General features: G+C 42.0%; 2 protein-coding genes across 7 annotated transcripts in view; one reads left to right on the forward strand and one right to left on the reverse strand.

The window, feature by feature from the left end:
- Positions 1-19751: 19751 nt before the first annotated feature.
- LOC133926468 (heat shock 70 kDa protein, mitochondrial-like) lies at positions 19752-51047 on the reverse strand. 5 transcript variants are annotated; one of them, XM_062372422.1, is made up of 7 exons: positions 25620-25770; positions 25480-25532; positions 25264-25328; positions 22618-22646; positions 22460-22538; positions 21329-21940; positions 19752-21230 (listed from the first exon to the last, which is right to left on the reverse strand). In XM_062372422.1, exons 1-7 carry the CDS (start codon positions 25622-25624, stop codon positions 19911-19913), a joined length of 2163 nt encoding a protein of 720 aa, XP_062228406.1. In that variant the 5' UTR covers positions 25625-25770; the 3' UTR covers positions 19752-19910. The 5 variants fall into 5 exon arrangements, with proteins under 5 accessions (XP_062228406.1, XP_062228405.1, XP_062228408.1 ...); XM_062372421.1 differs by having other exon boundaries at positions 25480-25770; XM_062372424.1 differs by lacking the exons at positions 25480-25532; positions 25620-25770 and adding an exon at positions 50857-51047 and having other exon boundaries at positions 19753-21230.
- Positions 51048-66388: 15341 nt separating this feature from the next.
- LOC133926469 (uncharacterized) overlaps positions 66389-72089 on the forward strand; it is a 6439-nt gene continuing 738 nt past the window's right edge. Inside the window, exons 1-9 of one of the 2 annotated variants that reach the window (XM_062372426.1) lie at positions 66389-66632; positions 66865-67133; positions 67241-67321; positions 68274-68372; positions 68890-68976; positions 69048-69140; positions 69215-69271; positions 71458-71535; positions 71633-71731. In XM_062372426.1, coding sequence (XP_062228410.1) covers positions 66491-66632; positions 66865-67133; positions 67241-67321; positions 68274-68372; positions 68890-68976; positions 69048-69140; positions 69215-69271; positions 71458-71535; positions 71633-71731 — 1005 coding nt within the window. In that variant the 5' untranslated portion in view covers positions 66389-66490. The remainder of the gene's footprint in view (positions 66633-66864; positions 67134-67240; positions 67322-68273; positions 68373-68889; positions 68977-69047; positions 69141-69214; positions 69272-71457; positions 71536-71632; positions 71732-72089) is intronic. The other variant, XM_062372427.1, reaches the window with a different exon arrangement.

Here is a 72089-nt window from a genome sequence, read left to right on the forward strand (position 1 = left end):
AGACATCGTTAATATATTTAACAATGTATTTTGGATGACGACATGTAAGGCATGGCAGTGTTGACATGATTAACTATTATAAATAGTTTGAAAGAAAACACAATACATAGCACATGGGATAATAAGTCCAGTTTTAGTTGATCATGTAGATTATTTGGAAAACATAGGTTCAATATGATTAAGGAGATATGACTTTCCTTCTCCGGAGTTTTCTTCAAAGTCTTGGTTGAAATCAGCATCTCCCTTGCTCCTGATGCTTCCTGCACAGCACATGCAAAACTCTGGCGGCTCTGCAAGTGTGACTACATCAATATGGGCTATACTAGAGAAGAACCAATTTAATATCAAATGGAAAAACAAATGAACCCTAATAGATATCACATTGTGACAAATGGGTAGATCTCGAATTTAGATGAATTTTGACTAAAGAATCGCCAAAATCGGAGCCAGAACGGAGAAGTTATGGCCCTGAAAGATTAAATCTAAAATTAAATCTGGAAAATTATGAAATGATACTATTCATAGGTGGGACCCACTGAACAGTAGCCAAGGCCCACATGAATAGTACCAAGTGGGTCGAGATGGACTTGGATTTGGGCCAGGTCCAGGCTTGGATGTGCCAAGCCGGGCTTGGGCTGCATAGTACCAGCTTGCTCAGGATTGGGCTGGTGGTTTAGCGGGCCTTGGTGATGGGCTTTGAGGTTGGGCCGACCCACGGGGTGCGGCCACTGGGATGCTGGGCCACCTCAACAAACTGGCCCACTCGCGGCTGGGCTGCACAGCTTGGCCGGGCCATGCGACGTGCGAATAGCGGCCTGGCTAGGCGTGCATGAGGGCGCGACGGCGAAGGGGGATCAGGCGGCGGCGAGGAATCGAGGCGGAATGACGATGGAGAGCTCGTCGTATGTGGTTTCTCGTCGGGGCTTCACGACGGCGAGCGAACGCCGAGATTCTACATGACAAGGCGGACTCGATGGAGGGCTCATCGACGACGGCCAGCGGCGATAGCGCTACTAGACGGTGATCGAAGAGGGGCAACGGCGCGGCAAAAATTAGGCAGCACCTCCCCTGTACTGGGAGGTGCCAACCTACAATGAAAAGGGGGCTTGAGGCCTCTAGGCATCACGGCACGATGGCCGGCCACACATATGCTGCACCAACATGCCGGCGGTGACCACTGCACAGCGTCGAAAGGCAACAAGCACGACGGCGGCAACACACTAACAGAGAGCTCGGGGCAGCAACATGCTATCTATGCAAACGCTAGGGGGAACTGGGAGACTCACCGACGTTTGGGTCGAAGGAACGGGAAGGCAGCCGGTGGCGAGAAGCTGCAGCGGCGATGGTGTTGGCTCGGCTTCATGTGTGGGCAGCTCCCATCGGTCTCTTGGTGGACCGACGGCAGCACCGGGACGGTGGCGTGGCCCTAGAGCTCCTTGTGGCTTGTTTACAGCTGATTGGCGATGGCGGAGGTGCAGCGGCGTAAATGGCGACAACGGCGCGATGGTGTGGATGGCGAAATGAGGGAAATGAGAGAGAGAGAGAGAGAGAGAGAGAGAGAGAGAGACTGGGCGTGCTATTTATAGAGGGAGAGGCACAGCAGGGCGGTGTGGCTCATGACGTCAGGCGGCATGGGCAGCTGGTGCGGCGGCAAGGTGGGAGGGTGGCGCCCAACATTTTCTTGGGGCGTGGGCACTCTGCGTCGTCCATGCACGTGACGGGCATGAAAGTCGTTGGTGCCAGGGCTTTGTGTTGCGGGAGAGAGAGCTGAGCTAGAGGGAGTTGGAGCGGTAGCACGTGACAGGACGAGTGAGAGAGGCAGGTGGCTTGCCGCTGTCGCGGTGGCATGACGTCATGCTGGAGGAGGGAAGATGGAGGCCGGGCGGCGACGGTGAGATCGTCGACACATGGATGGCCACGTTCGCGCACGGGCGTGCACGGGTGACCAAGCCAGCACGTGGGTGGGCAGGCCAGGAGGGCGCGTGGGAGGGAGGAGGAAGGAAAGGGTTGGGCCGATGGCTCGCGAGCCGGATCAGAGAAGGAGAGGGGGAGTTGGGCAGATGGCTCGCGGGCCGGATCAGAGAAGGAGATGGGAGATTGAGCCCGAGGAGAAAAAGGGAAAAGGAAAAAGAAAATGGTTTTAGGATAAATTCAAATGTGAGATTTGAATTTGTATTTGACTTTGGATTATGATCAATTTAATTGGAATTATTTGAATTATGAATTAGAAGTAAAGCTCTGAGATTTTGGAAGATGATTTGAATCCAATTTGAATTCAATTTATCTCCACACAAGAACCATAAAACTATAAACCAAAGTATGTGAAATAATTCAATGCAAGGATTAGTTTAGAATAAATTTTGGCTCAACTTAGAATACTTAGTCTAGTTACATATATGAATGCATACATACACATACTTCCTTGTCTTTAGTTAGCTTAATTAATCATAAGAAGTTTTAATTTGGAGTGAAATTTACAATTAATTAACATGTTTAAAACTCAGGATGTTACAGCTACCATGTAGATAGTTCTTTCTTTTTCTCCATTACCATTATCTCCCTTGATCAACCCATACAAAAGCTTCTTCCCCTTTGTCAACCTTCATGTATCTTGCACTTGCTTTGGTCATCACAATTCTATCCCTTTATCAACGATCTCTCAAAAAGGCTATAAACACATGTTGAACTCAAAGAAAAGACATTAGAGCACATGGGAGAGAGCTTCATGAGCCATGATCCGATAAAAATGATACGACTTGAAGAGATTCAATTTAAAAGATATGTGGATATCAATTGAGATGAAGGCATTTGGATCACAATTCATGAAACACACATAATATAGTCTAAACTACCCCTATATATATACATACATATGATGAGAATGAAATATATGAACAACTAGACAATATATCAAGATAGGAAGGTTAATCCATATTATGCATGGAGGTAGCTTGAATGAACAAAATATTTGATCATGATACCAATTGAAACTTTTAAGCATTGCATACCTTCAAGGACTTGTTGATCACTACATGAGACTACAAAAGATATTATTTGAAGCACATATTAGTCTAAAAATCACAACCCCTATGATATACTCTCTGTAAATGTGTACATACAAGTATTGAATACTTGTGAGAGATCTGCACTTGTTATTTAAAACAATGGGGATGATACCCTATAGATTGGTCCATGACATATAAAGGATACCAATTGAAAAACTAGTGCCATGTAAGAAACCTACAACTAATAAACCATGTAGATTGCTCATAATAGAGAGTGAAACATAAGCAACCTACCATATGAAAAATCTACACTAGGCGTAATATGCACATGCAATCATAAACAAGGCAAATGAGCTAGGTGCAAAATAAAATACACAAACAAGAATCTAGCTACCATTACCTCTTTTACCTTTGGATGGAGATTTAGGTATGTGATGATTATGATCTTCATCAATGCATCTAATCTTGTACACTTGGCTACTTTGCTTGAAACTTTACTTCATCTTGTGAGTCAAGCCTCCAAATCTCTATTGCCGCTTCGGGCTTCAAGTCTTCTTTGGAACCCAAACAGATTGAGACTCTTTCATGTTAGTGATGACTTCCTTAGACACCCAAATAGGTAGGTTCCATCTCTGATCCTTTCTCCTAACCATATGTGCAACCACATTGCCATTGTTCTTCTTCTTGAGCTTGAAGTGGTTGCTCTTAATCTTGTTCTTATAGTTAGGCTTGGTGTAGATATTGGAGATATTTTCGGAGAGGTTCATGATCTTCTTCTTCTTCTTGATCTCCTTCTTGACTTGCTTGCATTGGAAGGACTTGTGGCTTTCTTGATGGCACTTGAAGCATGTCATGGTGGACCCCTCTACAAGCTTCTTCACCATGCTATTACAGTTATTTTGAGGAGGTTGGACATGGTCCTTTCCCTTTAATCTTGCCCAGTCTTTCTTGAACTTTTCCACTTCTTGATTGAGCTCATCATTTTCTTGTGCAATGAGTTCATTAGATTATTCTACAACAACATTTTCAACACAAATCTTATTGCAAAGGGTGAGCTAGATAAATCAATTAAATCCTCACAAGAAGTGGAAGCATCTACTTTATGCTTGAAATTAAAGAGAGAGATATATTGCTTAAAATGGGGCTTAGGTTGAGATTCAATGCACTCAAATTTAGCCTTAAACTCTTCATGATCCTTGTTTAGCAAATTGAATTTGCTCAATAATCGTTCATAATTAGAAACAAAGGTAGCATGGATGCCATTAAGTGTATTAAATTTCTTAAGCTCTTTTGATTGTTTCTTTAAGGCCATTTGTTTCTCATTTACAAAATCAAGAAGTTCTTCATGGGAGGGTGAATCCTCATTAGATTTATCATCACTTACATCGCTTTCCATACCTTTGGCCATAAGACACTTGCGTTATGGCTTGCGCGATGACGACTTGCGTTATGATGACTTTGAGGAAGAGCTTCTCTTGGAGGAGTGGATGGTGTGGCTCTCATCACTTGAGTTTGAATCTTCATCTTCACTCACCCATCTTCTCATACTTGCAAATATTTTGCTTCTTCCTCTTGTCTCCCTTTTGTTTTTGGTCTTGTTCTCTTTCTTGATATGATCTATTATTTTGACCAAGTCTCGAATGGAGATTGGATGATCAACCTTGGCATTGATTCTCTCCGTGTTCTTCTTCAATTTTGAGAAGAGCTTGGCCATCTTGGGATCAATTTCTTCATCGTTTGATGTTCTTTGATCATCCACTTCATAGCACTCATCTCGATCACCATTATCTTCGCTTGAGCTTGACACTTGCTCTTATCTACTCATCCTTGCCTTCATGTGTTGGCATTAAGCTTATTTACTTGTGAGAGCAAAGTTCTTGACGTCAGATGAGTTAGAAGCTTCAACCCCCATGTTTATGGTTATCTCATGGGCGGTGATCTTACTAAGAACTTGGCTTGAAGTCATTTTACTCATGTCATGGTTGTCGTAGATGATGGAGACAATTAGCTTATACTTTGGAAGAACTTGAAATATTCTTCTCACCACTTGAGCATCTTCAATTTGTGTCAAACCTAGCCCATTGATCTCATTAACAAGAATATTCAAACGTGAGTACATATCATTAGTACTTTCATAGGTAAATTGTTTGATGCTATTGAGCTTAATAACAAGCACATGATATTTCTTATTTCACACATCCTTTGTGCCTTCATGTATTTCAATGAGACTAGTCTAAATATCATGTGCATTGGTGAAAGAATAAACATAATTAAATGCATTAGTGTTAAGAGATTATAAAAGGATACTCTTCACCATAGCATCAGATTGCCTCTCCTTTGTTGTGAGATGATGTCTCATCCCCTCTTCAGTGACTCTCCAAATATCTAAACATTTAGCTTGCAAATAACAAGTCATTAGAATTTTCTATCAGGGAAAATTAGTGTCGTCAAAATGTGGAGCGCTATGTGTATCTATCCCAAACCTCGAACGTCACAACTCTAGGATGTTAAATCAAGAGCACAAGGCTCTGATACCAATTGTGAGTAATAGTGACATCCTAAGAGGGGGTGAATTATGACACTTGAAAACTAATGGCTCCAAAAACTTCATAAAATAAATCTATCTTAATTTCTATCTAAATATGCTCTAAGTTTATCTTGTGTGTCTACTTTACCGCTCAAGAAGATTTCAACCTACTCTAGCAAGGTAAATTTGCAAGTATGTAAATGCGAAAACGTAACTAAGGTAGAAAGACAAACTCGGCACAAGGTATTTTTATCCCGTGGTATCGGTGGCACACAAGTCACCCCTAGTCCATGTTGGAACTCCACAAAGGATATGCTCCAGGTCGCCAAGTCTCTTCCGGTCATGGCTCTTGAGCTACCAAGTCACCAAGATAAGACATAAAGCATGATGAGCCACCAATCCACCAAAGCGAGGTCTCACCACTAATATCTCTTCCGATCACTTATACACTATCTTCACTTCAGAGCTTTATTCACAAAGACAAGGGCATCCGTGCCCCCGCACAATCTTCTTGCCGTCGCTCCACACCAAGTCGGAGGGTCAACAAGTTATCAGCGAGTTACAAAGACTCTAAGGTGTCAGCGTACCTCTCGATACACGGTTGGATCACTCCTTGATCCACTCTCTAGGTTGCAGCACCTAGCAAGACTTTTCTCTAGGCCTAATAGCACTAATCCCTATCTAATGGTGTGCTAATTGCCTTGGATGATCACGTTTAGCACTTTGATGGCTTGGATGTCTTCTCAAGTGTATAAGGGCTTCTCTGGACTCCAGCACCTTCAAATGAATGAGTGGAAGGGTGTCTCAACCCCACGGACTAGCCATTGCCCCAATGGCTCACAGAAGCTGTGAACATCGGATAGTCCGGTGACAACAGTAGTACAATCACCGGACCATCCGTTCTGTACATCGGTGGATACTAGCCGTTGGAACTCCACTCAGACTTCTTCTGATCACTGGATTGTTCGGTGTGTCATTCTCTTCAATCATCGGACTATCCGGTGTGTAGACTTGAGCCTTACTGATCCATCCTCTTCACTGTTAAACTTCCCGGTGTGTTGATCTTTTGATCACTGAACCTTCCAGTGTGTATAGCTTCATCTTCTCTTAGTTCTGGAAAACACACTGGTGTGCACTGGCTTTTCATCACCGAACTATCCGGTGTAGTCAACTCCAAACTTCTGAAGTTGCACAGCTTCTGTTAAATGCTCCGGTGTACACTTCTTTTGAACATAGGACCTTCCGATGAGTACAATCTGATTTCAGCTCAGTTTTCCATCGTTCTGGAAAATGCTCTGGTGTCGGTGTGTACACTTTACTGACCACCGGACTATCTAGTGTATATAAATTTCCTGGGACTTCTCCAATTCAATCAAACTTTGTCCGGGCTTCGGTGGTTTCTTTATGTATTGCATCCATGAGACCTACTAACATATATTCTTGACAAACATGTTAGTCCCAATAATTATGTTGTAATTAATCACCAAAATCACAATCATAGCCTAATAGGGTCATTTTCGCTACATCAACCATGACGGCCTCGACCACGGTGAGGTACGTCGCGGTCGTCCTCCATGATGAGGAGCGGAGGGGAGCGGGAAGCTGTGGAGGGCACCCGGTGGTGACTTGGTCAGAGTGGCAACATCTCAACCGGAAGCCAAGGTGGAGGTGGCTGTGATGACATCGAGCCGACCCGTTTCATTTTTTTCTTCCCAGAACACCTATCACTGCCGCACTGCCGGTTCTAGACCTGGCAGTGATAGACACCGATTTTCACTGCCTAGTAAGAACTGACGGTTCCAAAACTGATGGTGATGGGGTTTTGGAACCGGCAGTGATCACCCTTTTTGTGGTAGTGACTATTGTTGACAGGATTGAGTTCAGGTATGGGATCATTTAGCTCCGGGAGATCTGTGTATGATATGATAAAAATATGAAGCTTAATTACTCATACTCAACAAAGGACCAAAACAACAGAAGGTGTAACTTACCTAGGTCACCATTGTCTCCAGGCAACGGCTCATTGAGATCTGGCACTATAGACTCCATTGTTTCTCTGTTCATGACTTCTACGGCTCCATTTCTTCTTGCTTCTCTTTCTACTCTCTTGTGTTGGTCTTGCACAGTGCACAATAATTATAATTTATAGGACAGTCCTTGGCGGGTACACGTAGTCTAAATTTTCATTTGAATATTCATTAGGCAGCAGGCTAAAATTACGTTTGGATTTGCATGAGGCGGCAACCTAATTTTTCAGCTGAACTAGTGCCGGTAGTTTGGCGGTGATTTGCATTAGGCGGCAATCTAATTAAAAGTATGCAGACCGAAAACAAAAGGAGGACTTGGAGTTATTAGCCTTAGAAATCAAAACCTTGCTCTCTTGCTCAAGCACTTGGACAAATTTTATAACCAAAGAGATCCGCCATGGGTTAATTTGATATGTAATACTTGTTATGTTAATGGTGAGATTCCTCACGTTTCACCAGGCGTAGACTCTTTTTGGTGGAAGGACATTCTCAAACCGTGTGATATGTTCAGAGGAATAGCTTCTTGCACAATAGGAAATGGATCAACAATCTTATTCTGGTGTGATTTGTGGAACAGCAACCTTCTCCAAGAGCTTTACCCAAGACTTTTTTCTTTTGCAAATAACAAAAATATCTCAGTCTCTGGCTTTCTTAGAAGCAACAAAATTCAAGAGCAATTTCACATTCCTCTTTCTGAACAAGCTTACAAAGAGTATCTCAGATTACAAGAGTTGTTACATGGAATTCAAGTGCAGAATGGAGAAAAATATAGGTGCGTTATATTTGGGGATCTCACATCTACTCTTCTAAGAAGTTTTACAATTCTCCTTTCAAGAATTTCCGGCCACCTCAACCTTTTCTTTGGATACGGAGGTCTAAATGTTGTAACAAGCTCAAAGTGTTCATCTAGTTGGTTTTGATGGATAGGCTGAACACAGAATATTCTCAAGAGAAAGAATTTCAAGGTTAACAAGAACAATTTTAATTGTGTTTTGTGTGCACAACAGACTGAGGAGACTAACTTCCACCTCTTATTTGGATGTCAATTTAGTAGAAATTGTTGGAAATCCATTAATATTCACTGGAGCTAAAATCTTCCTTTCTTTGATATGATGATAAAGGCCAGACAAGACTTCCCACGGTCTTTCTTCATGGAAATCTTCATCATAGCAGCTTGGCAAATCTAGAAACAAAGAGATGGGCTCACTTTTTAAAATAGAAGCTCAAGTATCTCTTCTTGAAAACTTTGCTTCTTGGATGAATCCCATCTTCAATCTCCAAGGGAGACAATAGATTAGTTCTCTTAAATTGGCTTGACCTCTTTAGTCCCTTTTTCCTTTCCTTTTTTTGGCAGTTTTGGGGCTCTTTGTACAATTTCTTCTTTGTGTTGTTTCCTTTTGTTTCCTTATATAATTTTTTTTCGACAGTAGGGTCTCCCCTACTGTTTCTTGCTAAAAAAAATATGGTCATCAGTAAACTAAGAGATGGGCATTCACCAAAAAATGGTGTGACTGGATATCATCTGTAACACCCTACTCTACAACTAAAACGTAATTTAGTCAAAAATTCAAATATTCGGTAGCACCTCCTATGTATTTGGAGGCATAACTGACATATAAACACAAGCACGTTAATATAAGATTCTAAACATGATATAAACAGTAAATGAAACTCATCACGACACAACTATGCCATACAACTCTTTATAGCACATACAAGATTGATTCTCCTTTCAATGAAAGATTATCATAAGCACCATCGTCATACTAATAAATTGAGTTCTATAGCATGAGATGAATTATTAATATTGTGGCTAAGTGGTGCGTACAGCTACTAAAACCCAAGCCCGTCATGCTAGCCAAATGGCCTATGCGCACCTGTAAAAGAATAATGGGGTGAGATAAACTTAGCAAGCAACAGTTTTAAATACATACATATCTCACATACAATTGAAAAAAAATCTGAATTAAAAACAGAGGATTAATCACAATGCCAGACAAGGACATAAGCAAGTAAATAGTATTTTGCCTCTTGGCATAGCATCTGCCAAACCAATCTTCCAAATTGTCTGTAAAAACCATCATATCACATACTCTAGGGTTTAATATTCTCCAAATGCTATGAAAAAAATATGAATACACATGACATGCGCTTCCTCACCCTGCACAAGTGCCAAAAACATAGCAGTAACACAAGCAAAAGCAGCGCCAAGCTCCAGTAATAGATCACTGGTGTAACGCCCTGCTCCTACAACTAAAGCTTACTTTAGCTAAAATTCAAAATTTTGGTAACACCTTCTTTGTAATTTAAGGTTTAACTGTCAAACCAACATAGCCATGACAAAATAACATCTAAATATAAAAAAGAACAACAATAATTGAAACCCTTCACGATACCATCGTGCCATACAACTCCGTACACCGCAAACGAGAATAATCCTTCTTTTAAACAAGCTTGTAACAAGCAAGATACCCAACTGAGTTTGTGCAACATGAACTGGATTATTAACATTGTAGTGCATGCAAGCTTCTAATTCCTAACCCATTATGCTCGTCAAAACGGCCTAAGCATGCTTATAAAAGAATCAACTGGGTGAGATAAACTCAGCAAGTAGCGGCTATATATACATATATCACCTATAGTTTAAATAAAAACTAACTTGAAAGCAAAAGCTTACTCTCGAAGATGGGTCAAGACATGAGAAATTAAAAAGTACTCCTCCACATAGTACAATATACGCTAATATTGTCTCTGTAATGTCTTAAAACAAAGACAATTCACAATTGTATAAAAAAAAAATCAAACAAGGGTATACAACCTCTCGACATGGCGATTGCCAAATGAACATCCACAATTCCCATATATCATAGTATCAATTCTCCAGTGTTTCATATTCTTCAAACGGTATGAGAATGTATGAATGCCATGATGCAACTACATTTGAGAGTTTAATGTTGGATGATGCCAACCTCTCATGCAACTTCATGTAACGGTACGAGTCACAGCACGATAGCGGTGACCGGCCTTTACCTCCATATGATATGCATATGTATGCATATGACAACGAAATTTAAAAGACATTCCACAATGTTGTAATCATCACCGATTTCAGGTTTATGCGAAAGTATGAATAATGCTCATGAAATGGCATGATTGCAACATGATGCATATATATGCATACAACATCATACATCAATAAGCAAGTGCACCAAGTATTATGGAATAAATCATAAATACAACCGGTCGACATACTTCACCTCACGACGGCAATCTCCGTATTAGAATCGATAAAGATTAGCATAAGCATAAACACATCAACATGAGTATAATCATCGGCTACCGAAAAGTACCAAGTGTGAAGCCAAAAGTAAACAAGCTATTCCTCTTAATGAGAGGTACTTCATTTAAATTAGCTAAAATGATGTGAGACATAAATTTAAACATAACATTAGCCACACCTCTACGTTAGTTGCCTTTTACCGAAGGCGGCGAAGGAACCTCGCTTAGGTACGCTCGAAAGTACTACCATCTATACAAGTATATTTTTAGCATCAAAACGCATCAGAAACACATATAGCACAGAAGCACGCTTCCTACGTCCGAAAACATCGCATATATGGCATTACTTCAAAACCATGCCAAACAGAAATACTCATATAGCATGAACTGATGTGACACCTCCACCTCAAGGTCAAATTAGACTTCCCTTACTAGTTAGATCCTTCTCAATTAAAAAAGAAAGTTCACTTCGGATGTCACATCTTCATCTCAACAACGGCTATTGTAAGTGAATCAGATCACCGATCACATATCCGATAAGAATTGATTGATTCAACTCATTTACAAGCGTCTGGAGATTACTTAGGAATCACCTTCGAAGACTTGATGAGAAATTCGACAAAATTGGGAGAATTCCAACTCTTCCCTTTTTCTCCCTTTCTCCTTATTCCTCCTCCTCCCCCTCCCTCTTCTTTCCTTTCTCTCTTTCCTTTCTTTTCTTTCCTCTTTTTCCTTTCTTTTCTTTCTTCCCTTTCTTCTCTTTCTTTTTTTTTTCCTTCTCTCTCCTCTGGTCCTTGCCCTTTCGACCTATCTTGGCTAGCAGACACACCAATAGAGAGAAGTAGGGAAGGAAGTGGCACAGCGGTCGGCGTGAGGAGGGCCGGCCAGCATCGGTGTGGCTAGGGAAACAGCAAGGTGGTGTGGCAAACTGCGGTGGCACAGCTGCATAGGAGCGACGGTGGCATGGCGCAGCTGCACAGGAGCGTCGACAGCGTGGCGCAGCTGCGGCGGCACGGCTGCTGGAGTGGCAGGGACGACGGCGTGGTAGCACAGTTAGGGCGCTGGCGTGGCTTCACCGTAGGGGCAGTGACACGGTGGCAAGGGGCGGAGGCGCGGTGGCGCAGTGGAGGCTCGGCTGGAGCAGTGGCGCGGTGCGGCAGCGCAGTGACAAGGCGACGATGAGGTGGGGAGGGGCGGTGCAGGGAGACGTGACGACGTGGTGTGGTGATCGGCGGCGGCGGACAGGCGGCGTACGGCTGGGGGCGGCGGTGATCGGGAGGGAGGCGGCGGTGAGGAGTCAGGACGAGCCAATTCGATCGGTCGGGAGGATTCACGACTTTATCCCTTTTTTTAAATATCGACGACTTTATTATTTTTTTCTTTTTCTAAATATCGATGGTTTAGGTTTACGGCGCTGGCTACAGGTCACAAGATCTCCGAAACAGATGTTTAAATAGCAAAATGAATTCATCTTGACGAAATCTACGCAACTCTGGTCTCCGGTCATACATTAGAAGAACAAATTTAAAAGTCAACTATTTAGTTCATAGGGTCAACACACTCTCTTCCTTTTTTTTAATATTTTGTATTACACAGATCGACTAGATAGAGTTAGGTTTGGTCGAGATGGACACACGAGTAAGAGGATATGCTAAGAGAAGTGTTTGTTGAGAATAAACACCATATGATCAATTATCAATAGTCATGTCTTTTGAGAAGAGATATCTTCCCAATAGACATGTTCTTTCATTATATCCATTCAACTTGTATAAATATATAATCATACAAGAGTTCATTTTTATCTACTCTCTACTGTGTTCTACTTTCTACTACTTGTAATATGTTATCAGCCACGGTTATTCATTCGAGCAATAGCGCCAATAGAGGAGAACCGACGCCGAACAAGGAGCACAGAGGAGGAACAAGAACATCGAAGTGTCTACGTGTGCACATCGGCATCAACTCAGAGAAGACATCAAGTCCGGCTCTCCAGAACATAGGCGCGAAGGCCTCTACAGCCACTCACCGACTCTCCATCATCGACGACGTCCTCTGCGTTGCATTCCTTCGGCAGTACACCTCGGCTCTCCAACGACGGCTCATGCATCCAACAACGCCTCTCCACCACACGACCACTAGACATCCAACGGCGTCTTCATGGACAGATCCGGTGACGGTTTGCATCACCAAGGTTGCAGCGATGGCAACCTGCAGAAGATAATCTTTAATAGCAAGATGAACACCGCACGGTAAGCACAATCATGGAGCCCTTCAATTTGGCAAACACCCATCATGCAATTGGGGAAGTGCTTACCACAACGATGGTTCTGGTAACCATCGTCCTCCGTGCTCAAGACGGCGCCTGGTCGTGCTGCTCCCTCCCATGGTCATTTGGATCCACCGACAGCATCACGACCCTCAGATGGCGGGCGACGACCAGCCACTGTGCATGGCCATGCGCCCAGTGGCGGCTCGGCCCTCAGGGCGATGCGGAGGAAGGACCCGCCCTCATGGCGGCGTCCTCCATGGAGGCAAGCATATCCGGTGGAACCGGCGCACCTCAGCCGAGGTGCTCGTCCTCAAGGTGGCAGTCGGCCCTGGCGGCGCGTCAAAGGTGACCGACGACGGTGTCGCACCCACCCTCTAGCACCGCTAGGACAACGCGTCCACACCGATGCCAGCTCGAACAGCGGCGACGGTATGACCGTGCCCGAGCCAGCCCCGGCCCGCATCGGTGCCTCCCTCTGATGGCGGCGCACTTGCCAGATCCGGTCGGCGCCTCACCCTCTCCTGCGGCTGCCACCAGGCGGAGGTGGCGTCTCGTCTAGGCGGTGAACGACCCGTGGAGGCTGGCGGAAGCACCACCGTGCTTCTTCGATGGGCGCGCGGTGAGATGCCCGACGGTGGCTCTCCGACCGGTGAAGCCGTCCCACCTTCATAGCGGCAGCTGCTCCTTACAGCCCGGTGCGGCGGCGGTATTGTGCGGTCGGCCACTCGGGGTATGGCAGCGGCACAGGGTTGAAAACCCTACCCGCCCCCCCCCCCCCCCCCCCACGATCGGTTTTATATGGGGTGGCACCCCACCCGGCCGAATGGGCCTCAACCCAAATTTCCTTGGCCCATTCGGCTGGTGCCTGAGGCACCTGCTCTTTGTGTAGAAAACCCCCTTGGTTTTCATGTAATTCCAAGCCAATATTCATAAGTTCAATAAGAGCTCACTATTTTTATGTTAAAGTCCTCATACTTTAATCAAATAGTATAATGCTATATTTACATCAAGTAAATATGCATTCCAAACCATGTTTTTCTGGAATATCTTGCAATGTTCAATGTGTTTGCTATTAAGCAATCCCTATAACATGCAGTTGAATTTACAATTAAGAATTTTCTTGCAGAATTACATATTAATTCACCTTAATTAAGCCCAAAGAGCTTTTATGCCCAAAAGTGCTTAATTCAAGCAGAACTAATATGCAAAATTAAGTGACTACCTCAATAGCGAATTACTCGCGCCATTACTACACGGCCTGCACCATTTTTGGTGACTACCATCAAAGGATTAAATCACTACATTTGAGGTCTACACCATTTTGGTGATTACCTCTATGTGATTACCTCAATTTAATATTTGCGAAACACAAGGTAATAGAACAATGATATCTACTGCATATTTGTAGATTATCCATTACTGTGAGGTCTATATTTTGTCATTTTGACTTAATGATTACCTTCAATGTGTTTTTCAAAATATTCTACTTAGCATAACACAAGGTAATAGGAACATAGGTATCTACTGACAAATGTCAGATTATGCCTCCTACTACTGTGAGATCTACACCATATTTGACGATTATCTTCAACGTGTTAGCTATAAAATTTGAGTTCTACACTATGTAATTCAAGTTTCAACTTGACTTTACGAATTTACCTATAGTAAATTAATCAAATCTATGGTCAAATCCATTTGGATACAATGACCAGCCAAGAGTTCGATGAACTCACACTTGATGATCACAATTATCCAACAAGGACATTGGACGTCAAGGTCAGTCTTGCGTCCTGCGGAATAGTAGCGGTACTCCAACCTCCCCAAAAGGGAGGTCTACCGCTAACAGATCAAGTTAAATATAGAGCTTTATATATAATAAGGCACCATATCCATCTCTTAAATCTGAGTACCTGATGGAAGAGAATCCAAGCACTCTATGGCTAGTTATGAACAGCAGAAGGTAGTTATTCTACCTAATGCAAGTCATGAATAGACACATCTCCGATATCAAGACTTTATGTCTGTCGGAGATTACAATCATGTTGTTCATAAAATCTGCTCAAAATTGCGGTTTTGCGAAAAAGAACCTATAAATGCGGAAAAGCTAGATAAAAATTTATCTACTATGCTTCCCGCTAATAGGATCTTATAGCAACAATACTGTGCAAGTGAATACCATGTTTATTCTGATTTCATATATGTATTACTTCAGATCGAAAAACATGATGAACTCATTCTAAGGAATCATCATCAGCATCCAATCGGCGTTGCTCTTTTACCTGAAGTACATGCTAATGTCCAGAATAACAACACGTTCGATGGCTCTTTTAGAGACCATCCAAAGAACTTCGATGGTAAACGCAAACACAACAAAAGCCACATGCACCGGATCAAGGTCAAGGTATTTCCAAACTTGACAAATCTAATGTTTGACACAAGTGTGGATGCTACAAGCATTCCACTAAGAAATATCGCACCCAAGACATTTAGTTGATCTATTTTTATAATCCGTGGGGCATAACAGACCTGCTCAAGAACAAAGATTTGAAGCACACTTCAATCTTTAAACTGACTCCACCAAGGAGGCTAGTTGTTTACAACAAGTTCTATAAGAACCAAGTAACAACCATACTCTTCTGTAACCAGAAGATCCAGTGAGCATGAAAAATATGTTTGTCGAATTTGCTTCGAACGACATGTTTGGAAATATGATCTAGTCTCACAATTCCTTAGATAACATGTTATCTACATCCCATTAAATATTGTAATACAATATTGTATCAGTATTGTGATACTACAATAAAGTATATATGTATGTATGTATTCTATATATCTGATAAAGAATTTCATATCAAATTCTTCAATTCTATATATAGAATTCTACGGGAGTCAATCTGATGGAGGAAATGTGCCTTATGGATAGTTACACCACAAATTATATATTTAGGGAAACCAAAATATTTCCAAACTCTTACTAAGAGATAAGAAAATGTTTTGACAATCACTGGACGCGATGTAGTGATTGTTAGCTCTGATCGTGCCATAATTACTTTCCATATGGGTACTCAAGTCAAAATCGATGATGCTCTATAGTATCCCGATCCAACACGTAACTTATTAAGTTATAGAGATATCCATCAGAATGGTTTCCATATTGAAACCCATGATGACAACAAAGGGGAATTTCTCCTCTTAATCAACGGATATGGCAAGCTTCCCTATATACCATCTGGATTGTACTACACATACATTAAATCCTGTAGCATATATTGCGTACAAAATAATTTTTCTATCTTGATCAAATCAAGATTCGGCATGATTCCCTTCGTCACTCTACCTTAGAGATGATGAGAAAAATTATTAAATAATTCTATTGGTCACAATATTCCCAAAATCTTCAGATTAGTGTACACCACATATGTCACAGGGAATATTAATTTTGAGGCCCTCTTACCTTAAAATTCATAATACGCCACCAAATTTCTTGAACACATTCAAGAACATACATATGGCTCTATTCAGCAATTTTATGGGCCATCTAGGTAGTCTACTATGTTGATTGATGCATCTACAAAATAGTCCCGAATGTGTCCCTTATACATAAGGCACCACACTTACACCAAACACATTGCTCAAATTATCAAAACTAGAGCAAATAATCCTGGATGCAGGATCAAATCCATTCACATGGATAATACCGTTCCTTAACGTGCATTCAAATATTATTTGGTTTTGGGCACTACTACATTAAGTACCATATGTGCACATTCAAAATAGTCTAGCTGAATCTCTCATCAAGAGAATCAAATTATTTGCCTGACCAACCAAAGAATTGTAATTGGCCAATATCTTGTTGGTGACATGCGGCTTTATACACCGCATCATTATACCAAATTCATCCAACTGCAATAATACGGCTCCCTCCATTGCAGTTAATACGTGTAAATTTGGCATCAGCCAAGTATTTCCCATCTACGAATCGGTTATGTTCTGCACGTACTGATATCACCACTGTACAGCATACATCAAAGGGCATTAGGGATCTATACGAGGTATTATTATCCGTCAATCATATAATACTTCAAGTCTCTCACAGAGGACATATTCATTGCATGTATGCTCATAACATTTTGAGGAAAATTCCAGGCATTAGAGGGAGATTAATACCACAAAAAATGACAGAAATCATAAGAGAATGTCACACACGTTCACATTCAGTCCTCATATCCACGTATCTGAGATCTGAATCATTATTCAGACAATCTTATATTTGCAATATATTGCAAAATAACTTGCCAAGATGCATTTACTGACAACCAAGGTGTCACCAAATCCTATATTCCTACTAGAAATATACCGGAAAGAGTGAAGGTACCAATCAAAACTAAACTCCCAAATCAAAATAAGAGGAGGAGAAGTACGGTCACAAAGGATAAAGCTTCTTACAAGCTACCGCGGAAACAGAGGAATCCCTCCTCTAAAACAGTAAATGCAAATCAACATCAAGTTGATAGACACCTTATGGATATTCACTATCCAAACGCCTATGGATGTTCAGCATCCAAATACCCAACACAAATGTGTACACAAATCTAGGTGCTGGGTTATGGGAACACCATAACTCCATTGTTTTGGGAAATACACGGAGTTAAATAGGATAATATTTCCACAAACTATATTGATTCCATCGAATCAATCAATATCAAAGACTGCAAATTGTCGAAAAATATTTCTCCTCGAAAATTGCAGAAGTCTTCAATTGAATCCAGGACAAAGTCCATAGCCATGGCAGGTGCCTCAAATACTCGGACTGGACAAAATAGAAGGAAGCAATTGAGGTAGAATTGCACTCTCTCACAAAAGAGATGTATTCACAAAAGTAATACCTACACCTCTAATGTCTTCCCTACGGAAGCAAAATAGATTTTTATTCCATAAGGTGGTAAAATAGCAAGGCTTGTAGCAAAAAGGGTTCATGTAGAGACCCAGCATCAATTACGATGCTACATACCCCAAGGTATGTGTGGAAATTATGTTCTCATGTTCAATATCATTAGCAGATAAAATGAATTGGATAGATTCGGACACATAAGTCCCTAATGGACTTCGCATTCTGAATCTAAATACAAATCGTAATATATATTGTGTACAACTCAAAGTCACTCCATGACTTCAGGCAGTTAAGTTGATAGTGGTACAACTTACTAAATGAGTTTCTTCCATAGAAGGGTTACTCCAAACGCAATGATTGCATATGTGTGTTCATAATAAAGTCTTAATTGGATTTTATTTCATCTCCAAACCACACACGATAAAATATGTAATCATCTTAAAGACGGAATTTGAGATGAATGATTTGGGTAAAACCAAATTTCGCTTAAGTCTACAACTTGAGCATATTCCTTCAGGAATATTTATCCATCAGTCACCAATATCCAAATGATATTGGACAATCATATCCATCAAAATACTTATGGTCATTCAATCCCTAAATATGAATCAAGATCCATTCATACATTGGATTGACAATGAAAAGATATTGAACCTAAAGTTCTATATCTTAGTGCCATCAAAGCGCTCATGCATCTTGCAAATCGCAACAAGCCTGATATTGCATTTGCAGATAACTTGCTAGCTTAAATAGCGTAGCTCTAACAACACCATTAGGTGGGAGTCAAAGAAGATATCAATATATATCTTTATGGCACCAAAGATCTAAGTTTTTCTATCAAAAAATCAAGTTATGACCATAGTGAGATATTCTGACACTAGCTATATAACTGATCCCCATAACACCAGGTCACAGACTGATATCATGGTGATATAGCTATCTCACAGGAGTTATCAAACAGATTTCAGTAGCTACTTCCACCTATCATTCTGAAACATCGCATACATGTGTATGTCTTCGCAGAATGATCAACCACATAAAAAGTCATGTGGTATTGGTTTCATTGAATCACCAACCATTATTTATGAAGATAATGTTGCATGTATTTCTCAAATACAAACAGGTTACATAAAGAGCAGTATTACCAAACATATTGCTCCTAAATTGTTCTATCCTCGTAATGGGGAGATAGAAATCTTGAAAACTAAATCATGTGATAATCTCACTGATTTATTCTTTAAGTCCTTACCAACTTCCACATTCCAAAATGTATTCACGGAATTGGTATGCGGCAACTTCGAGATTTGCAAGGTTCAGGGGGAGTTAATCCCTTAATGATAACATGTTTATAATTATATTGCACTCTTTTCCTTTATGAGTTTTTCCTATACGGTTTCTCATATAAAGTTTTTAATGAGGCAATATCTACACAAGATCATATATCATATCCCTTATTTTTCCTTTCGAGGTTTTTAAAGGAGGTATCAAAGACATATATATTATTCTCTAAACTCGCTTATGGGTTTTTCTTTTTAAAGGTTTTCTTATATGAGTTTAAAAAAAGACAATAATCAATATATGCTGTACCATTTTCTCCTTATTTTCCCACTGGGTTTTAAAGGAGTTTTAACAATATATCACTATTATTCCTCCTATTTTTTCAAGAGGTTTTTAGAGGTTTTAATATAATTTATAGATTATAATTATTATTCTCTAAGCTCATCAAAATGAGTTTTTCCTATTTATGCAATAAGTAAAACAGACAAGTTGTGAATCAGTGTTGAACAAAAGATTCAATCTGAGTTCTTATTTTCATAGCTTACTAAGTTCTCTCGAAGATACACTTCTGAGGATGACCTAAGCACAGAAAATGCCAAAAAGCTGACGATTGGCATGATCCTAATATTGTCGCCTAGGCTCGCCGGTCCTCTTGGCCCGTCGTCGTTGTCTCGTCATCATCGTCGGAGGAGCTGGAGGAAGAAGAGTCGAAATCTGCCCCCGCCATTTCTTCTTTTTGCCTTTTCCTGGCAGCAGCACAGCCGCCAGATTCTGATGGTGACGTCCAGTGCACCACAGTAGATTGCACTGATGTAGCATAGAGAATTTTGTCTTTCAACACATCAACATCTCCCTCTAGAGCTGTATGCAGATCAGCCAAGGCCTTTATCGCATCCTCATGAAGGTCCGTTGGAAGATCATCCTTTCTGACAGACAAGACATCACCGAGACTGTTGATTAAATATCTTGCCTGATTTCTGAGATGAGCATGGATTCGTGTAACATGCATTGGCCAGTCAAGTAAAGCATCTTTGACATCATTGAAGACGCTCTGCTTACACATAACCTCCTTACGTACTGATACCGACAAGACACTGAATGCTTTCCTCACATCAGCGCCTTCAAGCTGATCATCAGCATATCTCGCAGTTACTGTAACCACAAAGTTTGCATCAACTTCAAATGTCAACTCAATGTCAACCGAACCCTGATATGAACTCCTATAACTGATTAGTTCTACCTCTCCCAATAACTTATTATTATCAACCCGTACATGCTCCCCAAGAAAAATTCTTATATGCAGGGATTCTCCATAAGAACACCATACAGGCACCCGTACCATCCGCTTCGTAGGGATTGTGGTGTGCCTTGGAATGACCCTGGTAAAGACCCCCTTTGCAGACTCAATTCCAATAGAGAGTGGAATCATGTCTTCACTGATCTCTCGTTCATCTTCTACAATGAGAGCGGCTTGTATTGCTGAACCAATAACAACAGCCTCCTCAGGGTTCACTCTTGTGCTATGATGCTTGCCAAAGACTTTGGAAATAATTCTTCGTATCTTGGGCACTCTTGTCATCCCCCCCATCAATACAACTTCATTAATATCCTCGTGACTAAAATTAGACTCTTTCAAAATGCTCTGGCACTTGTCCTCAATAATCTCTACCAAGTTATGCACTAACTTCTCAAAGTCTGGGCGAGAAATAGAAAAGTGAAGATCAACAGGGCCTTGAGTGGATGCAGTCACGTAAGGGATTGAAACAGTGACTTCATGCTGGCTTGATAATCCCACTTTAGCTTGCTCGGCCACTTCCGCAAGTATCATCATAGCATACTTATCTCCACGAATGTCGACCGAATAAAGTTCCATAATCTGTTTAACAAAATAGTCCACAAGGATATTGTCAAACAGATCACCACCCACAGAGCGGTCACCAATTTGTGTTATGATCTGTTCACAAAGAGCAATAACAGAACAGGATTTAGAAACGGAGATCAGCATAACAAGTAAAGTCTGGACACACGAGAATGAAGAACTGAAAGAAGTACCTTAATGTTTGTTCCTGATACATGAAGGATTGAGACACTGTACGATCCGGAACCCATGCCAAAAACAACAACATTACCTTCTTTTATTGTTGTGCTAGAAAGTGCAGCTGCTTTTGGTTCATCTATTACTTTCAATACCTCTAAGCCTGCCCTTTCTCCAGCTGACTTTATGCCCTCCCTTTGTTGATCGCTAAAGAAAGTAGGTACACTTATGACCACTTTTAATTTATCATGAAATTGGTCCATCAGAACAACATCTTTCAGTTTTGCAAAAAGGGTACTTGCGATTTCAATAGGAGAAAATTTCATTCCATGAATTTCCACCCAAGCTTCTTCTCTTGGTCCTTCAATAATGCTAAAAGGGACCTTTTTTCTCATTTCTTGGACATAATAGTCATCAAATTGCATCCCAATCAAACTCTTTATATTGAAGACAACATTAGAAGGCCACCTCAACATTCTGCGCTTCGCAAGTTCTCCAACTGCAACACATTTGCCAACACTGTCCAAATGTTGTAGAGCCCATGCATACCACACATCAGACTTAAGCCAAGCAAAAGTAACATTGGATGGCACGTAACGCCCAATTTCACTATCAACAACTCGTGGCACCTGAAATAAATAACTAAAGGGAGTAGAACTTGATGGCCTAACAGAGTATGATTTCTTATCAGCTGTATAGTGTTCACACCAATTTAAAGAGCTTCTCTAGTTTGGGCTTAAATATATTTCTGAAAATGAACATTGAAAGAGCACAGTCAAGTGCATTTAAAGAGCTTCTCTAGTTTGGGCTTAAATATATTTCTGAAAATGAACATTGAAAGAGCACAGTAAAGTTGCACTCTGGCTTCAACACCTTATATATTCATACACAAAGTACAAGCAAAGACATCAGATAGTCACAAAATGACTCGGTTCAGACTTCATACAAAACTACACATTAGCTCAAGGAATTAATTTTCAATGCTCCTGCGCATGAGAACATGACTTCGTTGCAATAAGAACCTAAACAGGTCATAGTAACTACAATCCACATGCTTATTCGCTAAATAGTCTCCAGAGTAATTAGCAAAAGGGTGCCATATGAAGACATAACATGGTTTTGATGTGACTAAAAACACGTTTACAAACCAGGGAATCTGTGATTGCAACTCTTGAATTTTTTGATCCAATGTCAATTCCGACTGCAGCAATTTTTGGTTGCACCGTGCTGAAGAAGCAAGAAACGGCATAAAGATACACCAAAAAAGCAAAACAAAAGCAGAGGTTTATGCAGTGCCATGTAGTACCTGAAAGTTACACATCCACGCATGCAATGCTGAAACAAGATAAGCAACACTGGTCAATACGACAGCATGCATAAAGGTAAACAATGCATCTTCACCATAAATATAGAACATATCGACCTAAAGAGCGCATAGGTACAAAAGACAACAAATCTACATGTTCACTGTGTTCACAGGAAACAAACGATATTTGCAACAAAGATAAAAAGTCAATCCAACCAACCCATTCTTTCCACTTATAAACTCCATGCAGCCAGCCATTGTTTTTCCTTTTCCCTCTATATTCTGTTGTGCTTTTTCAAAAAAACAAAAATGCCTTTTCTCTCACTCTTGGTGTATAGATATCTCTTGTCCCCACAAGTTGTGCAAAATCAGGTCCATTACAATTCACCATTCAACTGATTTAGCATAAGAACCTATTAGGGAAAACGAGATGCTCTCTTAAATGCAGATTTAGTGCGGTAAAAAGAGCATCAACCTAGAAATTAACACAGCCATCTTTTCCAACAAATCACAAATATGAATTTGTTCCACAGCCCTCACACACATCACAAGTCAAGCTTGCAAATTCATTACCATTCCAGTCGGAATGGCCAATATGTTTGATTCTGTGGGCCAAAACGAAACTGATTAGAGTAGACATGAAAGAGATGGGTTGGCGTTGTGTAGCGGGTACTATAGAGATGCTACTCAGAGCCATAACGGCAACTTCCATTCCTCCCTCTCCGCTTCCACCTTGCCTTCTTCCTCCCTCCCCCTCTCTCAACTGCAGCTCCCATCACTGCCACCCCCAACCCCGTGCTCAGTGGCCGCTTGAACCCCGCCTCTGCGCTTGGCCAGCCTGCTAAGTCCACCTAGATCCATCTTGGTCTCTTGGACCACCTAGGTAGGGAGCCTGCCAAGCTAGCCAATTTTGCTGAAATTGCAGCGGAAGGACACTTCCTAATCCGGTTTTCGAGTACTTGTTTCCTTACAGACTTGTTTCCATTGCATCTTTCTTAATCAAGTAAGAAATGAACTAAGTTTCTCTCCCCAAATTTCATCAACCCAGTATGTGGTCTCCTCTTTCTTCTATAGTTCCTCACCATCAGCCATGACGTGAGGCCATTTTACACGGTAAATTACCCCAATGCACCAAAGTATACATCAGTTGGTTTGGCTGTTTATTTCAGAGTGCTCACACCAATTGCTGAAACATGAGTCCCAGAATCCTTACTGTCAGTGATCGGTTTACCACTAACTGTGCACATGCCACATTACACTTGAGTGTGTACCACATAAGCCCTATCAAAAAGGCAATGCAACAAAAACATGTGCCCGCATCTAATTTAAGGGTTGTTTGGCCAGAAATGGATTCGGCTTATAAGCTTAGAGAACATGAAATCAGTGCTAAATTTCGGTATTTTTTTAAAAGCTTTAGAGAAGCATAAGCTAGTAGAGGGGACTTATAAGAGCTGCTGTTATGTATAAGCTTTTGGAGCCTACCTTATAAATGGCGGAGAAAGATAATATTCTTTTTACCACTAAGTAAAGCGCTATCTGTAAATCTGCACTTCTCACTTTGCCACGCTTTCCTTAAGAATCTTGTTTCTTTTAGACAATTCCATAACATGGATGGCAAGTGACACTAAAAATGCAATTTTACTCTTACTGCCAACTCCTTCATTCCTGTTTTGTCTAGCAGGATTCATTGGCTACGGCGGCTCTTTGTCTAGCAGGCTAGACCCTCCCTTCTTTATTGAAAACTATAATCAAAAGGTCTTTTGTTCGTTATTGCAAACATTGACTAGCAAACAATTGTCAGCAATCATTGACCAGACAGAAGTGGGAACAGGGTGAAGTACACCAGCGAACTAATGGCAAAACCACAAAAGAAGTGCAAATTTCCATTGCCGGAAAGGAGAATGGATATAGATCTAGTAGATAAAGGGAAGCGTTCAACGAAGAAGCTTATAAGATGACAGGAAAAAGCTTGTCAGATACAAGCCATGTATACCAGCATGAATAAACTAAATTAGGCCAAACAAGACAATAGAGATGTGGTCAATTTCCCTTGTTTATCACACCGTAGTAGATAGTCCTAATCTATGGAAAACCGCAGCTTTAAGTGACGTTCACATGAGTCTGACTGAATAAACAAGAATTACAGTATGAATAGAACAAAAAGAAACAAGATAACTGAAAAGTTAAATGAAAATCCCTTGCGGAGGACATAATCTGGACCAGCTTGTACTCACTGCGTGTCCAGCCAAAGAATTATTCACATTTTCTAATTAAAACTAATGGAACATTTTTTTTAGTTACTCTAGCGTAATGTTTCACTGAACCTGAGATAGATTTTCTTCTTAGTCCTAACGTAGGTGTTCTTTGGTTGTATGCCAAACATGGCCATGGAATGAGTGTGCAAGATTTCTCACCAAACCCAAGAAAAGAAACAAAGTGAGCTTGAGACATGTGTCATCTTCCCACAATTCGCATGGCATGAATAAAATAGTAGCCACATGGGGTTTATCGTTCCACCATTAGCTTGGTTTGTATTATAACCACATTGGATGAATTGTCAAACCAGTGAAGTGTCAGGGAGTCCAAAACATATATGTATGAATAGCATGAGCAAAAGGGAAACAAAATATTTTTTACAATTCGTACCCGAAACATGTCCATTTTAGTCCGTAATAAACGAATAGACATTGCGCTGGAGGGTTTTCCAAAATCTGAAAGAAATATAAAATATTATTAGAGTCGCAACATAAGATAAATTCACTTGAGTGATTGGTGATCAATTGACCATGAAGGGGTGTCATGTGGTGATGTGGACGCAGTTATATTATAATCCAACAATACAAAAGCTGGCTAATGTATCACCATAGTCCAAACTTTGCACTCCTCCCTCTGTTCTCTTGATAAAATATTGGGATCTGCAGAACCATACAAACAACCTAAGCGGTTCAACCAGAATCAATAGTGTACCAATACCCAATATCGGTATAGCGATATGGTGATACCCCATTTCATCAAAACATTGTCATGATTAGCAATCATCACTCTTTAGTGCTCATCTGGCCAGTGTTACAGGGACACGCGTGTCCAAAAATTTTTTGCCGCGTCGCATCCGACGCGTTTAGCCGTGTCCAAGGCAGGGGAGAGGAGGAGGAGACGGACCTGCAGCACGTGATAGCGCACCGGCAGCCATCTCCTTTCACCGGCCGCCGCCCAGATCCAAGCCGCTGGGAGAGGAGGAGGAGGCGACGGCGGGGGAAGAGAGCAGACGACGGCGGAGGAGGAGAGCAGACGACGGCGGGGGAGGAAAGGAGGAGGAGGCGGCGGCGAGGACTCGGGAGGGGGGGGGGGTGATGAGTGCGTGATGCGTGCGGCTGGCGAGCCGGCTGGAGGAGTTAGGTTGTGCGGCTGCCGGGCCGGCTGGACGGGGATGGGCCAACAAAATGAGTAAATGACGGCCCATTTTACGTTTACTCTTTTCTATTTTTTTTCTTTTTATCCTAATCTAGTGTATTGATGGTAAATTAGAACTACAATTTTATTTCTCCTTCTAGTTTATTAAAGAAGATGTAAATTTCTATGTTATACATATCTTTTATGTATATATTTGGATTTAAGACAAAAATATATATATATATTAGAAGAATTCCTGAATCCTATAATTCTCGAGTTTGTCGAGTTGGACACCCGCACCCTAGTCGGAATCCGACTCCCACACCCGTGTCCCGGTCACACTGTATCTAGACCATGCCACCTTGATAATCTGACTACACCTGATCATTGATATTCAAAACTATGGCCACAATATAGTTCACAGTTTCGGTAAAAGAATTCCATTTATCATAGCAATCCATATAATTCTAAATATGATATTAGTGCAACAATCAGAACCTCGATCTAAGCCCAGACAGACCCAGCCCTGGGGGGGGGGCGCGAGCGGGGCAGCCGCCCCGGGCCCCCAAATCCCACGGGCCCAATCTGGCAATCCCATTAGGTTTTGTATTCTCTGTGCGGCTGCGTCGCTCGCCACTCAGCGTCTCAGCCTTGCGTGTACGTGTTGTCGTATCCCGTATGCCGCAGCTGCCGTTGCACACCTGACGCCGTGACGCGCCGACGCCCCGAGACGGACGGCGAGACCCCGAGTGGCCGCGCGAGCCTGTCTGCTACAATGCTGCCTGCCACCTAGCGGCCTGCGACGCGCCGCGTGGCACGCGCCCGGCGCCCACGCCGACGCCCGAGTGCCGACTGCCGAGTCGACGTGTTGCCTGGCGCCTGCCGCCTGCAAGGCTGCAACTATGAGACGATCAGACGAGTCTGTTGTCTGTCTGCCATCTGCCGGTGCCGGTCTACGACGCACACGCACGGGCGGCAGCCGCGGCACGGCACACCGAGCCGACGAGGCACCGACGCCAGACGCAGACGCCCAGAGCCCCAGACCACCAGACGCCATGTCGCCACTGTACTGTACAATCAGTCAATCACATCATCCAGTTTCTATTTCGAGATGGATTTGTTTTGGTGATCAATTCTCAAAGTATGCATATCAATTGTTAGTTTGTTTTAATTTTCAGCGGGAAGACGCCAAGACGGTGGCTCGCGCTTGTCTAGTCGTCTTAGTCGACGAATTGGTGATTGGAGACAACGGTGAGACGGCAACTTGCCTAATCATTGAGATAATAACTCGTCTTAATCGTCTAGTTGGTGATTCTTGTAGTATTTCAACCACTAATGTATTTTCTTTTTAATTTTCAGCATGTTCTTGAATTATGTCTTCTATAAAGTATGCATCTAGCAGCGAAAAAAGGAAAAAAAAAAGAGGAAACAAGTAGATGAGTTGGTGGAATCACAAAAGGGAGCTATTGACAAATTTTTTAAGAGTAATACGAGCAGTTCAAAGAACCCAGATGAATTGGCGATAGCTGTTATGGATGAATAACCTAATGAGAATTCAGAAGATCAATGCCCTACAGAAGAAAATATAGATACCAATGGGGATGATAATAATGTGAGTGATCATGAGCATATATTTAATTTATCTGCTAGTGTTGATGAACAACCATTTTTTTTCTGTGGATTTTTAATGATTACGAAATTGGGGTAATCTTGATAACAAAGCTAGAGACATATTAGTTGAGAAGGGACCTATAAGAGAAGAAAATCTTAAATTCCCTTTAGATGGCAACTCAAGGTATTTTTCGTATGCTCATTATTCTAGAACAATGAGCAATGGAGAGGTACATGACAGAAAATGGTTGGTTTATTCTAAGCATGTTGATAAAGTGTTTTGCTTCTGTTGTAAGATTTTCAAATCTAACAATAGCAAGAGTTCATTAGGAGATAATGGATTTAGAGATTGGAAGCATCTCAGCGAAAGGCTCAAAGAACATGAAACTAGTGTCGAGCATATTACTAGCATGAGGTCTTGGAATGAATTAAGTACTAGATTGAGCAAAAATGAAACAATTGACAAAGATTTCCAACAGGAAATCACAAAGGAGAAAGAACGGTTGAAGCAAGTTTTGTTTCGAATAGTTGCCATTGTTAAATATCTTGGTAAACGAAATTTGGCTTTTAGAGGATCTAGTGAGCAGCTTTACAATGATAACAATGGTAATTTCTTAGCTTGTGTTGAGATGATTGCAGAATTTGATTTGGTAATGCAAGACCACCTTAGGCGCATTCAAAACAATGAAATTCATTATCATTATCTCAGTCACAAAATTCAAAATGAGTTGATTTCTCTTTTGGCTTTCAATGTTACAAATACTATCTTAAAGATTGTCAAAGAGGTCAAATATTTCTCCATTATCCTTGATTGTACCCCTGATGTGAGTCATGAAGAACAAATGACTTTAATAGTTTGATGTGTTAATATGTCTAAGAGGAAAACAAAAATTGACGAGTACTTTCTTGGGTTTTTGAAGGTGGATGACACATCTGGTTTGGGGCTTTTTAATGTATTGCTTGAGTCTATGAAGTCATTTGATCTTAATATTGATGATATAAGGGGTCAAGGTTATGACAACGGTTCAAATATGAAAGGAAAACACCAGGGGGTACAAAAAAGGTTACTTGATATCAATCCAAGAGCTTTGTATATGCTATGTGCTTGCTACAGTCTTAATCTCACTCTTTGTGACATGGCAAAATCATGTGTTAAAGCTATTTCATTTTTCGGTATTGTGCAACGAATATATGTTTTATTTTCTGGTTCTACCAAAAGATGGAAAGTATTACTTGACCATGTTCCAAGTTTGATTGTGAAATCATTGAGCAATACCCGTTGGGAGAGTCGAATCAACAGTGTTAAAGCAATTATATATCAAGCTTCTCATATAAGGTCAGTTTTGTCTGAGTTACATCAAGCTTGTGATACCGAACCCAAGGACAAGAGTGATGCAAAAAATTTATTCGATGTTATTGGTAGCTTTGAGTTTATACTTGGCATGGTTATTTGGTATGATATTTTATTTGCTGTAAATACTGTGAGCAAGAAGTTGCAATCATCATCCATATGCATCGATTCTGCCTTGCACCAAATTGAAGGTATGGTTCAATACTTTGACAAGTACAGAAATGAAGGGTATGCATCTAGTTTGAACATTGCCAAAGACCTTGCATCTGAAATGGGTGTTGAGCCATCGTTTCCAGTAAAACGTCGGGCTCTTAGGAAGAAACAATTTGATGAAATTGATTGCAATGAAGAAATATTGCAAGCCGAGAAGGCATTTGAAGTTAATTACTTTTTGGTCATGGTTGATATGGAAACAACTTCATTGAAAAATAGATTTGAAGAACTCCAAATGTTTCAAGGTATATTCAGGTTTTTACTGAGTTCAAACGCCTTGAAGTCACTGAATAATATTGAACTAACAGATTGCTGCACTAAATTTGCAAAAACTTTCTATCTGCATGGTTCATCTGATGTGGAGTTAAATGATCTAATATCTGAATTAAGGGTTATGCAATTGACTTTACCGGATAGAACAATGTCTGCTATGGAGGTTTTTGAATTTGTTAGAGAAGTGGACTGCTATCCTAATGTTTCTATTGCTTATCGAATCTTATTTACTGTACCTGTGACTGTGGCATCGGCTGAAAGAAGCTTTTCAAAGTTGAAGTTATTGAAGAACTATTTGAGGTCAGTAATGTCTCAAGAAAGGCTAACTGGTTTGGCGACCTTATGCATTGAGAAAAATTTACTAGATGAGATTGATGTTGATACCATCATTAGTGACTTCGCTTCTGTAAATGTTAGAAAAATTGTTTTAGATGATCTCCACAGGTAAAGTTACAATCATATGTAATTTTACTTTGTAAGCTTAGCTACATTCATTGTGTCTAACATGTATAATCATATTCTTATATTTGTTTTAGATTTATGATAAGCTGGCTTCTGATTTCAAGTTGAGTGATGGAGTCGTGATTGCTAATCTTGGTGCTGATAAATACAGAAACTTGACTGAGAAGTATGTCTTTATTTTACTCTATCATATAGTCATATGTTTCGTCTACATCTTGTTTTCTTTATTTATGTTATTGTGTACTGGGATATGCTATTTTTTCCATATGATACATACAACTGCTATTTGTTTGATATAAAAAAATAACACTATTGCTTTGAGCCACTGTGGTACGTAAATATTTCGAAATTTATATTTAATAGGGCCCCATTTTTAATCTCGCCCCGGGCCACCAAAATGTCAGGACCGGCCCTGAGCCCAGATAGCTCTCCAAATTCAAATGCAGCCATAGTTCATCTCAATCATTGTAACCATAAAATTGAATACAAGATTATGAAGAATTAACTTTAATCTAACATGGTAATGGTGAGTATTCCCTGCGAAAATTCCACAGTGGCAATTACCACTCCTCCAAATGAATTCTCTATGTCTTCAGGAGGCAAGGGCGGTACGGTCCTATTCGTCTTCAGACGGTATGGTAACGAGGAAGGAACGGCGACGGGAGGCGGTAGCCGATCAGGAGGCACCGCAACCGGCTACGGGGAATGAGGGCAGTAGCCAGGGAAAGTGGAGACAGGATAGAGAAAGAGGAGGGTGGCATCTTTGGTGCCAGTAGAAGCGTCGAGCGGCTAAAGGGGTTCACTGGTGCTGGGGGTAGCGACCCTGAGGTGGCAAGTGGTGCCTCGTGGAGGGTGGCAGCTGTGTGCGGGGAATTAGGGTTAGGATCATGTGTCTACCGAGGGCTCTTTGGTAGGGCTATCAACAAGCCCAGCTCGAGCGAGCCAGATCGCCTCAAGCTCGAGCTCGATAGAAATCTCAATCCGAGCCTGAGATCTGGGCGATGCAGTCGGGCTCAAGCTTGGCTCGACAAAAGCTCATGAAGGCTCTAACTTGACTCAAGTTGGCTCGCCAGTGGAGGACAACGACGGCGCCAGGGGCGGGGTGAGCTACGGTCCTTTGGCCGATGGCTAGGGTAGTTGGTGTGTGGTGTTCGAGGGGTCAACAAGGTGAGACTTGGTTGGAGAGGCGACCGACGGCGGGATGGGTGGAGCCGCATATCTGTGACATGGGAGCAGAGGCAACGGCTGGCGGTGGGGTCAACCTCCTACTTTTCTTCAGGGAGGCTCAATGGCGCTGCTTTGCAGCGAGCTCCAACGGATTGGAGGGGGAATTGGTAGGGAAGGCGGATTGGACTCGGGGACCGATGGATTCGGGAGAGGAGGCCACCACAACTGGGTAACGGACAGGCCTTGTGAGGAGGCTACTAAGTCATCTTCTTCCTCGGCCTCCGTCTGCTCCATGTATCCCCTTTTATCTGTGCTACCTATCGGTGTAAAGAATATGGAGGTCCCCCTTCGGGAGGGCCCATAACAGCCAGTTTCTACAGGCAATAGTCTTTTCTCCCTGACCAGGGCCCATCACGCGACCAGTCAGCCCCGGCATGACTAGGACCCTTGCCTTCGAAGAACTTGTGAGATCATGTGATGAAAAATTGGTTTGATTTATGAAATTGGCAGAGCAAAGTGATTTAGCATAATAACATTTGGTTGATGTTCATGAGTTGCTAAGATATGCTTGGATAGCATAGTTGGTTTGATGTGTTATCATTAGTTGGGTATGCTTATGTTAGCATGTTGGTTTTGTTTGGAGTTTGTGTGATGTTGCATGAACTGATCTTGAGTCAAGTCGGTAAGGACTTGTACTCGTACTCAATTGTTGTTTGATTCATGTGCAGGTGTTGCTCGAAGGCGAACGTGGTTGATGATGGATCGACGAACTAAGTTTAGGGAGGAACTGAGGTTCGGCGACTAGGTTCAGGAGGAACTGAGGTCATGGTGATCGAGGATGTCATGCGGGACGTTCGAGCTGAGAAAACAACGCATATAGAGATAAGGCTTCGCAATGGACGCAGGAGGCGATCTGATCGTGAGAGGATGTGAAGACTAATTCGTGTTCAAGTCGGAGCAGGCACGAGGGAGTCGTGTGGTGGCTGGACTTGTGACAAGAGTTAGTGTCGGCGACAGACTCTAAGTTGGTTACGTATATACATGTATGCATGGGAGATGTGCATGCATGATTACGTAAGAGTTGTTGGCTAATTAGCTTAATTAGCAGAAGTTGTTTGTCCTCTTGTGATTAGAGGAGGATAGAGACCAGATTGAATACGATAGGAGTTGTAGTTCGATTCTGTCACGTTTGTGCGTGTGGCTATCCTATAAATAGGGAGGTCTGTTGTATTAGGTAGAGTACAACAGAGCATAGAATAGGGCAACACAACGCAGCAGAGAGATAGAGAAACTCGAGAAAGAGAGTTGTTTTGGGATTTCGTGGAAATTCTTGTTGGATGTTTTGGAGAAGCATCTTGAAAACTCATCTATGCAATGAAAATCAAGTTTCGTGAGTTGATGAGTTTCTGATTCAGAATTTTCTCTATGTTCTATATTCTACATGTCTGGTTTTGGTTTTTAGTTAATTTTAAGTGTCTATGAAGTTTCATCTTGGTTTAATCCATCCAAAACCTTGCTATAATATCTAGTGTTTGATTTGAGAAAAATTTGAGTGGATTTGGTTTGTTCTCGAGTAGCTTGTTGTCAACTCAACTAAGTTTTGATCTACTCGATACTGGTTGACACAATCTACTTCTACCAGGAATAAATTTTGATCCACATATCCTATTTACTCGAGACTTGTTGGATTAGTTTTGTATTTGAATCTAGTTTCTGCTGTCCAAATTTGAGAGCAATCCAACCAGCAGATCTTTCTGTACATCATTTTTACTAGAGCGTGTACAATCTGTTTCGAGTGTAATGCCAAGTTTAAATCGAGTTTTGTTTTGGGTGAGTTAATATTTGAATTTGGTTTCTGCAATCATTCACCCCCCCCCTTCTGATTGGGTATTTTGCGCATATTCGATCTTGCAATTGATTTCAGAGCCTTAATCCTTTCTAATTGATCTTAATCGGTAATTAGAAACATGGCTTCAGATAGGTATTCCACAAAACCTTGTGTTTCTTGATGGAGTTAATTTTCAGTTCTGGAAGGCAAAGATGGAGGCCAATATTCAAGCATAGGGCTTTGCAATTTGGGAAAAGGTCTACAAGCCATATGTGGTCCCTGAGAATAATGAAGTGACAACACAGAACATGTCTCATGTGGAGGCGAACAACAAGACAAGGAACCTAATTATCCAAGTCTTGGGAAGGAGTGACTTCGATCGAGTAATTCATCTCAAATCGGCATACAAGGTATGGAAAGCACTATGTGATTATCATGAAGGTTCATCTACTATTAAAGAGGTACGTCAAGTTTTATTTAAGAAAGATTACATGTGTTTTGAGATGAAGCCTGGTGACTCACTAGATGATTTACTTGCTCAGTTTAACAAAATTCTTAGTAATTTGCGTGCTGTTAATATTACATATACTGATGCTGGGAATGCACATCAATTACTAGGAGCTTTAGATATGTCAGTGTGGGAGATGAAAGTTACATATATTAGAGAATCTACTGTCATGAGTTCACTTACATTAGATGTACTTTATTCTAAACTGAAAACTCATGAGCTAGATATTTTTACTAGGAAGAACGTTAATAAATCAATTGCTTTGGTCTCTCAACCCAGTATGTCTCATATTGAATCTTCTTCATCAAGTTTTTCATTATCTTCTATATCTTCATTAACTGATGATCAGCTTGAGTTGATTTCTGAAGAAGATTTAACACTACTTTCTACTCGGTTCTCTAAAGCATTGCAGAATGTGCATATGAGGAAGAGAGGAAGTAGAGATCCTCAAAGTTGCTATGAATGTGGTGATCTCAACCACATTCGTTCCAATTGTCCTAAGCTTACAGATAAAGTATCAAGAGGAGAATGAGAAAAAGAAGTGATCGTTCAACGACAAGAAGAAAAAGAGCTTTTTCAACCGCAAGGTTGTGCATCGAGTTCTTTCAGCGCTCGAACAAGTCAACTTGAGTAACGTTGATTCAGAGAGCAGCGAGGATGACACAACAACTAAGAGCAAGACATTGCGTGATTTGATTGGATTGTGTCCCATGGCAAGCAACAAAGAAAGCTCAACCAAAGATGAACTTGACAGTGATGGTAACTAGGTATTACCTACTTATGATGATATATCTAATGTTGTTGTTCGTCTTGGTACACTCTTAAAGAAACGTAACAAGAAAATTAAGAAACATGATGTTTTAATTGAATCGCTTAATTCTGAAATTGCAAGACTTAAGGCTTTAAATCCTGATGATGATACTTGCAAGTCGTGTGACTTAATTTATTCTGAGCTCACTTCTCTTAGAGATGTTCATGTTTCTAATCTTGAGAAATTTAGAGAAGAAACTTAGAAAAATGAGAAACTTGTTGTGTTAAATTGCAAACATGTTAAAAATGCAAATTGTTCAACGTCTGATTTGCATGATTCAATTTCTTGTTCTAATTGCTCAATTCTTGAATCGAAGTTGCACGATGCTAATACTAGAGTTTCTCAAATAGATAATGACATGATTACCCATGAGGTTCTTTCATGCTTTAACTGTCGTAAACAAAAGAAACCCATAAGTGTTGCTTGTGATAAGTGTCCAGCTTTTTCTAAATAGGTTGATTACTTGAAATGAACTTTAGAACGTTTTTCTAAGGGAAAGAAAAATCTGAACCTGATTTTAGATTCATCTAAGTCAAGTACATGTAAACATGGTTTAGGTTTTGATCCCTATGCTCGTTCTAAAACAAATGCACCCACTATTGTTAGAGCTCTTGGCTGTGGCAAATTTGAAGCTCTTGCTGAATCTGAACCTAAGAAGGTTGTTTTTAAGTCTACTGGATTTTTATCTTCTACAATAATGCAAATATTGCTTCTTCTTCAAAATCCATACATCGGGTTAAGACACTTACACTCATTATGGTAGGGATGGACATTTAGTAGATTTTTGTTTTAGACTAGCTAAACAACAAAAGAAAGAAAAGTCTAAGGCTAGGTCTAATTTACGAAAGGCACGTTTTATCTCTCATGAAGTTGTGACACCTCATTTTGTGCCTCAAGTGAAACAGTCATCACCTTTTACTACTCGTGTAACTCGAGTTGAACTCACTCGAGTTTCTCCAGTTAACTCTACTCGCGCTACTCGTGTCGTTGGTCGAGTGACTTAGTACTGAATTCCTAAAAGCTTTATTACTAACCCCAGTACTGAGCTCTCGACATCTTCTGTTTACTTGTAGGCTTCTTGAGCGAGGAAGGAGAACATTTAGCTAGTCGATTCTGGATGCTCACGCCACATGTCAAGTGATAAAAATTAGTTTTCCTCCCTTGTACATGTATCTCGTGCTGAAAGTGTTACTTTTAGAGATGCTTCTTCTACCTCAATTGTTGCAAAAGGTACATTACAGGTAAATGATAAGTTTATGTTTTAAGGATGTTGCTTTAGTCGAGAACTCAAAATTTAACCTGCTTTTTGTCTCACAAATGATTGATGAATACCTTGTGGTGCGTTTTAAGAAAAATGAATGTAAAGTATTAGATGCTTTAGGTGATCTAGATTTTAGAATCTCACGTTCTGGAAGAGTTTTTAAGGCTGATTTTGATGCATCACCTTCTCCTAAGCTTAGATTCTCTTTGCTAATGTTTCTAAAGATTTATTATTTTGGCATCGTAGACTTGTTCATGTTGGTATAGATCATCTCACTCGAGTTAGTGGTTTAGATCTTATTTGTGGCTTGCCTAAGCTTAAGGGTGATAGTGAGTTAGTTTGTTCTTCTTGTAGACATGGTAAAATACATTCAGGTACACATCCGCCTATTACCATGGTTATGACAAATGCACCGGCCAACTTTTACACCTTGATATTGTTGGTCTTTCTAGAGTACAATCTTTTGGAGGTAAATATGGTATGTGCTTGTTATTGTTGATTCTCTAGATATTCTTGGGTTTACTTCATGGCATCTAAGGATGAAGCTTTTGGTTATTTTAGAAGTTTAGTTTTTAGATTGTCTGTTGATCTCCTAGGATCTTTGAGAGCAATTAGAAGTGATAATGAAACAGAATTTAAAAATTCTTCTTTTGATCTCTTTTGTGCTGAGAAAGGTATAAACATCAATTTTCATCACCTAGAGTTCCTTAACAAAATGGTGTAGTAGAAAGGAAGAATAAAACTCTGGTCGAGATGGCTAGGAACTTGTTAGATGAATTTTCAACTCCTAGAAAATTTTAGGCTGAAGCTATATCTATTGCTTGTTATGTTTCAAACTGTGTTTTCTTAAGATCTAAATTCAGTAAAACTTCATATGAGCTGCGGTTTGGACATAGGCCTAGTGTATCTCACTTTAGAGTTTTTGGCTGCAAGCGCTTTGTGCTGAAATCTGAAAATTTGGATAAGTTTTAATCCAGATCAACAGATGGTATTTTTCTTGGATATCCTGCTCATACTCGTGGCTATCGAGTGCTTGTTTTGGAGACTAACAAAATTGTTGAAACTTGCGAAGTTACTTTTGATGAGGCTAGTCTTGGAACTAGATCAAGTGATGCAGGTACAGGTACACATATTTAGGGGAGTTCAAGAGTATTTTCGTGGATAATAATGAGGTCGATGAGGATGAGATTTTAATTTTGATGATACAATCAGCTGTAGATTCCTTGACATCTTCGACCACTTCAGCTACAATTGGACATCCTTAAGTTACTACATCATCTGTGTGTATTGAAGGAGAAGAAGAGATTGCTTCTCGAGTGACAATTCCTTTGCACATTCAGCGGAGTCATCCAATTGATCAGATGATTGGAGATTTGCATGAGCGAGTCACACGGTCCAGGTTTATTGATTCTAATTCTCATGCTCATTCATCTTTTGTTGCTTCTTTTGAACCTAAAGATATTTCACATACATTAACTAACGAATCTTGGATCAATGTCATGCATGAGGAACTTGAAAATTTTGAACGCAACAAAGTATAGAAGCTTATCGCATCTCCTCCGGGTTATACACTTATTGGTACTAAATGGGTTTTCAAAAATAAACAAAGTGAGGATGGTGTTGTTGTTAGAAACAAAGCTAGATTTGTAGCTCAGGGTTTTACACAAGTAGAAGGGCTAAATTTTGAGGAAACTTTTGCTCCGGTTGCTAGACTAGAATCCATTAGAATTTTTTAGCTTTTGCTGCATCTAAAGGCTTTAGATTATATCAAATGGATGTCAAAAGTGTTTTTCTGAATGGCTACATAAATGAAGAGATTTATGTTAAGCAACCACATGGTTTTGAAAATCCTAAATATCCAGATTATGTATACAAGTTGTCGAAAGCTTTGTATGGTTTAAAACAAGCCCCTAGAGCGTGGTATGATAGGTTTAAAACCTTCTAGCTTGAAAAGGGTTTTGTAACGGGAAAAGTGGACTAGACGTTGTTTGTGCTCAAGCATGGTAATGATCAACTATTTGTTTAGATTTATGTAGATGATATCATTTTTTGTTGTTCTTCCCATGCTTTGGTGTCCCAGTTTTCAGAAAACAATGAGCAGGGAATTTGAGATGAGTATGATAGGTGAACTAACGTACTTTTTGGGACTTCAAGTCAAGCAAACCAAAGAAGGTACTTTTGTTCATCGAAGTAATTATACACAAGACCTTCTACGACGTTTTGAGATGGAAAACAGGAAACCAATCATGACACCTATTAGAGCAACAACGACACTTGATCCTGATGAAGATAGTGAGCCAGTTGATCAAAAAAATATAGAAGTATGATTGAATCATTTTTATATCTCACTGCTTCAAGGCTAGACATACAATTTTCTGTATGCTTATGTGCACGATTTCAAGCTTCTCTACGTGCTTCACATCGACAAGCTGTCAAACGGATTCTAAGGTATCTTAATGGAACTCAAGATTTTAGCGTTTGGCTTTCTGCTTCTTCATCTATTAGCTTAAGAGTTTTTTTCTGATGCTGATTTTGGAGGTTGTAGAATTGATAGAAAAAGTACATCTGGTGCATGTCATTTCTTGGGTAATTCTCTTGTTGCATGGTCATCTAGGAAACAGTCCTCTATTGCACAATCTACTGCTGAATCTGAATATGTAGCTGCTGCTAGTTATTGTTCATAAATTCTTTAGATACTTGCTAGACTTAAATATTATGGGGTTAATTTAGAGAGTGTTTCACTTTTCTGTGATAACATTAGTGCTATAAGTATTGCTAAAAATCTTATGCAACATTCTCGGACTAAACATATTGACATTAGATTTCATTTTCTTAGAGACAATGTTGAAAAAGGAAACATTGAACTTCTTCGTGGGAATACTGAACACCAATTGGCAGACATATTCACAAAACCTTTGGATTCTTCTCGGTTTACTTTTCTTCGGGGGGAACTTGGTGTTATTCATCCCATGGGATTGTTTTGCGGGGGAGTTCTTATATCTTGGAATTTATCAAAGTTTATAAAAATAAAAAAACAATGAAATATGATGAGCATCATATATGATACATATATGATTTTTAAAGCTAGTGCTTATACTACATAGGAGTTTTTGCACTTTCATATCTACATATGTAACTGTGTAGTTTTTTTCATGAATTTTTAAATCGAATAACAACTTAAATTAAATCTTGTCATAGTTAAACTCTCTTGATTGCTTTAATCTTTGATAAAAATGCTATATGTGAAAGAATCAAATAAATAAAAAAGTGCTAAATAATAGTTGATAGATAAAAGATCAAGGAAGTATGCACTGTCGCACTTCTTCTTTTCGAGACTGCTTATTATTGCACTTTGATATGAACTTGGAAGAAGTTATGTATGACCATAATCATTGTCTTAAGCTTATGATTGTCTTTTTGACATAGCCTTGTCATTGTTGGATAGAATAAGGCTGGTGATGCATATATTTCCTTTCAAAAGAATATGAGAAGTTTTTGACATAAAAATTGGCATATTGTTATATGTCTTTTTAATCAAAACAATGACATACTTTTGATATTCATGTTTTTCATAGCATATAAATTGAGAATTCGAGTGATTGAGATGGGAGACCATGCTCTGCAAATAAATCATTAATTATACTTGATAAGTTGTGCTCACACTATATTTTTACATGTTTAGATGGCTTGGTGCAACTATTCTTGATAGTGTGGCTTGGTCCAATATTTGTTATATATGTGGATGAACTCTAATACTCATTGAAATGATTGAAATAACAAGACTTGATTCTCTCTTATGAATTTTTGATGAAATCATTGCCAAAGGGGGAGAGAAAGTTGCTCATTTTTTGAGAGAGTTGCTAGGGGGAGATGGAGTTTTTTTTTACTCTTGTTTTTCTCAAAGGGAGATTTTCTTTAAAGGATTTTTGTTGATCTTTTGATTTTATTTTGCGTTTGATTTTAAAATCAAATCATGTCTGTTAAAAAGTTGCCAATATTCACATGAGGGTTGCCAATGTTTTCATCTAAGGGGAGATTGTGAGATCATGTGATGAAAAATTAGTTTGATTGATGAAATTGGCAGAGCAAAGTGATTTAGCATAATGACATTTGGTTGATGTTCATGAGTTGCTAAGATATGCTTGGATAATATAGTTGGTTTGATGCGTTATCATTAGTTGGGTATGCTTATGTTAGCATGTTGGTTTTTGTTTGGAGTTCGCGTGGTGTTGCATGAAGTGACCTTGAGTCAAGTCAGTAAGGATTTGTGCTCGTACTCGATTGTTGTTTGATTCATGTAGGTGTTACTTGAAGGTAAACGTGGTCGATGACGAATTGATGAACTAAGTTTAGGGAGGAACTGAGGTTCGGCGACTAGGTTTAGGAGGAACTAAGGTCGTGGTGATCGAGGATGTCATGCGGGACATTCGAGCTGAGAAAATAATGCATATAGAGACAAGGATTTGCGATGAACGCAGGAGGCGATCTGATCGTAAGAGGACGTGAAGACTAATTTGTGTTCAAGTCAGAGCAGACAAGAGAGAGTCGTGTGGTGGCTAGACATGTGACAAGAGTTAGTGTCGGAGACGAACTCTGAGTTGGTTACATATATGCATGTATGCATGGGAGATGTGCATGCATGATTACGTAAGAGTTGTTGGCTAATTAGCTTAATTAGCGGAAGTTTTTTGTCCTCTTGTGATTAGAGGGGATAGAGACCAAATTGAATACGACAGGAGTTGTAGTTCGATTCTATCATGTTTGTGCGTGTGGCTACCCTATAAATAGAAAGGTCTATTGTATTGGATAGAGTACAACAGAGCACAAAACAAGGCAGCACAACGCAGCAGAGAGATATACATGGTAATTGTTAATTAGATTACAATGTGCTGATCTATACATGGTAGTTAGAATCATCATCATATCAGAATCAACACCAACATGATAGTGCCTGATATTGAGCGAATTTTGTTGCCGTTGTTATTGTGCCAGATTTTGCAACCGAACTCCAACAGAATCACGCTCGATCAAGAGCCGGAGATCCAGACTCGATCGTTGCGGTGTCAAGCGTAGATAGAGATATTCCAACACCCTCCGCGGTATCAACTGTGAGCATCACGTATGTTGGGACTAGACCAAAAATCCTGGAACACCGTAGTTAGCAAACCCTTGGTTAAGATGTTCGCGTATTGGAGAGTCGTAGGGACGTTTAGAACACGAACATCCCCTAGAGCAACCTGAACAAAATGCAGGTCGATCTCCACATGTTTGGTCCGTTAATATTGGATCGAGTTGGTGTAGAGGTACACCACACTAATGTTGTCGCAGTAGATGATGGTTTCCCTTGTCAGCAGACGATGGAGCTTAGCTAGAAACTAGCGCAACCAGCAAGCTTTGGCAACAACGTTGGTGACTTCGCGATACTCGGCTTCAGCATTGGAGCGGGAGACAGTGTGTTGTCGCTTGGAGGACCAGGAGATCAAGTTGTCACCAAGGAAGATGCAGTAGTCGAATGTAGACTTGCGAGTGTCAGGGTAGCCGACCTAGTCGGTGTCGGAGTAGGTGACAAGGTCGTGGGAGGAACCACGAGACAACTGCAAACCATGACCTAGGGTGCCTTTGGTGTACCTCAGAATACGCTTGATCAACTGAAAGTGTTGCAAACGTGGATCATGCATTTGGAGGCACACCTACTGAACAACATGCATGATGTCAGGGTGGATGAATGTGAAGTACTGGAGGGCACCTGCAAAACTCCTGTACATCATCGAGTTGGAGACCAGATTGCCTGTCGAAGCAGATAGCTTAGAGCGAGCTTCAATGGGCATGATGCACGGGTTACATATAGACATGTTGGCCTACCACAAATCTTCGGTGGCGTATTTCTCTTGGGAGAGAAGAATACCACTGGAGGTTCGTCACACCGAGATATCGAGGAAGTAGTGGAGGGAGCCCAAGTCGGTCATCGCGAACTCGTGGCGGAGGACAGTGATTATTCGTTGAAGCAGAGCCATGCTGGATGCTGTAAGCAGTATGTAGTTGATGTATAACAGCAGGTATGTGATGTCTACATTGTTGTTGTAGATGAAGAAGGAGGAATACTTCTTATAGCCATGAAATTTGATAGAGACAGCAAAGGTCTGAAACCAGCTGTACCACACATAGGGGCCTTACTTGAGGTTGTAGAGGGAATATTGAGCTGACAAACGTGGTGTGGCTTCTTGATGTCGACGAAGCCGGATGACTGCTGGGAGTAGACTGTCTTGTCAAGCTTCCCGTTCAAGAAGGAATTCTTGACGTTGAGTTGGTGAATAGGACAGTCGTTGCAGACGGCGAGGGAGGGCACCGCATGGATGGTGGTGGGCTTGATAACGGGGTTGAAGTTCTTGTCGTAGTTGATGCCGGGCTGTTGGGAGAAGCTGCAAAGGACCCAGCACGCCTTGTAGTGGGTGAGCATACTGTCGGAGTTGTACTTGTGGTGGAAGATCCACTTGCTGGAGATGATGTTAGCGCACGGAGGAGGAGCCACCAGGTCCCAAGTGTTGTTGGTGGAGAGGGTGGAGAACTCGTTGATTATCATGGCACGCCAGTGAGGATCGTTGAGAGCGTCACAATAAGTCTTCGATAGGGGAGACACAATCGTGACGGTTGGGTTGAGGTCGAAGACTTGCTTGGGCATGTGAATGATGTATTTGTCGTGCGTGAGCATTGGATGGTCATTGTCGGGGGGGGGGGGGGGAGGAGGACCGCCTCTTGACCGCCATCCACCACGCTGGCAGCCGCGTCACCGCCAATGGTGCCCATGCCACTAGCTGCTGCCACGCCAGGGCATTCTAGAAAGCCACCCCTTGTCACCGCACATCGCCGCATGTAGACTTGTAGAGGAGGGCACCATCGGCGATGGTGCCACTAAGAGGACTGAGCCAATGACTGTCGTGATGAGGAGCACCTGCGAGTCATTTGTATAAAAGATAGAATACACACTGGGTGGAACTGACGTGCGTGAAGCAAAGAGAAAAGTTGCTTTGTCAAAAATCACGTGTCGGGATATTATGATGCAATGAGTGGCAAGGTTTAAGTAGTGGTAACCCTTCTAATATTTTGGGTAGTCAAGAAAGACACATTTAGTGGAGCGAGGAGCAAGCTTGTGTCATGGTGTCAAAGAGGTTGGGGTAGCAACAAAAGCCAAAGACTTTGAGATGATCATATTTGAAAAGATCACCATACAAAGCCTAATATGGTGTTGATGAGTGGATAGTTTTTGTGGGATGATGATTTATAAGGTAGGTGGTAGTGTGGAGAGCCTCGACCCAGTAGGTGGGTGGGAGAGAGGCCTGAAAAAGGAGGGAGCGTAGGATGTCATTGGTGGTGTGGATGATACAATCGACTTTTCCATTTTGTTGAGAGGTGTGAGGGTACGAGAGATGAAGGTGGATACCGTGGGCAAGCAGGAAGTCTTGGGTGGCATGGTTGTCAAACTCGCATCTGTTATTGCACTGTATATTCTACATTGAGTTGTGGAACGGGTTAGTGACATATGCATGAATTTTCTTAAGGAAAGAAGAGTATTAGATTTGAGTTTGAGATAAAAAGTCTAGGTGTAATGAGTAAAATCATCAAGCAACAATAAATAATATTTGAGAAATTTAGGTTTATGCAGGGCAGTGTTGATTGCAGTTTTGGTTTCTCCCATAGCTTTTGTAATTATTTGGTTCATGCCACTGATTTCAAAATTTGTTAGGCTCATGCCACTAGTTGGACTGAACCAGTAGTATAAACCGAACAAGTTTTCGGTCCAAACTCGCCAACTAGTGGCATGAACCGAAGAATTTTTATGAACTAGTGGCATGAACCTAATATTCAAAAAGCAGTGGCAAAAACCAAAACATAATTGAACCAGTGACATAATTCAAGAACATTTGGTCCAACAGAGTACACGAGATGGATCGATCCTCCTGTTCTACAGTATATCCAAGATTGCATCCACCACCTCCAAGACCGTATTTTTGACTTGTAGCGGAAGATTTACGATATGCCAAGTCCTCCTATCATACAGCTCAAGGACCCTACTGTATGCATCAATCCATGGTACCCATGCCCGTGCCACAAAACGACTCCTCCTCCTCCTTCGCCGCCGCCAGCGCAATATGGTGGTGGAGCATATTGAGAGTCAGGATGTTCCTCGCAGTTCACTCTAAGTCCATACGATTAGAAGACTGTTATGATGGAGGGGAAATGTCCCTATTGCAATTTCTATAGCGTACATTCGATCGATGGCATTTTACATTCCCTAAGATATGTTAGGCATAACTCCGGTACACCACTAGATGTATCGTATATGCCATTGTAATTTAAGTTGAGCATGTTTATTATGTTACTTATGCAATGCTCGGGGTATGACTCTATGGTCAGAATAGCAGTACTAACAAAAATGTAATAGATAAAAGATAATATGGCATTGACAATAAGATAGTAGCAATAACATAGAATAATAAGGTACTATAAAGTCATAACTGTTACAATAAAGGTACTACAAATAGGCTAACTAAATACATCAATAGAGTAACCTAAAAACAACAAAAAAAACTTGGATACCAGCAATGGGTGCCTAAGGCAAAAAAAATTGCGCTTCAGGACATCCTTTCCAGGTTTAGACAGCAATAGGTACTTATCAATTTCATAATAAGTCACTGGGTTCCTTCCAGCAATGGTCTGAAGAATCATGGTAGATTGTCATATGATGCTTCGTAGATCCCGGACCTCATTTCAATTGCCTTCTTCTTCGCCCTCCAAGCTTTGTTGTAGTTGATAGTGTACTGGTACTGTTCCTCAATTGCATTGATTATGCATCCCGGTTCCTAGTTCAGGTTGTTCATAATCTAGGCATACATGACAGTGGTAACAAAGGCTGATGTTAGGTTCCTGTGGCTCAGCTCAAGCTCATCAAGCGTGCAATTATGGTCCACCACAATCGACACTTACTAGTAGTCAATGCATTTCCCCTTGAAGTCGTGCACCCGCCACAGGCAACCATCCTTCACGCCCTTCACGTACTTCACATCATACTCCTTCCTGCTAGACTTCACAACAACAAACTGTCGTTGAAGCGATGTCACTCATTGAATCACAACATCCTTCATGGCCTGACTGGTAGGGTACCTAGCCCCCTCGGTCACCTCATTCTGAGTATACTCCCACGCCACCTGATTCCTTTCATTCACCACTAGGTTGTTAAAATTCGGATTGTTCCAGTCCACAGGGACAAGAGTATTGTTCTCATCATTCAACATGTCATACTCAAGAGCTTTGTTGGCCTCAGGATCATCCCGCTCCATCTGTTCAATTAAACCAGGGATGCGTTCCCCCTCGTCCGCATCACCAGTGGGTTCAATCGGAACAGCCAATGACTACCCAACATCCGATTCGCCAATCTCTTCTTCCTGTACCTCATCACCCCCTCCTCCTCCACATGCCCTCCACCCTGCATCTCCCCAACTTCCTCCCTGTTCTTCCATTTACACTACATCCTGCACGTACATTCTCCAAACCTGGTAGCCCTGAGCAGGTACACTTCCCGGTGATACCATCAATCCTACAGTTGCCCACAATGCTAATTGTTATCTTTTGAGCATCGGGGTCTATTTTGAAACCCCGCATCAACTAATCGTACAAATGCTCGACACTCTTATGCATAAGTCTGGATATACCCTTATCTATTGACTCAAACATTGACAGCACTACCCCTTCCAAACCATAAAAAATGTCATTGTCCCAAAAAAAATCCTAAACTACCACTTATCCAACATACATGTCAATGACCGATAAAAAACTCTACCATTATTACGAGTATGGATCACTATATTCGATACATTTACAACTACATAACATAAAAATAACATATGTAAACCTACTATGCAAACCTACATCTAACAATGCAAAAAATGCTTAAAAACAAGGTCCAACATTTACTCCACATTGCAAAAAATAGATCTAACAACACTACATCTAATATCACTAAATCTTATATCTATTTGCTAAGTTATGTCTAAACTTACATCTCATTGCTAAACTATGTCTAAATTTTAGATCTAATTCTGAACCTATATCTAAATAGTACATCTAATTGCTAACCTATGCCTACATACTAGATCTAATTGCTAAATTATGTCTAAAGCTATATATGTATTCTACACTATGTCTAAACCTAGATCTAAGTGAAAGTGCATTTAGGCCTCTAAGTGGGTTTTGGTGATAATGACAAATAATTAAAGAACTAATGTGGGTTATGAAGTATGGACAGGTGTGATTCCATCAAGTAAAAATTCGACGCATGGTGATCCCTAAAGGAAAAAGGAAAGCGGCACATGGATCTCATAGTTTTAAATTCTTTTATCATTTTGAAATTGAGTTTAGTATACCGTACTATTAAGGGGATATGAAATTACTTGTTTGCATAGAAACAATGCTCAAGAGAACTAACAAACCCATGAGAGACATCGAACACAAGTCTTGCACCCTTATTAGCTCTAATTCTTTTGAACTGAGAAAATGCAGAGGGTCCGCATAACTGTGCGGAGAGTCCGCACTTTAGCTACTTTGGGTTAACTGCGGAGGGTCCGCACGTTCTAGGAGTAACAACTAGTTTTTGAGAGTGGAGTATTTATACTCCACACCTTTTCAATCCAATAATAACCATGCATTCATTTTCGACCTAACCTGAGACAAGAAGCTCTAGTTCATTCAAAGGTCCCCTCTCCAATCCCCTTTGTGATTCTTGATGAAATCTTTGGTAGGATTGAGTGAGAGAAAGGAGTAGTGCTAGTGAAATACAAATCCATCCTTTAAGTACTCGTTTTCTTCGTCAAGCCGATGATTTCGTGTTTGTTACTCTTGGTGGTTCATCCACCTAGACGGCTAGACGTCGCCCATCGAGCTCTCAATCTTGTGGTGAGCCACGGGAAATTTGTATTACCCCTGCAATTGAGTAAGTAACCCTAACTTGATCTTTTTGTCACTTGGGTGAGAAAATGGTTGAAAGAGATCCAACTATTTGTGAGCTCCTCAACGGAGACATAGACACTTCTTAGTGGAGTGATCGAACTTTAGTGAATAAATCTTTGTGTCTCATTTATCAATTTATTGTGATTTGTTCTAGTCTCTAGTTTCCATTGATTTTTAGGGTTTCAACCCGACCTATCTCTTTGTAAGGTTTGAGCTACAGGTACTTGAATATACAAGTTGAAAAACAACCTCTGGTGCTTGGGAATTTGTGGATTTTATACTCGTTGTCTTTGCATAGGCATCAATTTAAGTTTTCTCTAGAAAGTCTAGAGTATCCGCATATTTTTGCAGAACCTTCGCATATCTGCGGAGGTTCCGAACAAATCTACGGAGAGTCCGCATTTGTTTAATCCGCTATATTCAGATTGTTAAATTTTTAGATTTCGCCTATTTACCTCCTCCTCTAGGTAACATTTCACTAAGTTTTAACCTATGTTTAAATCTAGATCTAAATTCTAATATATATTTAAATCTAAATCTAGTAGCTAGCCTAATTGGTTTGTAAAAAAAAATCGAAGGATAAAATTTACCTTTTTTTAGCAAGGCTTGGCCTCCTTTTCCCCTCTCCTCCCCTCCCCTCTCCTTTCCTCTCCTCCTCTCTACTCTCATCTCTCTTATGTCTTTTGGACGCAGGAGCAACAAAAGGTAAACCCCCTGGCACGCGACGCTTTATATAGGAAAAGGTATCGCTCGTTCAACGGGCAACACCTTTTCCAATGGGCCCGCTGTTGCATAGACGCTCCTGCCGCCCTTACAACGGGCAGTGTCGCTAGTTGGTTGGGTGACACCTTGGCGTGGCAGCCACGTCAGCCTCCAAATTTAATTCCCAATCATTTTCACGTGGGGCCTACAAGGTGCCGCCTGTTGGATGGGTGACATCTTGCTGTCGTTATTTCAATGGGCGACAATATTTTAGATATGCTATTTTTTGAAATGGACGTGTAGTTTTGTAAATATTGAAAAAAGTATAAATAAAAATTTTTGGAGGGAAACATCAGGCGCTCTTGGGCTGGAGCACGCTAGAGTGGGTGCAGAAACAAGGGGAGAAGGAAGAGAAAAGAGGAATTTTTTATTTTTATTTTTTAATATTTACAAAAATCTATGTTTATTTTAAAATATTATATATTTAGGTTACTGTAACCTATCGAATGGGTGACAACAATATGTTGTCCATCCAACTACTAACACTTTTAAAAAAACATTACGTTCTATTGCTCTTAAAATTCAAAATAGTCATAAAAAATTCTAAAAAAATATATGTTAGAGAGAATACTACGATCTAATTGACTGTGTATAATAAAATTTATCTTTTTTGTTTATCATTGTAAAAATAATTGTTTGAGATAAAATTTTTTGAGATAGATTATAGCATCCTTTATAATATTTTTTAGAATTTTTTATGACTATTTCGATAGTGTTTTGAATTTTGAAAGCAAATGAAATGTAATGTTTTTTTAAATTTTTTAAGCTGTCGTTCGTTGGAAGTGCAACATATTTTTTAAAGGTATCATCTGTTGGAAGGGCGACAAGCGACGGTAACGTAGGTATACAATATTTTGAAATAAGTCTGTATTTTTGCAAATATTAAAAGTAAAAATAAAAAATTCGGGAAAAGAGCTGGGGGCAAACAGGCTACGGGTGTGCAGTTGATTTTCTAATTGTTTTGCAATATAAATATATAATTAAATTCCAGAAATTCAAATGAGTTTGATCCCGTGGTTCAACAATTATGGGGATTGTAACACATATATTAGTTGGTCTCGGGAACCTACTATTCAATTTAGTGATTTTATCTCTTACCATTTGCACGCAGTAAATCCATGGATGTACTTTCCAAAATTCCAATTTTCAGAAAGGGCCTAGAATATTCAGGGAATAGTCCTGAAATCATAATCAGGATATTTAACAAATTTTATTTGATTTCCAAATTTTGGGATGTTACAAATAACATTCACATACGCAACTCTTTTTATGTACATCAGGCAGCAGATCGCACCATTGAACACCGGATGGCCTTTTATGTTCAAAATGTATTTATAGTTAACAAGTAGCTGAGAAACCACCAATGCTAGATTTCGCTTAGGTCTTTAGATGGATGCAACAAACCTAGGCAAACCCACCAAAACCAGCTGACACATGACAATATCAACCAATACTAGGTTTCCTTGGTGTGCTGTTTCTTCCACTGATCAACTGCAAGTCCAGCAGCAACACTAAGTGTCATTATTGCCCCAGCTACGACTACACTACTGTTCCTTACAGTTTGTCTCAACTTCTCCATTCCCTCGGATAGCATGCCAACAGAGGTCTTAGAACGGGCATTGCTCTTCATTATATGCCTGTAAACAACAGAGTCCTGAAACAAAAACACCAACATCAAAATCTTTTCAGCGCAAAATAAAACAGGTCCAAAGGCAAACACAAGTGAAAGACACCAACTCCAAGTTGAATAAAAATATACACATATGATAAGAGGAAACTAGGCCAGTGCTGAGTTTGTCTTTACTAGAGCACCGCACACACTTTTAATGGTGAAGGGAGTATCCAAGATAAGAAAAATAATAGGGATGCACATAAGTTCCAGTTATTGTGACGAATTGAATATAAAAAGAAGTACAAACATACACAGGGCATCGTTTAGTTGATACCATACAATAAGAAACAACTATATATACTTTCACTTTATGACATTTAATTTGATTTGTTAAAGGAAAATCAATCACTGGAAAGAATGTTTATATTAATTCTAGCTTAAAATGAGATGCCAAGTCCCTCCAAATGGAGGACAAGCACCCTGATGGACTAACAACAATAACAGGCTCAGGCTCCTTTCCACCACCTTTTCTCACAGGCTACTTTTACTTAATTCTAAATTTTCTCAAAACATGCCCTAAGTCAGTTTAGTAATGAATTTGATTATAGCTAGAAAGACGCTATTTCTTGTTAGATCAGTGCACTTCCATTGTAAGGGTTGTGGGCCCCAATCTTGTAGTTGACTGGTGTGTACAGGAGAAGGTGCACACCACGCTGGCTGTCTAATCAGGCCTTGCAGGCAGCAGCCTTAGTTATTATTCATTAGTTTTTGCTGTTCATTTTAATCAGCAGATAAGATCTCATTGTTAGGCATATCTTATCCTTAAGTTAGATTGTTCGGTGGGAATGTTAGGAGCCCTACAGGAGAGCATTCTGATGGCTCACTCAAGGCAAGCAAAGAAAGAAAAGAGATCATCCCTTATCTCTAGTCCCTCTTTTGTCCTCAAGCAAGCCACTGCGGCCTGGCTGTCCCTTGGTGGTGTGCACCCATACTGGTCAAGGATCATTAAACACGTCTTTGGGTAAATTTAGTTGATATGATTCTAAACATAGTATGCCCCTGGCAATGGGAAAGAAGGCAAGAACCCTTCATAACATAGGGCAGGCCAATTTTGTATCACAAAAAATGTGATCTGAAGCTCAATTGATGGGTTTTGCATAACTTGCAAGCTGTTCTGATATAAAAAACTGTAAAGGTAGCTGTTCTGATATCTACTCTTAGGGCTTAATTTTAAAATAAACCTACTTGAGTGTATACGTTTCTTGCTAATAATTTGCATCTATTATGAAGGTGTAAGCAAGCAATGTTATGCATCAGAAGAACTAAACAACAAATGTGCACATAATTTAAGAGAAGCGGGGAGTCAAAACGTTGCAAAGGGGATCAGCAGACTAACCGGGGGGTATAAAGGTGAAGAGAGGGAGTATTGGAGGTTATCCGCAATTGTTCTATGGACATCATTCGCGTATTCATCCCACTTTTTAAGGGCATCAGGGTCATTGAGGAAGTGGTGACGCATCCTCTCCGACTGGATCCTCAACTTATGAAGCGCATGGGGCATACGCTGGTATACCCTTTTCTGCTGAGCGCATCTCCATTCGAACTCCTCTTTGCTCATGCCACACCGGGGGTCATAATTATTCTGTACATCGAAGAAATCAACATTGTGACTAAGATTCAACCATCCTGCAAAGTCCCAATTGTTTCAAAGTATATGAGAGCACATTACCAGTTCATTGTTGCAGCTGTCGTCGTTGCCATCTTCTACAGAAATTTGGAAGTAAAAGAGCTTATGAGAGACATGAACTGGATAAAAACAAGCACTATGATTGTTGATTGGTCATGCACATACTACAATAGCATTCCTAGCTATGTTCTGCAACATACATTAACAGTTTTACAGGGACACGCGCGTCCAAAAATTTGTTTGCCGCGTCGGATGCGTTTAGAAGTGTCCAATGCAGGGGAGAAGAGGAGGAGGAGACGGACCTGCAGCACGTCTTCGCGCACCGGCGGCCATCTCCTTTCACCGGCCGCCGCCCAGATCCAAGCCGCGGGGAGAAGAGGAGACGACGGCTGGCGAGGAAAGGAGGAGGAGGCGGCGGCGGGGGAGAGGAAGCGGCGGCGGCGGCGGCGACGGCGACGGAGAGGACTCGGGAGGGGGGGGGGTGGTGGGAGATGAGTGCGTGATGTGTGCGGCTGGCGAGCCGGCTGGATGAGTTAGGGTGTGCGGCTGCCGGGCCGGCTGGACGGGGATGGGCCAACAAAATGAGTAAATGACGGCCCATTTTACGTTTATTTTTTTTATTTTCTTTTTAGCCTAATCTAGTGTATTGATTGTAAATTAGAACTATGATTTTATTTTTCCTTCTAATTTATTAAAGAAGAGTTAGATCTCTATGTCATACATATCTTTTATGTATATACTTGGGTTTAAAACATAAAAATTTAAAAATAATAATATATATTAGAAGAATCCTTGAATCATATATTCTCGAGTTTGCCGAGTTGGACACCCGCACCTATGTTGGACTCCGACTCCCGCACATGTGTCCCAGTAACACTGCATACATAAGATGCATTGAAAAACTAATAGGCTGTGAGACCCGAACAATTAAGTTTTAACGAAAATGACCATAAAAAATAGTAGGTTCCATTAGGCAGCACCGATACGGATACGAGTATCGGTATCGAACCGATATAGATACTGGGATATGTCTTTTTCTACAAAACCTAATATGTGGATACGTTTTACTTTTTAAAAAAACATTAATTAGTTACTCCCATGTTCAGAGACGGAGCTTAGGCCAGGCCAACCTGGACCGTGGCTCCATCAGCTTTTTTGCCAAAAAAAACTTTTTAAACACCGGGTATGCAGCCAGTGGGCCAATTTTGTTTAGGTTAGAGCCCATTTGACTCCAGCTGCCTGTCGGTTAGAACATACGCTCCTAGCTACGTAACAAAATAGAAAATTATTGTCTTGTCAATAGCTTGCTAGTATATATTAATTGTAAAATTGTAGATAAGTATATGTACGAAGATATAATGAAGGATTTCAAGGATGAAAAGCATCAAAGAGTTTATTTGTAGTGGCTATCAGTTTGAGACCATAGCTAGTTATAATTTTGGTATATATAGTATAACTTTTTAGAGTTGTTTCTAGGTCTTATAATCTATTAATATCATTCGAATATACATTTTTAACCAAGTATGTGAAATGTCAATATACTGCTCTCTCATGGCTATAAATTGTACCATATTAGTTTAATGGTTTTGCACTTGAACATTTTCAAATTTTCTTTGTTGTTTAGCCCCCCTTGAAATTTTGTTCAGGCCCATGTTCTACTTAAATTCTATTACAACATCAGCAGTTACTCGGTCACCAACTCACCACTAGTCCACTACTTGAAGTTGCATCATAGCATTAGCATTTAGCACCACATCAGAAATTCAGAATTCAGCCATCAGTCGGTTACTCGGTCAGCCATAAATCAGAATTCAGAAAAGAGGGAAGGGGAAGAATAGAGGAAAAGCGGGAGGAGAGTAGGAGACAGTGGAGGAACTCAGTCACTCATCATCGGCGGCAGGTGGTGGAGGCATGGAGGGTGACACCGCTAGTGGCCCAACGCTGCGGGGTGCGGGCTGTTGGCGAGTGGCGTTGCGGCCATGCGGGTGACAGCTGGGGCATGGGAGATCCGGCTGGGAGGGCGTCGCTGGCAGACTGGCATGCGGCTAGCGGGAGGATGGCGTGCAGGAAGCGACTAGCATGGTGGTCGGTCACAGCATCAGAGTCACGGTTAGGTTACGCGAGTATGGGCCGGACTGGTGGGCCGTATCCAAGACGTATCTATAATTTCCATAATTATTTTTATTCAGATACGTATCCAAGCCGTATATAATACCACATCACGAGTGCCTAGCCTAGCCTACCTCAGCATGCAATGCATAAACAAGAAAGATATGCTCTTGGAGGATCAAAGAAAGAATCGGGATGATGCACCTTTCTGTCCACCGACAAATGTGTAGGGATGTCAATGGGTATCCGTTACCCACTACCCGATGGGTAATTACTCCATTAGGAGCCGGATATAAGATATTTTTCATACCCATGGGTCTGCTAACCGAAAAAAACCTCAGCCATTAGGTGAAGTGGATTCGGGTACGTTCTAGTAATACTCGAACCGGTTTACCCATGGGTCCCTCACCTCTTTCAGTCCTTCCACATGTTGCAGATTTGGCCCACTTAGCCCAAACAGCCCACGTAACCGACACTCAGTAACCCTAAGTCGCTCGGCTGTCGCTTGCCTGCTCCCATTGTCCCGCACAGGCGCACGCCGCATGGCCGCACTCCCGAGGTCGGCAGTCCCGCGGCTTCCACTCGGCGCATCGGCTTCGCCCCTCGGCGCTCACGTGGTCGCGCTTCAGCCTCGCCCAATTGCCCTCACCGACTCGCGCAGTCGCCCGATCGCCCCATGCCCCCGTCACTTGTAGCACGCCGTTCCTGTCCTGGCCACCGTCGCTAGTTCCCGTCCCAACCCCGCCATTCCCCTCCCGACTGCGGACAGTTCCCGGATGCCACCGCCAAATCCTGGTCATTGCCGCCTCCACTTGATCCCGGTCGTTGCCGCCCTTCATCGGGACTCGGGATCTCGGTGGGGTAGTGGGTGTCTCACGGCGGTGGTCTCGGAGGGAGGATTCAAGGTGCTGCAGCGGTGTACTCAACCAAGAAGCTATCGAATGTGCTTCTTGCCCTGGGGAACATTGCCTTTGCTTACACTTTTGCAAAAATACTGATTGAAATCCAGGTATGTATGGTTCATACTAATACATACTGCAGCTACTCTTGCTCTAAATGAATTCCCAGTAAATTTTAGATACTGAAAATTATGTTTTGTACATTAGTCCAAGTAGCAATGTTCTTGTGAGTAAAGTGCCCTTTTGATCTGTTATGAGTCTAGGATACTCTGAAGTTATCACCACCGGAGAACAAGATCATGAAGTAGATAGAGTGCTGATGTAGGACATGCAACTTGGTGCTTAAGTCCCTCAAGATTAACCTTGGTTAAGAAGAGGCCGGCATACATACAATACAATACAATAGAGAACTAGTGCTAGAATCATATAACAAACTTGGATGTTACATCATCCTAAAGGAAGGAGCAGATGTTGTTTATTTGAGCCAGCAGCCAGCTCATGTTATTCTCGGGTGTGAGTAACTCGTCGGGTACCCGTTAGCTGCACGAGTATGGGGAAATATTGTACATGAGGGTGGGTATGGTTATTGTAACAAATGTGTTTTTTTGACACGAGTACGGGGTAGCACTACCCGGTGGGTCCAGATCCATTGCCATCCCTACGAACGAGCGATAGAAATTTTGGAAACATGGTCGGTTATCGGCGGCTACGGGAGGTGATTCGAATGGCAGCTTGGATGAATCAGGAGGGGCGATAGTGATTTTAAGTAGAAGGGGAAGGCGTTTTTTATGAAGCCGAAAGGGAAGGAGTTGGCTGTGGGGGAGGATCAGAATAGCTAGCCTTGGTGGTAGCTAGCGGATGAGGAGCGATGAACTGGAAAGAAGGCAACGGAACAGTTTGGGAGGAAATGCATGAGGTGGCTAGGGTTTCAGCAAAAAAATTTACTTGGTCGAACAAAAGAGGCCGACCTCTTTACTCTGGGACAAATTCTGATGTATCGATCTATGTCGATGTGGTTAGAAGCAGGTGCGCGTTCGGTTGGATTCCGCGTGCACATCCAAGCTATTTTTAATATTTTTTAATATTTATTTGCAAAATTACATTTCCGTTTCAAAAATTGTAATAATAAGCTACCGTCGCCCATTCATCAGGCGAGAGAAAGGTCTCGCTCGATGAACGAGCGACACCTTGTGGCCCCCGGCTACCGACATAATTAATTACGCTGATGTGGGGTCTCGCCTGTTCTTGCTCTCGTGTACTGAATGGGTGAGATCTTCCTTGTTGCGATGTCGGACGTGCCCACCCAAAAGGTGTCGCTCGAACAGTGAGCGAGACCTTCTGGGTATTTAAATCGGTCACGCTGGCCCTGCCGACATCAGTTGTTTATTTGTTTCCAACCTAGCCGAGAAAGAGGGAGAAGAGGATAGGGAGGTGAGGAGGAGAGGGGAGGGGAGGGGAGGGGAGGAGGAGAAATTGGAGATGAAGCCCTGCCAGAAAGAGGTATATTTTTTTATCTTTTTTTTTTACAAACTCGGTAGGATAGCCACTAGTGCTAGGTTTTGATATAGATTAGAGGTTAGATTTAAAAAAAAAATTACAAACCCAGTAAGATAGTCACCAGATGTAGGTTAGAATGTAGATCTAAGTTTAGAATTAGGGTTAGACATAGTTTAGCAACTAGATTCTGTTTGTACGCATATTTTAGCAATTAGATGTAGTATTTAATAGGAAAGGAAATCAAGCTGTAATCCCGTCGGTTAGGGTTTCTTTTTTTCGCAGCTCTGCCTTATGATATCTTTTGCATCTGGTTTTCAAATGAAATGATTCTTGAATCCAAATTGTAGCTCACGAAAAGATCTACAACTTTAGTATTATTGAGATTCTCTAGAAACGTCATTTTTTTTCCAAAAATGTGTCACAAGATAATCTATTTCAACTCAGACTCCTCTGTTTTGTATTTTATCGTTAAGGACTCCAAATCTGCATTGGAAGATCTTGGCCAGTATAGATGGATTTAAACTTACTTGGAGCTCCTGACTTGTCTCGCAAATAGGTGTATGAAGCATGGTCTTCAGCTCATTGTTTGTGACTTGTCCCTTCTCCGTAGGGCCTTCAGTTAAGGGGATCTATCGTACAGGATCTGGATTTCTATTCGGTCGAGATCTTATCATTCTTAAACTTAGAGATAAATCTTCCTATTTAAGAGATATCTGGTACGCACGAATTGTTATCTTACTTCTAGGTATCCCCTTCCTCATTCGTTTGTAGACTCTAGGTATCCAGGAATACCCTTGGTATACAGATAAGGTATCCATACATAGTAGTTTTATACTTATCAACGATTGTTAAAATGTCAATCTTACGTATTTCTTTGTGTATAGGAGATCATACGCGGATGTCAAACCCCAATACATGTAGACACTGGGATTTAGATGGATCTAACCTAGTCAGACACCCTGAGCTTGCCTCGTAATGCTTGTGGCTTGTCTTACGTCTTTTTTCTTGTTTTCCCTTTGCTATGCACTGACGCGGGGTATATATAGGGGGGGGGGGGAAATTCTATGGTGTCGTGCAGCAAAACCCAAGTTGTTCTGCAGTACCAGACGGATGTGCACCAGCTGTGTCCCGAAGAACCGATCTCAAAGCTACCGAATGACACCCGTGTCAGACAACGACAGGAGCGGTGAGCAGCCAGCCGAGAGCCATTATCTCCGTTCCAGCCGAGCCGCAGCGAACTAGTCGAGGCACAGGAAGCGAACAGACGAAGGGAACGCGGCGCCTCCAAGGCTCCAACCCGCGCCATGGTCGCGGGCTGCCGGTGAGGACAGAAGCGATCATCGGAGGATAAATTGACATGTCGCTGTCCCCAGCCGCCGCTTACAATTGGATATGAGATTCTGTGTATCTCTCGTCCAGCCCTTCTTACTTCCTTGTGTTAACTAGCTCAGATCAGTTTATTAGGGGTTTTTGGTTAGCAATTTTAATTGCTGTCTTCTATGCACAGCGATCCTGTCAGGCAGTTTTCTCCCACGAGATATCGATGATGAAACCTTCCTTCGCACTCGCCCACCATTGATGGCTAGCTGAATCATTTCTCGCTCTTATGCGTCACTGAACTGGCAGTCTGGCAGTAGGCTTGGTGTTGTACTGAAATATATCTTGCTTTGCATGCCCGGGTAGGCAAATTGCTGGCTTCATGGGTGTGCAGCAGATCATCAGAGGCAAACGCAACACCGTATCTTTCAACTTTATTCGTCAACCGAAATATCGGCCACTTGATCGCTAACCAAACCAGTTAAGTTAGGTCTTTCAACAGCCAACCAGTTGCTTGCTTTCGGCTTCCTCCTCATCCATCCATGCTCGATGGAAAGCAACATCTGTCGATCTCTACACCTGTACGTTCCCGGTGCAGATATGTCTGATGATATCCAGTGTTTTGGGTGAGGTGAGTTTTTCAGGGAGGAGGACGTCGCTGGCAGAGGATCGCTTCGGTCCTCACCGGCGGCGCATCGACGGCGGTTGGCAGCTCAGCGGGGACGTCGCTTCGGTCCTCACCAGCGGCGCATCGACGGCGGCCCGTGACCAAGGCGCGGGTCAGAGGCGTTGCGTTCCCTCCGTCTGTTCACTCACTGTGGCTCGACTTGTTCGCTGCGGCACGGCTGGAACAAAAACGATAGCTCTCGGCTGGTCGTTCACGCTTGTTTCGTTGTCTGGCGCTGGTGTCATTTGGTAGCTTTGAGATCGGTTCTTCAGGACAGTTGGCACCTATCCATCTGGTGCTGTAGGACTTGGTATTGCAGCACAACACCATAGAATTTTTTTCCTATATGGGGGGGGGGGGGGGGGTCCGTCGTACAAGATCGACGTCCTTCTGTTAAGATCTTCGACATCTTTAAACTCGGGAATATACCTCCCCGTTTAAAGGAACCTCAAATATGTATAAGTTATTGCCGTACTCCTAGGGATCTCATTCTAGATACGGGAGGATCCTGCATACCCTAGGTATATAGATAAGGTATCTACATATATTAGTTTTATATTATTTATCGTCAAGCTCCCTATCAGTAAAAAAAACGTAACCAGTTGGAGTAATACCCGGGCTTCCGAGCAGGAAGTAGGCTTGATCGGGTATTTGTACTCCCCCGAGTAGATACTCGAAGGGTGAATCTTCCTTGAGATGGGTCTTCAAATAACGCCAAAGAGTAATCATGTTGTCAGCGGTGAGGTCTACGAAGTTTGAACCGTCGCGACTGAGGCTTCGTGTGGTGATGATCTGTCCTCCCTCTTTTTCACAAAAGAGGATGAGGTGACTTGGATGCACAGCAGAAACTCTAATAGGATAGTGCGCTCGTGTACTTAGGTCCTGTGCCACCTGCTAGCACACGTGCCAAAAGCACTTCTCCGCATTAAATGCAATGAGATGCGCGAGCACAGAGAACCAACTGTCGAGTGGCGACTTGGAAAGGGTACCAAGCTCCGAACACGTACTCGGAACCGTCTCACTTGCTCATGGAGCGTGCCACGTGTTATCGAGAGGACTCAGAACAGTCACGGAACTAACTATAAATAGAGGGACGTGAAGAGCACGAAACTCACTCCCACGCCTTCACTTTTTCTTGAACGTTCCTTGACAACGGTCATGTCTTCCACCCCCAGCTCTGCCAACTCTGGCCCTTGCCACTGTCGCCAGACGAGGAATGGGTGTGGCTGATTCTCGATGGGGACAAGCTGATTCTCGATGGGGACATCATCCCAGCGAGGGAACCCATATGCCTCTTCAAGATCTTGCCGGAGGCCTTCATCCTGACCCCCCATCCGGATATCATCGTCATCTCCTCCGACGAGGAGGAGATCAACTAGGGTGTTCTCCTCTATGACATCACAAAGGAAGAGGAGGGAATTGAGGCAGGGGCTGCAGCGGGTGCGACAGACACAGTGGTGGTGCCTTGGCTACAACGGATGTTGTTGTGGCAAAGGCGGACATCGACATGGCAGAGGCCGAGGAGGCCATGGCTGTGGGGGAACCATCTAAATAATATTCTAGTTAATCACCAAATCGATCATTTACATAATCACGACTTCAACGATTAACCAGAATATTATCCCGGTAGTACCGATACGTGTTTTGTGCCAAAGATTGGAACACATGTCTTTCCAACATAAGCAGTCACAATCACGCTTAATAAAGAGCGAGTAATTGAATTATATTACAAGTTCGTAAGCATTTATATGTTTAACAATTTACAACAAAAGAGATGTAGGAGGATACTAAAACTGATCAACTCCTAGCCAAAAGAGAAACAAAAGCTAAAGACAGCAAAAGATGGGTGAAGCCATATGCCTTTAGACTTCACCCCAAAAGCGTGACCTCCGAGTAGGTTCCTACTCATTCTCGCCGCTAGCATCGGCGGGTATGAAGTAGACAAACATCGTTTCTTCCTCACCTACAAAACCTGTAGAACAGCTGAGTACAAAAGTACTCGCAAGATTTAATCTATATAGGATACATATAAATAACCCGACTCTAAGAATTATGCATTGGACCATTAGCAAGGAAAAAGACCACAAGGTTGATTAAAACATATACGTTCGCAACCTAGAAACATATGTGTGAGCATCTAAACTTAACCAACATACCCTTCTAAACCTGTAACTATCAACCTACACATAAATGTAAATGGAACTATAGTAATACATCAATAGCCAGTCATCAATATTTCCCAACATACCATCCATACCACCATTCCACATTCGTAACCCTACGATCGATACAAATGGACAGAAGCATGCTCATGACCAAGAGTGTGTTAATTCGAATTATTTTTACACCCTGCATGAGGTACTCCTTTACCTACGCGACTCGAGTATCATACAGATTACATGTCCACACAGGCTCACACAATGGGGTGCTCGTATCAACCTTTCCCAATAAACCTCAACCGTTTGATCATGTGCTGATATGTGCGGGGGTCATCCTCCCAAAGCAAACTGGATACCCCTACAAGCCTATTATGCCATGGCACCATCGACTCGCACGCCAAAAGACCACAACTACAAATGTATTCGGCTTATTGTTCCCATATGCGATATGTAGTAAGTACAGAAAGTGATAAAGCCAACTGCACTGACGGACGGTGCTTAAATGATGCAACATGGTCTATGATGCCCGGGCTCCTCTCCCAAACTAGTCCGAGGAACTCCTCTAGGGCAGAAGACACCCCTAACACCGCCCGCATCTCATCTCATCCTCACCACTCATCCAACCATTAACATCATCATCGTAATCAATGTGCAAGTAATTTAAGTCTATGCTTGCGAACGATGAAATATTTCACTGCTCGACTTCTACCGTAGACCTATGCAATGCTAAGCAGCTCGTATCATATTTTAAGTTAGTCATTGTCATGATTATACTCAGGCTATAAGGATATGGATAATCAACAACTCAAGGTAGAGGTAATGCAATAAACCATAGGTTCTACCCACATAAACCCGACATCGACTCATTGAACAAGCAAACTTACATAAAGCATAATTTATCAATGTCCTTTCAACTATGTCGAATCTTTGTCATTGACCTTGTCGCCAACTTCACCGAAGATCACGTCAAAATCTGGCTACTCAGACGAAGGGTTCTATGAAAATTTTGCCCTCTCACCCGACAAAGGTCCGATGATCGAACGAGTGGATCTAGGTGACACCATCCCGAATGACAAGTCCAACGATGACATAAGTTGTTTTATGGATGGGTATGTTAGGGCTCATGATATTGAGCTTGAATCACTCGAGAACAAGATGTTCACGCAAGCGACGTATACCGCAAATCGGGATCTTTGTTGGCTTCTGATAACTTAGATTGACAAAGAAAGTTCTTAGATATATTATCCGATGACATGCCCATAATGGACATAGACTCCTCTTCTAGCAAAGCATACCTCTAAGAAGTTTTTGCTATCAGGGATGGAAGCGGTTCCTGGTCCAACCCTCTTCACGATGATGACTTGGTGGACCCAAATACCATCGTTGATTTAACTGGGGGAATAAGACTCTTCCCCTGCCGACGACAATGCCTCACGATTAGGTGCAAAATCCTGTTGAGCATGCTGATCCTAATACCCCATACCACCAAAAAGGTGCCGAACGTTATAGATCTGGGACTGCTCAGAGGCCCTTAGGGGTCCAATACTTGCTCCGACAACCTCCCATGGAAAATCTTTCTAACCCCGAGGGAAAGAAGAGGCTCCATGACGTGGAGGAGGTCATCCAACAAAGCACAGGTGCAGGCCGAGTCTTCTCATCTGGTAGCGGCGACCAACAGCTCCACTGGAGGGAAGGCCCGCACCAACCCTTCTCGTGAAGAATCAGATCGAGTAGGACGTCATCCCAAAATCATACTCTCTGGGAAGTCAACCAACCTCTACGTCGCCACAGGGCCTCACCGATCCGAAATCACCCCATATCGAATCTACGCGATATCATTGACGAGCGAAGACGCTCAAGGACCAGTCACCCTCTCCACGACGACCTAACCGGAGGTCATCCTGGCACCATAGTTTTTCAAGTTAGGGTCACAGCCGATCTCCAAACCCCCGCGAGCGAGGTGCCCGTGGCCACTCATAGTGCCATCAACATGTGTTAGGCTTCGCCAAAGTTCAGAAGTGTCCGTTGGCCAGCCCGATTCAGAACCGGGTTAATAGAGAAGTATAATGGGACTACTAATCTAGTTGAGTTCCTCTAGATCTACACTACTACTATCCAAGTGGCTGGTGGGGACGAGAAGGTCATGGCTAACTACCTCCCCACCGCCCTTCAGGGGCCAGCTAGGACTTGGCTGACCAACATGCAGTCGGTGATGATCTACTCTTGGAAACAACTGTGCAACCTATTCTAGGGAAACTTCCAGGGCATGTACATCCGTCCCGGCAAGAAAAACGATCTCTTCTAACTCTTCCAAACAAAAAAAAAAGATCTTGCATGAGTTCATCCGACGCTTCAGCAACACCCGGAACACTATCCCTAAGGTAATCGATGCTAATGTTATCCAAGCATTTGCCTGAGGATGCAGGAACCACGGGTGTGCTGAAGACATCACCATCGCTGACCTTCAGATGGTCAAAGAGCTAATGGACATCACTGAAAGATAGGCAATGACAAAGAGGCCCTCTTGTTCATCAAGGGAAGGGATCAGAACGTGCAATGCCCCTAACCCAGTTTCGATGGTGACTCATCGAAGAACAAGTGCAAGAAGAATCCCTCCAAGGGAGGCAATGGGAAGAAGCCTAAGACTGAGGAAGTCATGGAAAACCTTCACGACAAGCGTTCCAGACCACCTTGAGGCAAGGGCAAGAAACCAGCCACCACCGAACGTTCTGGCAAGACCTGGTGCGATATCAACCAATCTGACGACCATAGTCTTTAGCAGTGCCACGTATTGCTAAAGGCCGTTAAAGTTGAGGTTGAGAAGAAATAGGGGAAAGCTCCGCAGGTCACAAGCCAGAGTAGGAATCCAGTTCCAGTGACGACTCGGACCATATGCCTTTCCAGAATGAAGCGAGAGCTATCGATCACATGTTCGGGGCTCGGCTTCCTACGGGTCCAAGAGTCAGTACAAGACGGTTTGAATGAAGCGAGAGCTATCGATCACATGTTCGGGGCTCGGCTTCCTACGGGTCCAAGAGTCAGTACAAGACGGTGGCTCATAAGGTATTAGCTACCATCCCTAAGAATCGTTAGGCCAAATGGTCAAACATCGAGATCTCCTTTGACCAAGATGACTGTCCTGGAAACTTTGTCTAGATCGACCGCTTCCAAATCGTGGTTGAGCCCACCATCAACAATATCAAGGTTGCCCGAGTGCTCATGGATGGAGGGAGTTCCTTGAACATCATCTTCACCAACATGCTCAATGCGATGTAGATCTCCCGGTCTGCCATCAAGCTAGTGTCTCAAGCCTTTCACGTCATAGTACCTGGATCCTCAGCCACGCAAATTGGTCAGATCATGCTTCCCATCACATTCAGGAAGCCAAACAATTTCCTGACTCTTAGACCAGCAAGCCATACTTGAATAGCCTAAAAAAGGGGGGTCAAGGCATACCCTCGGATGCATGAAGACAATCAGAGTGGGAGCACTAACCTCTTCTTCTTCTTCTTCAATTGGTTCATGGGCTAGGGTAGACGTACCTGAGGAGAAGGCCACGAAGGCAAATGCGGTGGAGTCAAAGCTAGAGGCGTGCTCAGTGGCGGTGCCTCCGAAGGCGTAGGTAGGGTAGTCATATCACTCCCTGGCTAATCTTCTCCAGCAGTACCTAGGGTGTCCCCAGACAGGTCCTCATCAATGGGGTCTAGGATCGGTGACGCGATCGATGCGTCCCCACCTTCACCCGATCCAGACACAACAATGACCTCGATGGCTCCTCATCCTCGATCCAGACCCCCACATTTTTGGCCTTCGGGTCGAGATTCCCTTGACTAAGACACTGCATCACACACATAGGTCACTGCATTCAAATGAGGGCTACCTAGAAAAAGGAAAGTAAAATTGTGAGACACTTACCGACAAGATCTCCGCCCTTGTTGCGGCCTCCATCTTCATGATGGGGATCGAGGATGTTCGGGAAGGACTTCTCAGGAGCCGTCTCAAAGAGGAAGCTGGTCCTCTGAGCCACCTCCTTTGTGGGAAGATCTGCGACAAGAATCAAAACATAAGGAGTCAAAAATATCCTATTTCCATGAGTACGAAGGCTAATTGGAATGTACCTTTCTCACCTTCTCAGGCCGGGTCCTCCTCTACCGTGTATTGACAGGAGACAGACACCCTCTAACGTAGGGGGCATATCCGCCACCTGAAGAAATCCTCGGTGATGTCCCACACCGTCAAGTCGCGCTCCGTCAGGTTCGCGATCTTGTTGATGAGGGTCAAATCACTGCTGTGGTGTCGACGCCTCCGCCTAGACCGACATTGCCTATGGCGAGAGCCCCCTATAGCTTATGCCTTCAGGTGGGGATGGCTGGTAGTAGAACCACTTCCTGTGCCACCCCTACCATGAGCTCTTGGTGGCAAAATCGATGTAGTTAGTGGCCCTCCCCTCGTGGAGGTGAAAACTGACGCCGTCGTCGACCTTGTTCTACAACTTCTTCAGTATGTAAAAGTAACGAAACAGGTTGAGAAGGGATGTGTGCCCAGATATGCATCGCACAGGTGTGTGAAGACGCTAAGCATCACAATCGAATTAGGATTAAGGTGGATAAGCTCAATTCTATAGAATTTGAGCACTATAAGGAAGAAGCTAGAAAAGGGAAGGTGGAAACCACAATGGAAGAAGTCCACAAACACCACAACCCAGTTTGTGTCTAGGCTGGGGATCTCTTGGCCGTCCGTCGGCAGACAGGTGACCAAAGCGTGCGAGGGAATCGCCTCGTCGCGCTCCAATTGAGCTAGCGTCTTCTCTGACACATCCAACTTTTCCCAAGCCAGGATCGTGGAGTTGCCGGCAGCGGAAGAGGTGGAGGCTACTGATTTCTTGTGGCCTGTGGTGGAGGTCCTAGGAATGAAGAGGGGAGAAAGGCTTGGACGGATTCGATGAAGGATGCAAGCGCGAGGAGGGAGATGAAGGTGCAAAATGCGTAAGAAAACAGATGGTCGGGGAAGAAGAAGTGTTGCCTACACTTCCTTGGTTTCCATTTATAGAGACACACAGTAGCTCTTTGACTAGCCCCGCGATAGTTCCGAGTTCTACTCGGAGCACTGGTGCTCTGTGCCAATGTCTTATCGCATTTAATGCTTGGGGTTTCTTTCGACACATGCAGGAGTGGTTGACGCAAAACCCCAGGAGATCTTGTGCACATTACCTAATGATACGTCATCATGACCTTTTGCCAAAAAAAAGTGGAGGGGATATTTCACAACCACACAAAATATCCATTGTGTTTTTTCAAATTTCGAAAAACCTGCTTACTGGAGAACCAACTTTCCCCCATTCTTCTCTGGATTCCGAAAAGATGGGACGATATTTATTGGTTGGCCCGGAGTTCCTACTCATATGAGGGATCTTCCCGAGGGTTCACGGAGCTACCCAGAAAAGACCTGATATCCCGGCTAGATGACTCGAAGACAACCAAGGACCCGATTAGATATACATCCTACTCGGAGACTCAAGTTTCCACTCGGAGAAGCAGCTTATCAAGATGTTCCCCTTAGTTGTGCTAAGTTTCTTGACCCGTCACACCTTATTTAATGTACTCATGGGCAGTTTAACTATGAGTAGTATAAATCTACTATATATATACGATGATCTTATCCGTATCCCTGGGAGTCTCCTATATACTTGGAGCACACGATCGTATCTAGAAAGGAATCCCTAGAAGTAAGGTAACTGCTCGCAGGTATCGGGATGTCCCTTAGATATGAAAATCTATCTTTAAGTTTAAGGATGACAAAATCCTAACCGAAGAGGAGTCCGGATGCTACATGGCGAACCCCCCTTTATAAGGGCCCAGGGACCCAGCGAAGAAGGGGACGATTGATCATGCTAGACACAAAACAACTTGAAGCACAATCACAGCTCGCCAGATGATGCAAGGAGCGTCCGACTAGTTGTAGATCATATCTAGATTAGCCACGACCCCCTTGTAATCTGTCTCGTGAGTAATACAAGAACACATGGCGTATGGTTGTTATCTTCATGGAGGCCTAAACCTGTATAAACCTTTTTCTCTCGACGCTTGATTCAGCATACGAAAGTATCCCCTATTATCCTCCAAGAGGCCTAAAATCTGTATAAACCTATATCTCTTGATGCTTGATTCGGCACACGAAATTACCCCCTAAATCACATTATGTATTCGTAAGATCAACGGTTTACCAATCGTCTACACCCCTGTTGTCCTTCCAACGGGTGATAGGTTTAATAAAATAAACATGTTTCCCTTCCAACACGCAATAGGTTAGAAAAAAATAAAAATACAACATTCCAATGCACTCAAAATTCAAAATACTATCGAAATTATTATGAAAAGTTATAAAAAAAATGTATGGTGTACAGGATAATATATTCTAGCGCTTCAAAAATTTTCAACTCAAGCAGTTACCTATACAATGAGGAACAAAAGACAAATAATTGTACACACTATATGTTTGCCTAAAATTTTTAGAGAACTAGATAATAATATTCTCTACATCAAATTTTTTCAGAATTTTCATGACTATTTAGACAGTGGTTTGAATTTTGAGAGTAATGAAAAGTAATATTTTTTATTTTAAAACACGTCGCCCTTTCTGCGGGCAACGGTAGCCTAGTTTTGTAATTTTTTCAAACGGATGCTTATTTTTATAATTTTTTGATTTTCAAAATAAAAAAATAAAAAAATCTGCACTTGAGGAAAAAAGACCCAACCTAAAAAAGCCAGGGCCCAACCCTCTGGGCCAATTTTGGCTTGCCCAAACAGCCTGTTGACTGCTACGGGTAGGCTTGAGCAACAAGTTGCAAGCTCGAAAAAATTAGGCCCAGCCTTGAGCCCGATCCGAAACATTAAATTTTATTATTCTCCCACATAAAAATCATTCAAGCAGCTTGCCCTGAGCCCAAGCCCAGCCCAAACATGGCCCAAATATGTTGCTCAATAGGAATTTAGGGCCGGCCCTGGGCAGTCATTTTAGGCCAAAAATTTCGGGCTTTTGTTTGGCGCGAGCCCGGTCTGGCCCATGGGCTACGTTGGCGTAACTGCGTTGAGTTGGGCCAGGGGCGGGCTGCGTGGATGTGCGACCGTCCGCGAAGTGCGCCCTCTATCAAGTGCTATCAACGCCTGTCCACCGCCCTCGACTCCCCGCAGGCAGTTACACTCTAGGTCACCCGCCACGGGAGGGATTAGGGTTTGTCCCTCGTGGTCCAGGGTCTCTACACCGCAAGACTTGCGCATCTATCCGAGGTATGTGGTCGCCGCCGCCGCCGCCGCCGCCGCTGCGGCCGGTAGACGCAGAGAGAAATAGCAGGAGTGTTGAAGGGTGGGTTCGTCCTGGGGAGATGCAAAAGAGCAACAGGATGGCTCGACCCCAAGATAGTTTAATCGATGGTAATCCTCTCTCTCTCTCTCTCTCTCTCTCTCTCTCTCTCACACACACACACACACACACACACACACACACACACACACACTTTTGATTATCGTGATTACCCCTTCTTAGTTTTTTGCTTGTTGGTTTATTTTCTTTATGTTATCGAAAGGAAAATTGCTGAGTTATAGTGACGGATCGATTAATTGATTATTCGCTTATCCTCTCTTCATCTCATGATTGATGGTGAAGAAGGAGGAGACGTAGCAGTTGAAGAAGGAGAAGGGGACATAGCAGTTGAAGAAGAGGAAGAAGCGTTCAACTTTGATGAGATACATGAGATGGGAGGTCTTCATCTGGTCGGAGGTGTAGATTTCATTAACCAGCGAACTGCGTTGTTCTGCGACCTTCCTTTGCGCCGGATTCTCAACTCTGATGAGCGCTTTCAAGCTTATTTGCAATTTCTTGAAGAAGCATCGCAAATCGCTGCAACTGAACTGGTTTCTTCATATAATTCACCTGTGCGTTTCACATTGCATTGGACTGACTACTACTAGTTGCAAATCCATTTTATCTTTCTCTTTGGTTTTTTCACAGTTTTGCAATCCATGATTTGTTGCGCTTGCAGGTTGATTTGATTCGCTTCACTGATGCGGACAGAAAAAGATTTTTTTCCGATTGTTTTGACTACATAATGATGTGCCGTGATGTATGTTCCTTTATGCTTCCAACTGGTTTCCTCTTTCCCTTCTACTTTTCTCTAAATTATTTCTGTCCAAGTGCAGTAGACCTCCTAACTACAATATTTATAAACATAATGGCTACTGTTTCTCGGGACTTGCAAAACTTTTGTTCAAATGATTGACGCCAAACGATTATTTGGTTTCTGATGCCAGCAATCATGTTGTGTTTCAAATGTATAACTTATTAGCCTGAGGCCAGTTAACGCCAGCAACCAGTTGATAACTGGCAGGGTGATAGAACCATACCTTGCATGTTATGGTTTTGTTCCACACATTTATACGCCATATTTTGGCTGCTAGTGTGTTAAAACTCGCAATGGATGTCAGCCATATTAGGTGATTATTGTCCAATATATGGACGGTTTTATCAAGACTAGGGGCCACCAAATGGGGCATCCTTGGTTGTTTTTTATGGGGCCCAGAATATGCTACCTCTAGAATTTTTCATGAAGATGAGGGGTTGCTTGATCCATCGACTTCATTTAGAATGTTGAGTGTTGCTTCATTTGTTTGTATACTTTTAAGAAGATGTTAGGAATTTCTATTTAATATGAATGGCAGCGCTCCTGCCGAGTTCTGTAAAAAAATATGTTAGGAAGACAAGACAAGACTGCATTTAAAAGTTATTTAGTACTATAAGTATGCAATTTTTTGACATCTTGTTCTTTCAAACTAAGAGGTAGAAGCTTGTGGTATTTTTTGGAGTATCTATAGTTTCCACAAAGTTGTTTACTCTTTTAATTTCTACATTGTATTACAGCTTGTTCTTTCAAACTTATAGGAAGAAGCTAGTAGTATTTCTTGGAGTTTGTATAGTTTCCACAAAGTTGTTTACTCTTTTAATTTATACATTGCATTTTTTAATTTGTATCTCATCTGATAATTTCTTATTCCTTTGATATGTCCTCTATCATGCAGCGTTCTAACATTGCCGATGATAAAAGTAATGGCTGCAGGGTTGATAACATTTCAAAAAAATTTCACCTGACTGAGGGTGACATCCAGTGCCACAAGAATGTAAGTGCTTGTAACGAGAATGTGTGTTTTATTTCTGTTGTTTGGCAAGATGTCTTGATTTATTTGTCCACGAACATAACAGCATGTTGCTGTTGTAACCACAAAAGCTACTGATGCATTCTAATAAACTTTATGCAACAACCTAACCAGTGATGAAACAGAAAAATTTCTTTGTGCCATTAAGCCATATTCTTCACAATGCCAACAAGCTTTCACATATTTGTTTTTGTCATCATTTCATGAGTGCCATGTCTGGTTCTCAAATTGCTGCCATTCTCTGTCATGTCAAGCATGTTCTACAAAGTGGGATGTTTCAGATTTTTTTTTTTTTTTGTAATGCTAATTGTGAAGTTCAGTTCGTGTTTTGATTGTGGATCATTGAAAAGTCTTGTTAATATCATTGTTTTTCCTTGTGCAAATAGCTTTGCACGTCTATCACTCTGTGTTTGTGGAGAGTAATGGTGAACCTGTAATATTCGAAGTACTACTCATAGTTGTACCCTTTTTTATTTCCCAGAACAAAAAGGAGGTTTTACAGACATTTGTTCAGACTCGGAGACATTTTGCGTACCGAAAAGGACTTCTAAAGCTTGACTTTATTCAGGTGCCTATCAGTTTCATCATTTATGCTTTACTATATTGAATTTGTCCTTACGCAGTTCATACCTTGTGCAGTCGAACAGTGATCCTGCATATGTTCTAGAAAGGCTTAAATCTTCAAACATATGGTCCGAGTTGGGACATCATGAGCGAAGACTTGGTTTGGAGGTTCTTGGTACCATATGTTTCATAAGATGAATGTCCAGTTTCGTCATGTAATATAGCTACATTCTTTTTCACAGAGCCATATGAACCTTTTGAAGGAACTTGAAAAGACTAAAAGCAGTAGTCTATCTGAGGTATGAAACTGCCATTCTTCTTTGACTGTGATACTAGATTTATCTCAGGACTTACATCTGATTGCTGTTCTAAATCTATTTATGTACAAGTTTCCTATATTTTTCTCCATGCACACCTTTGTGAACATACCTATCTGCTAGATACAACTATACAAGTAGTAGAAATTTTATGTTTGGCCTCCTAAGCCATGGGCATGACGTGCCACATGACCGTGACACCTATGAACTATTTCTAATAGCTTGGATGCTGGGTAGGCTGTGGAATTGGCGGTGGTTGGTTGCCATACCTGACTAGTAGAGATGATTCTCTGCAGCTAATCGACAAAATGCCTCAGCAGTAGATATTTTTCCCTTCCTATTCTGTGGCAAAAGTTATAATGGTCACTTGACCCTGGCCAAGCTCATTCACCCTTGTCAGAATGGCAGCAGTAGCATCAACAAAGCCAAGCCTTTGGTCCCAACACTACTACAGAACTAGTCATAAGTGCCGTTTTATCAGTGCCGGTTCAGTTAAAATCAGCACTGATAGGGTATCAGTGCCGGTTGGTAGCAAAACGAAGCATCAACTCGCCCATTTAGATAAAAACCGGTACTAATATTAGTAATCGGACCCGAAATTACAGTACAATGGAATTTTGGCTCGTGATTTTGGTGTCCGCTCGTATCAGTGCCGCTTCCTAATACGAATCGGCACTGATATTAGTCGGACCCGAAATTGCAGTGGAATGGAGTTTTGGCTCGCGATTTTGGCATCCGGCTCGGTCGCTGCTCCGTCCTTATCCTCTCATCCGTCGTACTCACCCCCATCCCTCCTCTCTCTCATCCAACTCCACTCCAGTCTCCTCCCACTCCCGCCGTGCCCCGGTAGGCAGCCGCCACACCGATTTCTCCGGGAACACCACCACTCCAGTCTCCTCCCCGAGACACAAAGCGAGGGAGCGGGTTACCGGCCAGCCCTCGAGGCTCTGCTGCTGACTCGCCGTCCGCCGACCACGCCGAGGCTCCAGTTCCAGATCCGCAAGGGATCTCCTGATCCTCCCTCCCTGCTCCACGCGAACTCGTCATGCTCATCCACAAATGCGAGTCAATCCATCCGCGTTCTTCTATTGCTCTTTATGCTGGATCTTACTTGCTGCTAGCGGCTAGCCTGTTATAGTGCTACTGCTACATGTATGCAGAGAAGTCACAGATGGTATGTGTTGTTCGTGCTTCCTGCTTGCCTTTTTTTGTTGGAATCCTTGCTTGCTTGAGTAAAGATTGTGCCAACGACTTGATACGAATGTTCTGTATTTGTGGAGAGAAGAGACTTTGGAACGAAGTGACTGAGTGTGAACAATCACTTGATACAAATCTTCTGTATTTTTCTCATTTAGCTTGTTGAAATGGATGCTATGTGAGATGATTTGATTTGAGTGTGAGATGTGTTTGTATGGATGAGAGCACAACGGCGGTGGCGGCGGTAGGAGCACGAGCACGACGGCGGTGGTGGCGGCACGAACGGCAGCCGAGCCTCGGCTCGTGCGAGCCGACTTGTTTATTTTTTTAGCTCGGGAATCTTTTTCAATACCGGTTGGAGGCATGAACCGGTACTAAAAAGAATTTTCAGTGCCAGTTCTAAACCGACACTGATAGTCATTATCAGTGTCGAGTAAATAGTGCCGATTGAAAAACCGGCAGTGAAGCCATTTTTTAACCGGCATTGATCCGTAGTTCTGCAGTAGTGCTAGCATGTTAGGGTAGATTAGAGATGAAAACCAATTGTCACATGAACCAAAGAAAACCCCGTTTCACGGAGTGGCATGAGTAATTTATATTTATGTTGAATTTTCAATTTTTCTAAAGATTCAATATAGATGGCCCCATCTTATGATTATCCAGTTGGGGCCCTTATCACCGTGTAAGCGACGGTTACTGGTCAATTTCCATTGTGATGTGACGCCCTGAGTTTGTTCGATTGATTATTACTATTCATTCAGCCAGTCATCCAGTTCTATTTTGGTCTCGATGCATCTTTTTGCAGCCTTTCCAACAATGTACTGTTTGTTCAATCATGTATTTTGTTTGTTTTTGGAAACAAATATGGATGCAGGAATAAACTATTGCTAGATTTCTGCCGTTGCTTGTGTTATATGACATATCATGTGCAGGCTTTACACTGTGCACCTTATCGCCTTTGAATTTTGCAGTATGAAAATCTAGGTTTAGAGAAGATCAATTTGGAGCTGGGTTCAGAACTACAGAAACATCTAGATGACTCTGACTGGGTAATCTTCATGATGCTAAATTGCAGCTTTCTTATGACCTAGTTCTTATTTTGGTAGCTAGAGTTCTTATCTCTGTTTCTTTTTTCATAATTTATAGAGGCTTATGCATCAATACTGCATCCGTAAGAAATTGATGAACCTTTCAAGAGAATGTGCTATTCAAGCAGAAGCTACTGGATATATTCTTTGTGAAGAGGTCAGTTTTTTAGCCTCTCCCATTTTGCAATTAAGGTACTTCTGAAACATAAATTAGTAGAGATAACTAAAATAAATTGCAGTCTGCCATTTTCATAGATTGTTCACAACAAAAGGCAAATCCAAAATTAGTGATACCTCAGTCTAACATGGCTATTTTGGCACAGTTTGACATTGATTGTTACTTTTCGTGTTGATTTATAATTAAGGCATATTGGTTTATACTGTTATATGGGACTCTTCCATCTCATGCTCTATTCCGTGTGTTAATTTTACACATGGCCACAAGAGTTTGCGAATGCATGTGCTTCTTTTGGGTGGTTATTATTATTAGTATTATTATTATTATCATTATTATT

The sequence above is a fragment of the Phragmites australis genome, chromosome 8 (genome assembly GCF_958298935.1).
Source record: "Phragmites australis chromosome 8, lpPhrAust1.1, whole genome shotgun sequence".
Taxonomy (NCBI): domain Eukaryota; kingdom Viridiplantae; phylum Streptophyta; class Magnoliopsida; order Poales; family Poaceae; genus Phragmites; species Phragmites australis.

Excerpts from the sequence above, each read along its gene's own strand:
- LOC133926468 (XM_062372421.1), bottom strand. The coding sequence starts at position 25,624 with ATGGGGTATCACCATATCGCTATACCGATATTGGGTATTGGTACACTA. Across the intron at positions 25,329-25,479 it reads AGTGCAAAGTTTGGACTATG|ATTTTGGAAAACCCTCCAGC; the intron begins GTGATACATTAG and ends TATTTCTTTCAG. Across the intron at positions 22,647-25,263 it reads CTAAAATGGACATGTTTCGG|CATTGCATGCGTGGATGTGT; the intron begins GTACGAATTGTA and ends ATCTTGTTTCAG.